Here is a 60,989-nt window from a genome sequence, read left to right as displayed (position 1 = left end):
CTGGTAAGCAGCCATTGTGGAGTTTTTCAACTCATGAATAAGAGAGAGTTCAATAAACATTGAAGGATGAAGGGAAAGGTGAAATTGCAAAAGCTTCTGGAAAAATAGGAAGTACTGGAATAGGACTTAGAAGCCCTGGTTTTTGGCCTATCTCTCCATTGTGTTAAATGTGTGGCGTCAGAATCACTGCTTCATTCCCACACATTCCACGGCGAGAGCCCCTGTGTGCCATCCTGATGCCCCTATATCCTGTTTTGGTTCGCAGACTCACAAATCTTCGGGACTCAACACGTGTGGAGAACGGATTAGGCCAGGATTCTTGAACAGCTGTTGTTGCAGGCATCTGAAAAGCTGGATGCACACAAGCAAGGGGAGGCAGAGGGGATGCTTTCGGGATGCATTAAATAACTTCACCCAGCTGTGCAGTCTAGTTGTGGACAACTGTGCAGATAGCTTAGGCTGGTGAGTAGCTTAAGTTGACTTGGCTCTTCATCGAATCACAGAGCTGTAGCGTCTGAGCTTGCAACCCAAAGAATGTACTTAATATTTGCAGAATGTGTCCAATTCTGGGTATTGTCTATTAGTCTTTTTAGCCATAATCCAAAACTCAAGTGGCTAAGTTTAAAAAATGAATGACCTTCTTATGTGGAATAAACAACCCACATAGGTGCCTTTGAATTATAACCCAGTTGGGAGTTCACACAGAACAGTGTTTCTCAACTATTGGGGATGATTTTCCCCCATCCAGGGGACATTTGGCAGTGTCTGGAGACAGTTCGGGCGGAGAAGTGCTCTGGCATCTAATGGGTAGAAAGGCCAGAGATGGTGCTCAGCATCCTACAAAGCCCAGGACAACCCCCGCGCCCCCCCCCCCCCCGCCCCCGAAGCAAATGACTGAGTTTCCAATGTGCCCCTGCCGAGAAACCCTGAGAAAGAACAATCCCCTGGCGTTGCAGATCTTTAATGCCACTTCCCCTGAGTTTAGAACTCCTCCTTTAACATTGTTTAGTGTTGCCCGCTTCCAAAACGGCTTCTGGCCAATCGTGGAAGCGCTGCCCAGTTCCAAAAAGGCTGCAAGGGAGTCAGTAACTGGAATGGTTCGGTCCGGGTCCCAGCTGCCTCCCCCTGAAGGCCGAGCGTGTGGAACAGGCCCAGTTGTGGACTGAACCATGTGAGATCGCTGGAGCAGGGGGGAAGCGGCTGGTGACGGGCAGGCCGAGTTTTGAGGGTAGAGGTCCCGGGGTCAAGGCGAGGACGTTAGCTCTGTTTTGGGCTGGCTCTGCGTGTCCCGGTGTGTAGGCGGGGGCGGGCGGGATCGGGCCGGCCCCGGGCCGGGTGGCTGGCCTCGCCTCCCCCCGCCGCGGCGTGCGGTGGTTCGCCCCGCGCACTTCCCTGTTTGGGGCAGTTCGGCCCGCAGAAGTCGGTTCGGGAGCTGTCAGCGCGGGCGGGAGCTCGGCGGGCGCGGGGTGGGCGCGGCCGACCCCGTCCCCGACCCCGTCCCCGGCCCGGTCCCCGACCCCGTCCCCGACCCCGACCCGGCCCGCGACCCCCGACCTCCCGCGCGCCCCGCCCCCGGCCCGTAGGCCGCCCCGCCGCCTACCGCGCCCGTCGCCCGCTTGGTGCTCGCTCTCTCGCCGGCCGCCTGGCGGGCGGGCAGGCGGGCGCCGGAGACCCCGCCGGGGCTGAGGCTTGGCGAGCGGGCGGCGAGGGCCTGGCGGCGGCGTTTTCGCCATGTCCTCGGCCCGCGACAGCAGCAGCCACTTTCCCTTGCACCTCCTGGTCTGGAACAACGACTACCGGCAGCTGGAGAAGGAGCTGCGGGGCCAGGTGAGGGGCGGGGCGGGGCGGGGCGGGGGGGGTCGCTGAGCCCCCACCGCCGAGCCCATCTGCAGCCCTCTGCCTCCGGGGCCCTGCAGCCGTGGGACGGTCATAGTAAGAGGACGTGTGCCCGAGTGCTGACTGCGTGCCAGGCCCGTGCCGGGGCTTTGGTGGGCAGTATGTCTTTTAGCTTTTACAGCTGTCCCAGGAGGTGGGTACTGTTGTTTTTACATTTGCCGGAGAAGGAAACTGAGGCTCTCCGAGGTTATCTGCCTTGCGCAAGATCTCCTCCCTAATACATACCAAGTCGGGGTTTTGACTCTGGCCGGCCGGTTCCAGAGTGCACTCTCTGAACCAATTAGGCTCGACTGCCTCTCCCAAAGAGGTGAGAACAGCACACGCCGCTCACCCCACCCACCCCTTTTGTCTGGAAGGGCTTGGTTGGGTTTGAGCCCAGGTTCTAACTCGCCCTGTGACCTTGGGCAAGGCATTTTCCCTCTGTGGCCTTAGGGAGGCTGATACATACCAAAGTTTTGAGAATCACTGGTGCCCAGGATCCTTAAAATCCCTTTCTGTCCTTAAGTGCTTTGATTCCTTGTCATTGATTTGTTGCCATCTTTTTAAAGCGGTGGATCTCAGTTGGAGGTGATTTTTGATGTACACTTCCCTACCCCCCCCCCCCCCCCCCGTGGTAATGCGTGGAGACAGTTTTGGTGGTTACCAGTGGGGAATGGGTACTATGGTGAGGCCAGGGATGTTGCTCACCATCCTACAGTGCACAAGACAGCTCTCAATAACAGGATTATCAGGCTCAAGACGTCAGTAGTGTTCTGCTTGAGAAACCCTGCTTTTAAAGGCATCTTAACAATTCTGGGAGTTATTGGTGCCCTCAAGTTATAAGCTAACACACTTAGCAATTAGGATAAGGATTTGTAATTATTTGGTGTAATTCTTGTTGACTTTGAAGTCCTGATTTCTTTTTTTTTTTTCAAGATTTTATTTATTTATTTGAAAGAGGAGAGAGAGCATGAGCAGGGAGAGGGGCAGAGAGAAGCAGACTCCCTGCTGAGCCGGGGGCCCACCATGGGCTCCATCCCAGGACCTCAGGATCATGACCTGAGCTGAAGGCAGATGCTTAACCAACTGAGCCACCCAGGGCCACCTTCAGCCCCTGAAGTCTATTTTTGAATGGCTCAAAATTGTCAAGAAATTTTAGAGAAAAAGGAGCACTTTTGGTTGGCAAAAATTGAGCAAGGTCAGCAACACCCTGTTTGGTGACTGGTTACTGCTAAGTGAGTGTGTTCTTGCACCCTGCTATATTTGTAAAAAAAAAATTGTTAAGCACTTGCTGGGAGTCAGGAGTTGCTCTTTTTTCATTTAAATCCTCTGTCCAGACAGAATAAACTTTTATTGTAAGAGTCATTGGTCTTAATTAGATCACGCCCCCAGAGTAGATGATTCACTATTAGGTGTACCAGTATACCTGGTGATTTCATTCGCTTTCTGTTACTAGATGTGGTGCAGAGGGGAATCCTCCATCATTTTGCTCTTAGCGCTAAGTGTTCTCATCTTGGACACTTGAAAAATGACCAGACAATCCTGCTGTGTTGTGCATCTGTACTTCCTCAGTATCTGGGCTGCCCCAGCTTCTTATGAAATATTGAGATACAGTACAAAGAAAGTCACAGAATTAAGTCCCTTTTGATAGAGAAGTTCATTGCCATCATTAAGCCACAGGCTCTTTCAATACTGATTTCTGAAAACAGCAGGTTTTCTATTCATCGAGGGTGAAGAAAAGAGCTTGAATGAGGTGCAGTTTTTCTATAAGGAGAAGATAAGAACACGGTCTTGGTTTACAATCTAAGATGTGGCATAGCTGTATTCTCTCCTTTTCCTGTAAGCTGTAATGAAAGTGTTCATTGGAAGTTCTCTGTGCCTTCTTACCTTGAAAACCATTAAGGATATTTGTGATCAGAGAATTATAATTCTGCAGCAGATTTTCCTGGAGTAAATTGATCCTTCACACTTTTACTGTCAAGGGGGTCAAAGAAAGAATGTTCATTCTTGCTAATTACTTGGTTTTGACTTTGTTATTGGTTATTCCTGTAGATTATTTCATAGTATACCAGTCCCCTCTGAGTAAGTAGTTGAGGTGTATTCATAAAGAACATCTTCGCCGTGAAAGGTTGACAGTTGTGTGCCCACATAATCTAATCTGAATCCTGAAACTTGGCCATTGAAGGGGTAGAGATGGGGCTGGCTTCAAGGGCATGACGCCTGTGCTCAGAAGGGGTGTACTTGGTGTAATGCTCTGCTGTCACCGTCTTGGAATTTTTTTTTTAAAGATTTATTTATTTAAGATAGAGAAAGAACGAGTGTGGGAGCAAGAGCAAGACAACACGGGAAGGAACAGAGGGAGAGAATCTTGAGCAGACTCTCTGCTGAACACCGAGCCGGACTAGATCTCACAACCCTGAGATCATGACCTGTGCTGAAATCAAGAGTTGGACCTTTACCCAACAGAGCTACCCAGCACCCCTACCATTTTGAAATTCTTAAATTTTTTTTTTCTTTTTTTAACAAGGAGACTTGCATTTTCATTTTTCACTGCACCCTGCGAGTTATGTAACTGGTTAAGGGTTAAGTTGATCATTGATATTAAAATATGTGGCAGGAAATATTTTGTTGCTTTCATATTTATCAAGATCCTCTTGATTATGAAACATCTACATACATCTATGACTTGGAGGCAGTTGGGTTAATGGCTAGCGCTAATACTGATTACGTTGTGAGCTTGGGCAAGTTATTTACCCTTGCTGAATTGTTTTATCATCTGTAAAAATAGGGAGAGTAGCACTGAAAGCCTACTGTTTTGTCAGGCATTGTGCTGAAATGCTTTATATGCAATTTTAGATTTAATTCTCATACCAGTGCCCTGGAGTGAATGGTGTTATGATTCCCGTTTTACAGATAAGGAAACCAGATAAGGTGGAGAGAGGCTTAGTTGCATGCTTTGCCAGTGGCTGAACCAGGGTATGAACCCAGAAAGTCGGATTCTGCCGTAATGCTGTATGCTTAAACCCTTTCAGTTTGCTTCTTTTTGTAAGAGTCCCTCCAGTTCAGAATTGTGGAAGATAAGGCAGAGAACAGATCTGAACGTGCAGGCACATAGTAACTGAGAATAATCCCATTTATCATCATTGCTGCTGTTATTATTATAATCTTCCTGGGCTTTCAGTTTCTTTTATGTATGCTCCAATTTTACTGCAAGGAACATGTATTGGCTACATAGTGAAAAACAAAAAATTCCTATCACCCCAGCAATACAACCAGCTGTTTCATTTAGCAATTTATTTGCCAGTAAGCTTCTGCTGTCTCTTCCTTCATTCCTTTCATCCCACGAGTGAGACTCGAAACAGGCCCACTGGTAAGCTGTAAGAATTGTATTTTGTCCTAGGAACAACAGCACAGAAAGAATCAGATTTATCCAGATGAAGAGGATAGGATACGTTTCTGAGTGTGTGTGAGTCAGCCCCCACCCCAAGGTCTTGCTGAGAGCTGGAGTGTGGAGTTTGCCAACTCTGCAGTTGTTTCGAGCTTTCCATGTTGGCTCAGCGGAGGTACTTTATTAAGTGCCTCTTAACGCATCAGCTCTACTGTCTTTAATATTCAGTGGGGCCTTGAAGTAGGTGCAGTGGAAATGATTTGTGTCATGGTTATGTTGTTTGTCATTTAGCTAGAGAGGTCTATTAAACATGTCTGGCCTTACAGATGCTGGGAGAATGAATGAACACTTAAGGGGACATATGCAAAGGTGAGTGCACCTTAAATGGGGGGAAGCCCAGGACCGAGTAGGGTACAGCAGATGAGGCCTGACTCTAGGGCCAGCCCCTAGTGAGGAAGTCAGCAGGTGAAAGTACACCATCAGGGCAAGAGGAAGAGGATGTTTTAGACAGCTGCAGTCCTCAGAGCTTGACGGGGAGCCACGCTGTGCTCGTGCCCCAGTCTCCAGCAGAGTGAGGCACTGGGCACACATTCAGGTTGGTGCCTGTTGGCTGGAGGCCTACCAGGAGCCAGGGGCCAAGCATTCAAGGTGAGGAGCTAGAGCCTGCTCTCAGGTGCTCCGCCTTGGCCCTTGGGGGCTCAGGCTCACTTGAGGGAACTATGCCTACAGATACCATTGCCCACCTGACTTGGGGTGAGGGAGTTAGTTTGGGCCACAGCTACAGAGGACCAGGGCAGCCTGAGATGCACAGGAATGAGGGTGGACTCTGGAGAGAATGGAAGGCCAGTTAGCAGCCTCTTGCTGGAGGCCCCCAACCAGGGAACAGTGATAGTTGATGAAACACTCCTATCGAACTGAGGACCGAGGTACAGAAGGCTTGAGTAATGCACATGAGGCTCTTCAGGGTCCTGGAAGTGGGCCTGTTGTCTGGCTCTGCAGCCTGCACTCAAAGCTTGGCCTTTACCACCTCTGGAGGACAGCAGGATATAAACAAGGCTTTGAGCAAGCAAACCCCAGGGGCTTAAATTACCAATGAGTATGGGGACCTGCAGAAATCTCATAGCTTTTCTTTTCTGGGGGGCACTATTATAGTTTAAAGGAGTATTTTTGATTTGGTACAGTTTATGACTGAAGAAACAAAGAAAAAACTGAAATCAGCTTCCAGTGTGAATTCCAGTTTTATTCTGAAAGCTTTTGCTCACTGAACTAAAGTCCTTGGTTGGAGACCCTAAGCCCCACTATTAACTGTAAATGAAATCTGAACAGATCTCTTTTAGGAAGAAAGTGACAGCTTATATACACTCCATAATGTGGGTGTAGGATAATACGACCTAATTCTTTTTAGTGCTTCTTACAGCGTTAGTTAGGTATTATGCCTTTATTCTTGTAGGAACTCTGTAAGGTCTGTGTTTTTATTGTTCCCAGTTTACAAGGGAGCAAACTGAAGCTCAGAAGAAATTAAGCAACTCATCAAACAGTATATAGATGATAGATTCGTTTTATGTATTATATAAAACACATACATATGTGGGTTTTTTCAAACATCTTTATTGAGCTATAATTCACTAATCATAAAATTTACCCATTAAAGTATATCATTCAGTAGTTTTTAGTGTTTTCACTCAGTTGTGCAACCATCAGCACCAGCAAATTCCATAACATTTTCATCTCCCCAGAAAGAAACCCTGTACTCTGTAGGCACTCCTCATTTCCCCTCAACCCCTTCAGTCCAGGCAACCGCTAATCTACTTGCCATCTTATAGATTTGTCTATCCTGGACATTTTCTATAAATGGAATCCTACGATATGTGGCCGTTTGTGTCTGGCCTCTTTCACTTACCATGTTCATGAGGTTCATCCACACTGTGGCACCTATCAGTACTTTGTTCCTATTTATGGCTGAATAGTATTCCATTGTCTGGGTGTACCACATTTTGTTTATCCATTTACCAGTTGATGGATATTTGTCCCCCTGCCCACCTCACTTTTTGGCTCTGAATAATGCTGCTATGCACATTTGTATACAAGTTTTCATAAGGATGTATGTTTTTATTTCTCTTGGGTAAATACTCAAGAAGAGAAGAATTGCTGGGTCATATGGTTAGTCTGTGTTTGACTTTTGAAGGACCTGGCAACTATTTTTCAAATTGGCTGCACCATTTTACATTCCCACCAGCAATGCATGAGGGTTCCAGTTTCTCTACATCCTTGTCCATGCTTGTTATTTTTTTGATTGTAGTCATTCTAGTGGATGTGAAGTGGTATCTCATTGTGGTTTTGATTGACATTTCCTTAGTGATTAATGAAATTGAGCCTCTTTTCATGTACTTATTGTATTGGGATATCTTCTTTGAAGAAATGTCTATTCCAAATCCTTTGCCCATTTAAAAATTGGGTTGTCTTTTTATTCTTCAGAAGTTTAAGTTCTTCATATTTTCTGGATACTGACTAGCCCCTTATCAGATAAATGACTTGCAAATATTTTTTCACCATCTGTGGGATGTCTTTTTACTTTCTTTATGGTATCTTGTAAAGTATGGTATCTTGTAAACATTTTCAATTCTGATGAAGTGCAGTTTATCTGTATATATATATATATTTTTTTTTTGTCTCTTATGCTTTTGGTATTGTATCTAAGATGGTTTTGCCTGACCCAAGGTCACAAAGGTGAACTTCTGTGTTTTAAGAGTTTTATTGTTTTAGCTCTTCCATTTGGGTTTATGATCGTTTTAGAGCTAATTTTTCATGTATGGTATATATAAAACTTCATTCTTTTACATGTGGATATCCAGTTGTTCAAGCACCATTTGCTGATAAGATTATTCTTTCCCCCTGAATTATTTTGGCATCCTTGCTCAAAACCAATTGACCAGAGATCCCTGGGTAGCGCAGCGGTTTAGCGCCTGCCTTTGGCCCAGGGCGCGATCCTGGAGACCCGGGATGGAGTCCCACGTCAGGCTCCTGGTGCATGGAGCCTGCTTCTCCCTCTGCCTGTATCTCTGCCTCTCTCTCTCTCTCTCTCTGTGTGACTATCATAAATAAATTATTAAAAAATTTTTTTAAAAATTGTATTCTATTGATTTATATGTCTGTCCTTATGCCAGTACCACACTGTCTTGATTGCTGTAGATTTGTATATAGTTAAGTTTTGAAATTGTTAAGTGTGAGTCTTCAAACTTTGCTCTTTTCAAGATAGTTTTGATTATGCTGGTCTCCTTGTACTTAAGAATTTTTAGGATCAGTTTGTCCATTTACAAAAGGCCACCAGAATTTTGATAAGTATTACATTGACTCTGTAGCTCAGTTTGGGGAATATTGACGTCTTAAATATTAAGTTATCTGAACCATGAACATGGTCCATTTATTTAGATCTTAATTTCTTTCAATGCGCTGTAGTTTCAGAGTATATGTTTTTGTACTTCTGTTATTTATTCCTAAATATTTTATTTTTTTAAAGATTTATTTATTTTTTCATTCAGAGAGAGTGAAGAGAGAGGCAGAGACACAGGCAGAGGGAGAAGCAGGCTCCATGCAGAAAGCCCGATGTGGGACTCGATCCTGGGTCTCCGGGATCACACCCTGGGCTGCAGGCGGCGCTAAACCGCTGCGCCACTGGGGCTGCCCTTCTTTTTGATGCTATTGTAAATAGAATTGTTTTCATAATTTCATTTTGAGTGGTTATATGTGTATAGAGATACAATTTATTTTGTTTCATTTTTAAAAATTGAAGTATAATTAGCATACAGTCTTATGTTAGTTTCAGGTGTATTACATATTGATTCCACAGTTCTATATATTACTCAGTGCTCACGATATTAAAGTCATCATCTGTCACCAAACAAGTTATTTACAATATTATGACTATATTTCCTATGCTGTACTTTTCATCTCTGTGCCTTAATGTGTTTTATAACTAGAAGTTTGTATCTCTTAATCCTCTTTATCTGTTTTACTCATTTCCCCACTCACCTCCCCTCTGGTAATCTCTCCAGTTCTCTGAGAAATGTAATTGTTTTTTGTATATTGATCTTGTATCCTGCAACCTTGCTGAATTCCTTTGTTCTAATTTTTTAGTGGCTACCTTGGAATTTTCTATATGTAAGATCGTGTCATCTATGAATAGAGATAGTTTTACTTCTTCCTTTCTAATCTGGATGCCTGTTCTTTCATCTTCTTGCCTTATTGTCCTGGTTAGAACGTCTAGTACAGTGTTGAATAAAAGGGATAGAAGAGAACATCCTTGTCTTGTTCCTTGTCTTGGGGGGAAAGCATCCAGTCTTTTACCATTAAGTATAATGTTAGCTCTGGGTGTTGATAGTTGGATGCTCTTTGAGGAAATTCCCTTCTATTTCTATTTGTTGTTTCTTGTTTTTTATTTTTATTTTGTATCATGAAGGTGTGTTGGATTTCATAAAATGCTTTTTCTGTATTGTCGTAGTCTTGTTTGGGCTGCTGTGACAAAATACTGTTGACTGGGTAGTTTATAAAAAATAGAAATTGATTACTTACAGTACAGGAGGCTCCAAGTCCAAGATAATGGTGCTGGCAGATTTGATGTGCTAGAGAGAGCTCTCTTCCTGGTTCATAGCAGGAGCTTTCCAACCATGTCCTCAAATGGTGGAAGTGGGACTAGCAAGCTCTCTGGGGTCTCCTTTATTGAGGCACTAGTTCTATTCATGAGGGCCCCCCATTCATGCCCTAAGCACTCCACAAAGGCTCCACTCCTAATACTATCATCTTTCAAAGTTAGGATTTCAACATAGGAATTTAGATCACATTCAGACCACAGCATGCATCTTTTGAGATGATCATGTGTTTTTAATTTTATTTTATTCTACTGACATAATGTGTTACATTAATTATCAGATATATTTTTAAAGATTATTTATTTATTCATTAATTCATTCATTCATTCATGGGAGACACACAGAGAGAGGCAGAGACATAGGCAGAGGGAGAAGCAGGGTCCCTGTGGGGAGCCTGATGTGGAACTCCTCCCAGGACCCTGGGATCACCATGTGAGCCAAAGGCAGACACTCAACCATGGAGCCACCCAAGTGCCCTTAATTATCAGATATTAAAACCATCTTTGCATTTGGGATAAATCTCACTTGGTCCTGGTGTTTAATAACCCTTTTTATGTGTTGCTAAATTTGTTTGCTAATATACTGTTGAGGATTTTGTATCTATATTCATTAGAGATATTGGTTTATGGTTTTCTTTTTTGTAATGTGTTATCAGGATAATACTGGGCTCACAAAATGAGTTGGGAAGTTTTCCTTTATCTTCTATTATTTTATTTTTTGGGGAAGAGTTTGTGAAGAATTGATTTTAATTCTTTGAATATTTGGCAGAATTCACCAGTGAATCCATCTGGGCCTGAGCTTTTTATAAAGTTAAAAAATTACTGATTTTAATCTCTACTTGTTACAAATTTATTCAGATTTTCTACTTTTTCTTAAGTTAGTTTTGCTAGTTTGACTCTAGGAATACGTGCCTTTCATTTAAGTCTCTCATTGGTTGGCATACAGTTTTTTATAGTGTTCCTTTTAAACACTTTGTATTTCTGTAGAGTTGGTAGTAATATCCCCTTTCACTCTTGCTTTTGATAACTTGAATCTTATTTTTTTTCCTGGCCAATCTAGCTGAAAGTTTGTCAATTTTGTTGATATTTACCAGGAACCAGTTTTCAGTTTTGTTGATTTTTTTTTTTCTGTATTGATTTGTCATCCTCTGTTTTGCTAATTTCCACTTTTTTTTTTAATTTCCACTTTAATCACCCACTGTCTTTAATCCCAGTCACCATAATATAATATTCTCCCTCCCTTCTCTCTTTTCAAATGAGAAAGAGGCACAGGATGCTCTTGAAGAGCTACAATCAGCAATGCAAAATGTGCTGCTGTCTGGTTCATACATGTAGTTTTTCCTGTGGTCCAAAATAGGAAGAAGTCAACAACTTAATGTATCTGGCTTTGATTTTACACATCGTATCTAGAGCTTGCTCAGGAGCTTGAGTGTCAGTCCTTGGTCTGAGATGTTAGTTTGCTTCTAACACCCCTTTTTGGGGTGTGAATTGCATTAAATAGAATTTCCCCTTTTTTGTGTGATAAATATTGTTAAACATCTCCTCTATGTCAGGCAGTGTGCTAATAAACCCAGCACCTTTCCCATAGACTGAACTTGTTAGGTGAGGAAACAGTCTATATAACAGATATGTAAGGAGGTAATGAATTTGCTAATTATTTGTTTCCTGCTAAACTTCAACTCAGTTAAAAGTCTTTAGCTAGATTATTTATTTTTAAAATTTTATTTTAATTCAGTTTGCCAATATATAGTATAACACCCAGTGCTCATCTCATCATGTGCCCTCCTTAATGCCTGTCACTCAATTACCCCATCCCTTTACCCCCTCCCCTTCTGCAACCTAGATTACTTTTAAAAAATCATGATTTAATGCCAATTAGAGACCGGGTGGCAGGAGCTAGGAAATATGAGACTTGGATCCAGCTCTTTGGAATTCTCAGTCTCTCTGGTGAGACAGACAAGTCATACCCTTAGGGAAAGCCAGGGAATCCTGGGAGGTGGTGTGGGCCCCATTCCAAAAGATGTATTGGTATTCCAGTGCCTGAGAGAACGGTGAGGCCTGGGACTGGTCCAGGAGGACAAGTGCTCACTTAGCAGAATGTCTTCAGCCATTGCTGTCATTCCTCGAGAACAGTTCCTATCTTCATTGTATGGCAGTCATGATGCACTTCACAAAACATGGAGGTTCAATAGCTGTTGGGCAGTAGTTGTTTAGTTCTGCTTACCTTTCTCCCCTGTGGCAAGTAAGAGGCATGTTCTGGATATCTCTGGAGGCTGCAGTTAATTCCTGCACCATAACTAGCATCTCAAATCAAGATGAAAGCACATTTCCTAAGAAGTGTTTGAGCACTTAAAAAGTTTTTTGTTTTTTTTTTTTTTTAAGTTTTACATTCCAGAAGTCCCATGAAAGTTTATTGTGTCCTTGGAAGAACGTTCAGAGTCATCTTTGGAAGGAAGGCAGCATTCAGTCATTCAGACTGAGCTCATGCCAGAGAAACTGCCACTTGGCTTTCCACTCAGTGCAGGTGGCTGAAGAAGGGTCGGAATAGGAATGAAGAGTAAAAGCCAAATGGCTGTGTCTAGCATGGGGAAGAAAACCTTTGAGGGGAAATGGACCAAAATGGCATGTGTTTGTTTTCACGTTTACCTATGAATATGTCCACATACACATCTGGCAGATCATGCTCATTGTAGGACCTGTGGATGCTGCTACTTCAGGGCACTTGGAACTCAGCATACAGTAATGAGAGTGGCGTTTTGGTGGGAATACAGCTAGAGAATGTAATTTTATTCTGACCCAATTATCTTCTGTATTTTCAGTTTTGCTTAAAGTCCTCCACTTCCTGTTCTAGACCTGAATGCTGATAAGTGCTTGAGAAATCCCCCATGTTCTGTGTCACAGGGTGGTTGCATTCATGAAAGCCCCTGGCCTTATTTAGACTTCATTTGAGTGCTGCTGGGAGCATAGGACATGTCTGATGATCTGAGGCCTATAGCCAATGTTATTTATTAGGTACTTTATAGAAAAAGGAACTCAATAACTATCATCTTTATTTATAGCCCTCAAATTAATATTTCAACCACTCCCACATGCAAACATTCATTCTTCCACATGTTGCTGTAATTAATGTATAAATACTATTTTCTATTTTTTTATACTAAATTTTCTCTCTCGCACACACTTCCATGTTTTGATATAATATATGCAATTATATACATGCCAGTGTTTACTTCACAGAATGTGGAGGCTCTGGATCCACGAGGTCGAACCTTACTGCACCTTGCTGTTTCTTTGGGACATTTGGAATCTGCTAGAGTGTTGCTCCGACATAAAGCAGATGTTACAAAAGAAAATCGTGAGGGATGGACAGGCAAGTATACTCTTAAAATAATTGAAAGCCTTTTGTTTTGTTATCTCTCTCTGAATAAAGGTCAGTCTCAATCATAATTGTCCTCAAGTTATCTTTATCTTAAGACTCTTTCTCTCTTGGGAGTAGGGGCTGAGGTGAGGAGATGCGAGCCTCAGAGGCTACTGACTGACCTGCAGCACAATGGTCCGAACCGTGTCCTGGGCCCTCAGCCCTCAGTGGAGGGTGACTCCTATCCAGAAAGCAGCTCTCAGTGCAAACCCTTCTACCATACATGAATTTGGAGGCCAGATTCCTCCTGAGGGATGTGATGGTAATTCCAGTGAATCTGTTGAGATAGGCAAAATCAAGACAAAAGTATGACTAAAAGTAGCCTTTTTCTGGTGAAATCCTGGCATTTCACTTGCTTGTAAGCTATCTTACCATTGGTCAGTTATTCTATGTTGGCTGAGCAAGGGTACACATAAGCCCTACCTGCCTGATCCACATGTAACCACAGTTGTGTGATCACACAGGTAAAGCCCGCTCTCTGAAGACACTGTCAGGATTTCAGAACCAGTGGTAAGAAAGAGGGTGTGGGGGGAGGATGGAAGTTGTTTTGATCAAGAGGCTACGAGTGCTATATTTTCTTTTCACTCAGTTAAGAGCTAGCGATAAGCAATTATGGTCATAAAAGTAAGGTGAGACTCCCTCTTTGAAGAAAATGTTGGGTCTCAGACTCTTCAAACTAGCTTAGGAATTTGTCAAAGCATGAGACTATGGGGTGATGAAATGTCACCTTTTTGGTTTCCAGTTTTACACGAGGCTGTAAGCACTGGTGACCCCGAGATGGTGTACACCGTTCTTCAACATAGGGACTACCACAACACATCCATGGCCCTTGAAGGAGTTCCTGAACTGCTCCAGAAGATTCTCGAGGTATCCGAAAAAATGTGGCAATGCCATATTTTGAGCTAAATGCTGACAGCATAGCTGGAGACATAGACATCCACGTGTACCTTCCTAAGAGTTTTATGAATTGTAAATACAATATATTTAGTACCAAAGAACATTATTACTTATTTGTTAAATGTATGAGGTCTTTCACAAGTTATGTTTCTAGGTCAGTAGACCTACCTTTTTGAGTGCTGCTTAAAAATGATAACTTAAGACAAATGGACATCGAACAATTGATTTGTCTAGGTGCCTATTTTCTTAACAGTGGCCTTCTTTACAGAGGTCATCTTTTTGTTTTGAGAGAAAGTTTGCACAGGCTTATGAGGGCAGGGGGATGGAGGGAGGGGCAGAGGGAGAGAGAATCTTTAGCAGGCTCCATACCCAGCCTGAAGCCCAACACAGGGCTTAATCTCACAACCCTGAGATCGTGATCTGAGCCAAAATCAAGAGTTGAACGCTTACCTGAGTGAGCCACCCAGGCACCCCGAGCATAGGTCATGTTGAGGAAATTGTTATGAGCATTGGTTACTTACTGTACAGGGATTTCCAGGGCCTGCTGAGGCTCTGAAGTTTGTATGCACTTTCTCCTTGCCATTCCTATTGACCCTAGCTGTTAGATTTTGTGACTTCTGATCCATTGGCTTAGTTTATTTATAGACATTGTTTTTTGGCTGGTAAAGACCATTATCAATGAATTAAAGTGTATGGGCTTTGTGACACTTGGAGATCATTTATTTTTTATTATTTTTATTATTTTTATTTTTTGGAGATCATTTTTATAAAAATTTGCTTCTAGGCTCATGGACTGTTTTGCATGCTGGTTGCCATTCTTCATATATATAGTCTCTGTTACCTGCAAGAATGATCTTTTGAGCCAATAGTGCAATGTTCTCAGGGCAGCAAGGGACAAAAAGCACCAGTGCTTTCATTTTCCTGTTATTTATTCTCAATTTAAGCACATAAGTGAACTTGTGAAAATACCTCCAAAGGTATTTGCTAGATAAATCTACTTTACAACTTTAGTCAACATATTTCTTCAGAAAAATGAATAGCTCAAAAAAAAAAAAAAGGAAAAGAAAAATGAACAGCTCTGTTGAGAAAAGGAACAACTTTGCTGTAAGTAAGACAATCACTGCTCATTATCTGAGCACTCTTTTTTAAAAATGTATTTCTGTGACACTCAAGCAAAATCATTCCTGAAGACAACTCATTTTGTCGTGTACTACATGAAACCATCTAGGAAATATGAAATAGTTGTATGCATTGTTTTTAAGCAGTGTGACAGAAGATTAAGTGGATTTATTGTTTTCGTATCTAACTTACTGTAGGAGGAACTAAAAACACATTTGCCCACTTGCAAAACAGAAACTGACTTAACATGGAGTCACTCTTCATTTAAAAAATTCCATGTAAAGGATTTTTTTTTTTCACCTGTATTAATTTAGAGCAGTAAACAGCATTGGAGTGTTTTGCTTGAAGTTAGAGACAGCCTATGAATGACCTGTGTGCCCAGTGGCGCCAGATGTTGTTGCTGACGTTTTGTCTTTCAACATTATCTCCTTAAAATAGGCCCAATTTCTTGTCTGCTGCCCCTTTGAGAGCCTTTACCCATTACTAGAATTCTGGTTTTACTCTAGGGTAGATTCTTGGTCTTCCTGTCCTGTGCTTCTGTAAAAAGCCATGGGGGTGGGAGGGAACAGAGAAACACCTGGAATTTGTAGCATTTCTCTTCTTGGCTGGTAACCGTTGGATTTCATAAGTAGCTCTCCAAGAACCTTCTGTAAGAACTGAGAGTAGGTCAGAAAGCTGTCCTAATAAACAGGGCTGCTCTGGTGGTGTAAAATTTTATAGAGCCAAATTCTAAAAGTTTAAGGGGGAGAATGAGGACAGATGTCTGTTAACTGGAGGGAAAGCCAACTCCCTGGGGAAGTGATGTCTGATAGCCTCTTTTGGTTTTGAGGCCCAGTAAATATGAAGCATGTCCCAGAACACAAAACCTTTCAGTCAAGCTCTCCCACAGAATAGATGGAATGATGTTTTTTCTCTTTGTTCAGAATTGCTTGTTATCCACATTGCATGGCAGTGCATAAGCCCATCTTCCAGGCTCATCTTTCTGCTACTGTTAGGCACCAGACTGAGTCCTGAATCAGATTTGATTTTATCCTTCTCTAACCTTGTTGCTCTCAGTTAACTTTATTAACAGTCTAGACATATTTTATATCAAGAGAAAATAATAGCCTGCCTATAAAATAGGCATTTACTTTGATGGGTTTGCATTTTATGTTTCTTATTTTCTGTATTCTCGCTTCTTCCCCTCCTTTAAAACCTCATTAACCCTTACCATGTTTGTGTTCAGTTAATAGTGCCAAGGGTCATTTACTTTAAACTTTTGTCCTTCAGGCTCCAGATTTCTATGTGCAGATGAAATGGGAATTCACCAGTTGGGGTGAGTGGCTCTGGGTTTATAAGTTATTTGTTTCCAAATTTATTGAGCCTGAATATAAGTTTACTTTTCCGTTATAAAAGTGGAATGTATTTTTTTTAATCTAAGAAATGCTTAGAAAAGAATAAGGAAAAACTGGCATCTATAGTCCCACTTAAGTACAACTACCATTAATACTTTGTATATTTTCCTTCTTAGTTTTTTCCTTCACACATAGGGTTTTTCTCCTGAGCATCTGTGAATATAACATATAGACAATTTTGTCTCCTCCTTTTGTCACTCAATAGCTGATACCTGTCCATATTATTAGTATTTTTAATGTCACTTTAAATGGATTTAAGATTTTAGTAAGTAGATTTACCATAATTTATTGCTCATTTTCTTATGTGGTTCAACTTATTTTAAACTTGTTATTCTAAGGAAGAAAATTAGATGACTGTTGGGATAGCTTGGTTTTTTACAAAATGGATGTATTTCTCCAAAATCTTATGTAAGGCAAATTGACTGACAGTAATTTTCATAGGTGTTCCACTTTTATTTCCAGTAACTTAGTTAATGACAGCTCTTAATTCCCAGGTTTCACTCTGACTTCTTTGTCAGGCAAGAAGTCATATTTGTAATGAAGCATTTTAAATGATGTAAAGAGTACGCAACAGAAGAGAACTTCAGGTTCTTTTGGAAACCTTACAAGTTCTTTTCCAATGCAAATACCCACAGGTGAAGCAGCAGCAGATCTTAGATGTATTAGGTTTGATATTTCAAAGGATGGGTATGGCAATGTGGTAGGCCACAGCCATATGGCAGGAACAGCATATGTGAGCGAGAAGGCCAGATGGACACACTATAGCTCTAATGGTGATCGACCGTCAGAAAGAGAGGTTCAGTTTTGGGATTAAGAATACCCTTGGGAAATTCATTTAGGGTTTTCTCTGGATAAGACATACAACTGCACCGTTATAAAGAGCTATAGAACAGAAGGTCCACTTTTAGTTTTTGAAAGTGACTTCCTATATTCTCAGTGTGGGAGCCAAGCCTAGGTCTGTCAGTCCCTGTTGTGCCACTCCTATAATTTTGTTAAACTCCGAATGCTGATTTCCTGGGCCTGCGTGTTCTGCTTGGCCCTCAGGATTTTCCTCAGTAGTACATTTCTCTTCTCCAGTGCCCTTGGTTTCCCGAATATGCCCTAATGATGTCTGTCGCATTTGGAAAAGTGGTGCCAAACTGCGTGTGGATATCACATTGCTGGGATTTGAGAACATGAGCTGGATAAGAGGGAGGCGTAGTTTTATATTTAAGGGAGAAGGTGAGTGGTTCTGTTCTGTTTTCATGATTGCTGCTAACGCTGAGTTACAGTGATTTTTAACCATCAAAATGTGTTTGCATTTCTATACTTTATCTGATCATGTCTGGGGCTTTTTTTTTTTTTTCTTTTTTGGTTATTCCTATTAACTTTCAGCTCTCCATTCCTCTATTTTATTCTTTTTGGATAGTTCTCTTAATTTTCTTGTCTGTATCATTTACCACCCAATACTATTACTCTTTGACATGTCTTTGTCCCACATTCTTGAGCCTTGAGTTTGAGACTCTTTTTGTTTGTTTGTTTGTTTGTTTTCAATTAGCAATAATCACGCCTCGGATAAACCTCATTGGCTACAATACTGCCACTGCGCAAAGCTTTTTTTTTGTATATTTTTTTTATTAGAATTTGACCTGCCAACATATAGTATAACACCCAATGTTCATTCCTCCAAGTGCCCCCTTCAGTGCCCGTCACCCAGTCACTCCATCCCTCCATCTACCTCCCCCCATCCATCTCCCCTTCCACTACCCCTTGTTTGTTTCCTAGGGTTAGGGGTCTCTCATGTTTTGTCACCCTCTCTGATTTTTCCCACTCATTTTGAGACTCTGTCTTATATCTCCATATATTCCCTCCATAAGAAGGCATGATCCTCCTAGTGGAGGGTGAGAAAAATGGTATTGCCAGTCCAGCGTTGTGCATAAACAGTTTACATTAATTAAGTAAATCATACATTTTTTTTTTTTTTTTTTTTTTTTTTTAAATCATACATTTTTAAAAGTACACAGATGTATTGCCAACAAAGAAGGCAAATTGTTTTAAATGTCTGGAACTTAGGGGAAGATGACCTATGGGCTGTGGAAACTGGCCAGATAATCTCCATGTAAGTAGGTAGTCAATAATCAATAGTCTTTAGGTTTTATCTGATAGCACTTGGCTGGGGGGGAGGGGGGAATGTCAAAGATGATTCAGTATTTTAACTTTGAGCCTTCCTTGTTTTTGTATCTTCCTTGCATGGTGCTCAGTTACACTCTTGTTTCCATTAACAGACAACCGGGCAGAGCTGATGGAAGTCAACCATGATGACAGAGTGGTCACCACTGAGCATTTTGACCTTTCTCAGGAAATGGAGCGCCTCACTCTGGACTTGATGAAGCCAAAAGGCAGGGAAGTTGAGAGGCGGCTCACAAGCCCAGTCATTAATACCAGCCTCGATACTAAAAATATTGCTTTTGAAAGGTACGCATTAGGTTCTGCATTTTAATGTCTAATCCCTTTACTGCCATCTTTAGTGGCATATAGATATGAATTGGAAATTATGGGTGGATTGGGATTTTTCTAATATGGCATAATAAACATAGAGGGTTTTAATGTTGCTTTCTGTTCTAACCAAGTAGAAGCCATAGCTGACATCCTCTTTCATAGATCATTTTTATAACACATTGGTTAAGTCTTAGAGAAATGGCTTCATATTCTTTTATGGGCCCTTTATAATGGCTTTTACTTGAATTTTTTGTTTTGGTGTTTGGAGATCCACAGGCTCCCTAGTCCCAAACCATGCAGCTTTGAGATTCTGGAAGGTAGAATTGGCCCAGTGTTGATTGTGGTTGTACTGGCTAGTCAAATTCACATTTACCATATAGTTAAGTGTGGTCCTTTCCCTCTGTGAGGACTAACAGTTTAGAGCAAAAGTCTGGAGGTGTTTTCAGTTCTATTCCAGATTCTACCAGAAGAAGCTTCTGGAGAGGTTTGTGCCTTGGTTAACCTGGATGACAGCACTGTCTCTGGTCATCTGCCTCTGGGCATTGCAGAGGCATGGAGCACTTCTGAATGTTAATGGAAGTAGAGGCTGTCAGAGCTGTTGGCCTGAGTGTTTTTACCACAGGACACCTTGAGCTGAGGGAGTAAGAGCCCTGAGCGTTTGCCTAGGATGTCACATCCAGCTCTGTAAACCAAAGCAGCATAACCTGAGCTAACGTGGACACATATTATCCTGGATTTCGGCTTTACTCTAAATGAATGTACTGACTTTCCTCTCTTTTTCTTTTCTTGGTTTCCAGAAAATTTGTAAGAATGAGAGTTTTCTGTTGAGTCAGACATAAGACTGAAGTGCCTTTTTCTTCAGATTTAGGAATTAGGAATTAGGGCATCTATTAGTAGCAGAAGAGAAAACCAAAATGCCAGTTTGTGTGGTGTCTTGATACCACTGGTGCTTGGGGAGTGGTACCCCCAAGAGACAGGGTCATCACTGCCCCCCCCCCCCCCCCCCGCCCCGTCACTAGCCTCCTTGCCCTGGCCTTGCCAGGTGATGGCTGTCTATTAGGAGCTGACTGTGGCTTTACCTGGGAGGGCCTGGGGAAGACCCCTGAGGCTTTGGCACATCCCTCTGTAGACAGAGCACCTTCAGCTAGGGCTCTGTGGTGAAGCTGGGAATAGAGGAGCCTCCCAACCCCGCCCCTCCCACTGCACCCCCTGCAGCCCAGCTGTGGAGATAGGGGTGGGAAGAACATGCCACTGACAGGGCTGCTGAAGTACCGTGCGGCTCTGGGAGTGGCTCAGTCTCTTCGGCTTTCAGTTTCCTTGAAGGAAAGAAAGGAGTGAATCTTGAAATGACGTTGCTAAAGTCCCCATGACCCTAAGATGTCATGAGAAGAGCTCCTGGTTCCTCTGGTTTGTTGGCAGCATTGTTTAAGTCTGTGTTTGCCAGTGTAATTTCCAAAGAGTGTGACGATTACTGGCAGCTGCCCCAGTGAGGGGGGTAGATGGTACATGAGGGCACATTCCATTTTTATGGAGGACTAAGGTACATCTGGTATTTGGTCACTAGGTCTTCAGAAGGTTCAAGCTAACCTCCTTTTGAAACCAATGGTTGGTTTTGGAGAGAGTGTTTCAGGAAGATGGCTGCTTTTTTTTTTTTTTTATGGTGCTCAGAATGCAGGCAGTCAGTGAGTTTCTTGTGCATCAAGCAAGGATTTGAGCCACTTGAGTTGTAGAAGAAGTGTGTACATATCCTTTCCACTGGTGGTGGGAGTGTGTATTTGTTTGAATTTGGAAGTTGTGCTCACTTGTGATAGTCGTTCTCCTCCATCTCTCTCCTCTGATCTGAGATTCTGATACCTGCTTCCTGCATGAGTTTTTGGCCTGCCAGTATGCACCCCCTGGCTGCAGTCTGGGCTTTTCTCTTCTCTGAAAGATTATGCTCTGCCAGACTTAAACAGAATGTTCCCTGTCACCCTCAGAGCCTTTCTCTGAATTGCTCAGTAGCCTGCAAGCCACAGTGCTTGCTCAGTGGCTTTTGGTATGGCAGTCTCAGTGGAGACAGGCAGAGGTAAAAATGGCAGAGGGGGAGCTAGGTGTACTGTCATTTTCAGATGTCTCTGCCTGTAAAGTTAATCAAGGGCCAAGGAGTTATAGAATTTGGGTTTTAAAATAGGACGCTGAATTTAATAAGCAAGCTGTCAGAATGGGAATGGAAAGGGAAGTGGAGCAGCCAGGATTGCCAGCCGAGCAGATGCAGAGGAGTGAGCTGCATGGCGGTCCCCAGGGAGAACCACACAGCTCTGCTTCCCCAGCAGGCTCGCAGGATGAAGGAGAGCAGACTGAGTCATCCTTTGGTACCTTGGAAGACTGTGTGCCAGAAAGCAGTTCTTTCCTAGGCCAAAATATCAAGTGACTTGGTGAAGGACAAGGAACTGAGGACTGACTCTGTTAACTTAAAAGGACTATCTTGATTTTCAATTATTGATGGCTAAGAGAGGACTCTGGTTTATGAATCAATGTGGACCCTAAGCCCTTTCCCCCAGGATTGCAGTTTTGTTTCTGAAAAGTGAAGTGGAAATAGCTAGCATTTGGTGTAATTCCTTTAGTGTTTCTCTCTCTCCCTCCATGGGTCATGCTGCATTAATTGTGGACAACTAATTGGAAGAGTAAAGCTCTGGTCCTTCCTTTCTCTGATGGGCTATAAACATACATGTAAAACACTGCATACCCCATCTGGACTAATGAAGGTGTTTGAAAGCATGAGATACAAATGACATGTATCTTCTTTGTGAGTTGGGCGATCTGGCAGTTCCTGGAGCTTCCTGCGTGACATCCCACTTCCTTCTGGGGTTAGAGCAGAAGGCAGACAGTTGTTCTATATGGAGCTAAGTGCAGCAGTCACAGTGGAGCTAGGATGTGATGTCCTAGACAAAAGGGCAGACCAGGCTGGTCAGGGTTCCCTTGTGAGTGGTAGTATTTCCCAGGGTGAGCTGCTTTGAAAAAGAACCAGAGTTTCTTGGCTGTTCTTGCCTCTAAATGCATTTTTCGCCCAGGAGTATGTTAAGTTGAATAACTGAGTTTTCAGGCACTTTACCAATGCTGTAGCTGCCGCTGGAATGCTGGGCTACTTTAAAAGCGGTTCCACAGGCCTGGAATCCATGCCTGGGCTAAAAAACTGCTTTTAACATAATAACCTTTCTTCTACTGCACCAAACCTGATAAAACGTGTGACTCCCGAGCTGTTTTGCAGGCCTTAATGGCTTCTCCAAGCAGCTCACCACAGTGATGAGTTCCTGCCCCACCCACTCTCCTGAGGAGCAGGATGGTCTGTGCCTTGTTGTTCTAAGAATTCCTCGATTGAGATGTGGCTGCTCATGGGGACAGAACTGCTGATGTCTTTGCCCACAGTTACGATGATCCAGATAAATGCTCTGGCCCAGATACCACCTTTTGGCGAGCCCTTGGACACTGGTCATCTTCACTCATTTCTTTAGGACAGCAGTCCAGTCAATGTCACCACCTTTGTTGCCTATGCTGGCAGTTTTTGTAAAGAAGCCAAGAATGGAGGCTTTCTATGCCAGGGGTGAGGCAAATTGATTAATAACTGTGGGAGGGGGTGGGGATGCTTAAGCCATCTGTCACTGAGAACATCCTTTTGTGGACAGTAGGACCATAATCATCAAGTGTCCTTCACCACCTTAAGCTGGGGGAAATAAACTGTAAAGGCTGCAGGGATAAATCTGAATGTCAGCATATTGTACATGTAGAAATTTGTGGTGTTCACTTTTTATCAGAACTAAATCCGGATTCTGGGGCTGGAGGACAGATAAAGCAGAAGTTGTTAATGGTTACGAAGCAAAGGTAAAAGGAAACTCTTAAAATAAGATTTAATATAGCTATTTAGCTTCTATGCAAATGAGGAGTCTGTTCAGATTTTTTCATGCCTCTGTGCCGTGGAGATGCTCTGGGGAATAAAGTACTGCTTAGGGTCTCTCACTTGGATGTGTATTTTACCTGATGTTTAGAAAATAGGCTAGTATGTCCCGAGGAGGCCCCTGGGTATGCCAGAGATCAATGGTGGTGTAGAGAAGTGAGTCCAGGTGCCAGTCGTCCCTGTAGGAGTGACTGCTCCTTTCATTCTTTAAGGAGGAAAAGAAAGGATTAGACTCAAACCTGTATGTTCATCTTTTTTTATAACCTGAGTGGGTTAAAAAAAAAAAAGTAAAGTAGCTTTAATGAGCCTCCGTTTTCGTAGTCAGCCTAATTGTAACCAGTGGCTTGACAGCCCACTCACATGACATCAGTGCATTAAGAGTATAGTCATCAGGGTGGAGACAGCTGTCAGTTGGGTCCTCGGCATCTTGTCAGCCGGAGTGCTCTGTTTGCTGGCCTTCAGGTAGCCCTGCAGTCCAGCAGGGATTGCTGGCTCCTGGAGCTGTAGCGGGATGCTGCAGGATCCTCTGGTGACCCGAGTGGGCCAAGACGCTTCCATCATGCTCAGCAAGATGCACTTAGAAACAGTGGCTCCGGTGCTGCGTGTGTTTCCTCGAGTCTCTGATCCTGGGGAATCCACGTACGACACGTACACTTAATTCTGCTCACCGGGAGAGTCGGTCTTCCAGACCCCCCACTCCCACCCATGTTCCTCAGGTGGCCTTGAGAAAAGAGCACTGGCTCCGGTGGTGACAAATACCTTTTTGTCCATAGACGGAGTAGCTTTTACCTAGTGATTTGCTGGTTTCCTCGTTAAGTCTTGCAGGTATAGAGAACCTTGTGTTCATTCCGTTTTCAGCAGATGGCTGGCTAAATCAGTCCTGTTATAAGATTACCACAGATCAGTGCAGAAGCCCAGGATACAGGTTTGGGTGCCTCAGCACGATAGCAATCCAGCTGGGAGGCCTAAGTATCAGTACCTTTGTTTGAGGGTGTTTAGTTACACAAAGGGCAGGCGGGAAGACACAGCGTCCCTGTTCACTCCTCAGTATTTAAAACTGTCAGAGATGCAAATTAACTGCTGATGCATTTCTAAGTTGATAGCCTGTATATTTTCTCTGAAGGATCCTAATGATTGTCAACCATTTCCCATTTTTATTTTGCTGAAATTTTTTCTTTCTTTCTTTTTTTTTTTTAATTTGGCTTCAGCATTCTTGCTCTTGCTATGCTTATTTTTTGAGTTTTGATTCCCTGTGTCACTGTTTTCTTTTGCACACGTCTCTCAAGGTTTACACAGTAAACAATGTGAGTGTGATAACCAAAATCCGGACAGAACATCTGACGGAGGAAGAAAAAAAGAGATATAAAGGTAATCCTTCCCCTTTTGTTTAGCTAAGAGAGAGCCTTCATTGGCTTCACCAAATTTTGGGGTTAGTGTGGTCAGGTCAGGGTCATCCTAACCCTAACTTCCTTTTTACAGAAAAACTAACTTCCTTAGTCCAGCCCATTCCTGTAGGTATTACCTATAGTTGGCTTCAAGTGGAATTAAAGCCACTCAGGAGGGTTTGTTTTTGTGTTCTAAAGATGGATTTGACCGGAATGGTAGATGAGGGTATTAGAGACTAGTTTTCACTGGAATAAGTGATTCATTCCAAACTCTGACCATGAAAGATCTGGGTGGAACTTGGGCTCTGAGCCCAACCAATATGTAGTTGTTCTATGGCAGTTCCACCCACCAGAGGCCAGTGGTGTGGTCTTAACTTATCTACCCTTTGTGGCTCAGGTTCCTTAGCAGTGAAATGGCGGTGCTCAGGAGAATGGGTTGAGTCTCCTCATGCAAACCTTTGGAAGGTTCCTGCAGAGTGCAGCAAGCACGCAGTAGTACTTGGCTACCTCCACCACCACTGTTACTAGGACTCCGGTTTGACAGATGAGGACTCTGTGGCCCATCCAGGTTCAGTCCTAAACTCAGTCTTTTTGCTGTAGTTCTTGTAACTCTTACTCATCTAGGTTAGAGACCCTAATAAAGAGTGTCTTGAAATAAATAAGTAAGTAAATAAATAAATAAATAAATAAATAATAAATGAGTGTCTTGTAAGGGATAGATTAGCTGATGGTTATAGTAGATGATTTTATCAGCCTGTCCATAAATAGACTTCCTAATATAGGTAGCTGGGATCCAGAACTTGAGAATAGGATGAGAATCTCCTTCTGTAGTCACAAATGAGGTATAATATTAGACACTAAACTTTCCCCCCTTTCTTAGCGGACAGGAACCCACTGGAATCTCTGCTGGGAACTGTGGAACACCAGTTTGGAGCCCAAGGGGTAAGTGGAAGAAGTGAGCTCCCAGGTTCAAGAAAGGACATGACTTTTCTGTGCTGTGATGGCATTTACTGAATTTGAACAGGCCACTCTGTCTGCAAGTCTGAAGAGCATTCCCAAGCTGAAATCTGAGATACTCTTTTGGAAGAGAAACAGATGAGTCTTATACCTAAAGATTTTAGAGGAGGGTCATGATATAGAAGTCAGGTGCTTTCTCTCTCATCTGTAAACTTAAAAAGGATTCAGGACTTTCTATTTTGACCAGAACTTTTTTTTTTTTAAAGGTTTTATTTATTTATTAGCAAGAGAGCACAAGCAGGAGAAAGGGCAGAGAGATAGGGAGAAGAAGACTTCCCCACTCAGCGGGGAGCCCAACATAGGGCTTGACCCCGGATCCCGAGATCACGATCTGAGCCAAAGGCAAATGCTAACTGACTGAGCCACCCAGGAGCCCCTTAACTGAGCACCTTAACAAACATTTTCTTACTTGATCCCTATGAGAACTATGTAGAGTTAGTATAATGGCTGTCAGAGGGTTAGAAAAATGAGATTTCCTTCCCAGTGTCCTGAGTGAGAGCCTGACAGAGCTGGAGCTTAAACTCCAGGTCTTCCAGATCTTATATGCTTTCAGGTATTTCTTTTTTCTTTTCTACAGTCAGGAGATAAAAATGCAAGAGAGTGGAGAAATATTTGACATGGAGACCTATTAGGCTTCCTATGTCATATCCTCACACCTTTGTAGAATTTCTTGTTCTTTGCAGTAACTTAGTTTAAAAAAGTCGGGGGTGGAGGTTGGGGGAGAAATGACTAGAATTTCCTGATCTATAACTGGTTAGTGTGTCCACTGCAGAGGCTGAATGCTGTAGGTCTCCACTTGTGAGCACCATTAGGCATTTCTGATATCCCTGAGTTCTGGCTTGACAGGACCTCACCACAGAATGTGCCACTGCCAACAACCCCACAGCCATCACGCCTGACGAGTATTTTAATGAAGAGTTTGATCTGAAGGACCGGGACATCGGGAGGCCGAAAGAGCTGACAATTAGAACGCAAAAGTAAGAGGCTCAGTGGCCATTTTCAACTGATGGATTCTTATTTCAGAAGTTTTGCTGTTTCATGGGGTCATGTTGTCATTTTTGTGTCCCCTTCCTTTAAAAATAATTTGGAAGTAACTTTATCTGAGAAAAACAAATAGCAGATTGCCCACCTTTTTCTTTTCTTTTCTTTTCTTTTCTTTTCTTTTTTTTTTTTTCAAGATTTTATTTATCATGAGAGAAACAGAGAGAGGCCCAGACACAGGCAGAGGAAGAAGCAGCTCCCTGTGGGCGAGGCTGATGTGGGACTCGATCCCAGGACCTCGGGATCATGCCCTGAGCCAAAGGCAGATGCTCAACCACTAAGCCACTCAGGCATCCCAATTGCCCACCTTCTAATTAGCCCTTCTCCAAATAGAGTAGAGATAGGATATAAAATTCCTTGTATTTTTTACTGCCAGCAAGCTTCAGCTGATCAGATGAAATGATCCACCAGCTCTTGATTCCTTCATGCTTGCTCTCAATTCTGGCTGCTGCAGGGGGAGGTCAGAGTGTAGGGCATTTCTCCTGACAGCCAGATCTTATGGTGATCGGAATGTTGTGTGGGTCTAGTTTCTTTCCTGCTCCGCATTAAGAGAAGTACGGTGGCTGGGAAGGCTGCATAAGGAGGAGTGCTGTCTACCTGGCTGCATAGAAGTCATTCAGTTTCCCTGGCTGGGGGTGATGGCCTCACTCTTGTCTTGGTCCGTCTTGTAGGTTTAAAGCAATGCTGTGGATGTGTGAGGACTTTCCCCTCTCTCTTGTGGAGCAGGTCATTCCTATCATTGACCTCATGGCCCGAACCAGCGCTCATTTTGCACGGCTGAGAGATTTCATCAAACTGGAATTCCCGCCTGGATTTCCTGTCAAGATAGGTACTTTCTACCAAACCACAGGAGCACCTGTAGGTTCTGCCTGTTTCTGTGGGTGACAGATTGTGCTTCAGAACACCAGAACATTTTAGGCAAAAGTAGCAGAGAGTAGACATAACAGAGGAGGTCACAATGATGCTCTAGTTTAATATGGCTTTTGGTTCACTTGCCATATCAAAATTAGGAGATCATCAGTTCTATTCACAGATGGTGCTAACAGATGTAAAAAGGCATAAAAAATGTGAGCATTCATTGTTTTCATGTCACACTTTATTTAAGCATCAAATTAGATTGTTTTTGAGGAAGACTGTTGACACCAAGATCCTTTGATACAGAAGTATGTTTTAGGGCCTGCACTGGAATGCATAATCTCATAAACAATACATAGAATCTGTGAGGTAGTTACAGTTTAGATAGTTGCATATTTGTGACATTCTTCAGCACAGTCTTGATCAATTATTTACTGTGATCTAGAAAAGTTGCTTAACCCCTCTGAATATTAATTTTCTCACTGTATATTGGGAAGGGTTGTTATGTTCATGTATTTGACATGGACCTAGCATAGTAAGCACTCAGTAAATGATGGCTATTATTCTCATAAAGTTTATTTATAAAAGCTCTTATTTTGTTAGAAATTCCCTTGTTTCATGTCTTAAATGCACGGATTACATTTGGAAATGTTAATGGCTGTAGCACTGCTGAAGAAACTGGATCTCAAAATCTTGAAGGGACCCAGCCTGATTCAGGTAAAAAAAAAAAGTTGGGCTTTGTGATTTCAAAGAAAAATACACATTCAGTTAGTATACTAATTATTCAGTTTGACATTGGAGTATCTTATGAAGCAGATCTCTGCACTGAATGAAAATTTTAGATTTCATTTAGATTCAGTGAAAAAAACCACTTGTATAATATGACCCCACTTGTATTAAAGGAAACATAGTCTTAAAAGCCAACTTTATTGAAGTGTACCATATATACAATAAAATACTCCTACATTAAGTGTGATAGTTCAGTGCATTTTGACAAATGTGGGTACCTCGGTAATCACTACCACAATCAAGATGCAGAGCATTTCTATTACCCCACAAAATTTCCTCAGGCTCCCTTGCAGTCCATCCAAATTATCTTTTGGATGCTACTGTAAATGGATTATTTACTTAATTTTATTTTCCAGTTAGTCATTGGTAGTGTATGGAAACATAACTGAATTTTTTTTTAGTTGTTTTGTTTTACTGTGGTAAATGTTGTTCTGTGTCTGGGACTAGTTGAAAGATACACAGGCATTTGTTTTATTGTTTTTTGAGAGAGGGAGAGTGAGTATGGTTCCAGTGGGGTGGAGGAGGGGCAGAGGGAGAGAAAGGATCTCAAGCCATGCTGAGCATGTAGCCCAATGAGGGGCTCAACAAGGGGCTCAATCTCATGACCTCAGCTGAAACCAAGAGTTGGATGCCCAACCGAGCCACCCACGTGCCCCATTTTACCATTTTTATTTTAGTTTACAGACATCTTATATACTTTCTTTTATGTGTTTATTATATTTCATAATAAAAAGGAAAAATACAAAGAGACCTTGTTGTGGTTGTGTACATACACTGCATTCCTCAAAAACAAACAGGAAACACTGGTTACCTTTGGACTTTGGAAATAAGAGAAAGAGTTTTTTATTTATTTATTTATTTTAATTTTTATTTATTTATGATAGGCACAGAGAGAGAGAGAGAGAGAGAGGCAGAGACACAGGCAGAGGGAAAAGCAGGCTCCATGCACCGGGAGCCTGACGTGGGATTCGATCCCGGGTCTCCAGGATCGCGCCCTGGGCCAAAGGCAGGCGCTAAACCGCTGCGCCACCCAGGGATCCCGAGAAAGAGTTTAGGGAGAGAGAGATCTTTATTTTTTTATGACTGTGAGTTAATTTTATTACTTAAAAAAAAAACAAGACAAAAAGAAAAAGGCTGTATTTTGGTACTTTTCTGTGTCAACGTTATTCTTTTTTCTTTTTATAAAGATTTTATTTATTCATTCATGAGAGAGGCACAGACATAGGTAGAGGGAGAAAGTAGGCTCCATGCAGGGAGCCCGTCATGGGACTTGATCCCGGGTCTCTAGGATCACACTCTAGGCTGAAGGCGGCGCTAAACCACTGAACCATCCAGGCTGCCCTGGCAAGGTTATTCTTACTCAAAATCACTCTCACGTAGTAGCAAACCTTGATTTTAATCATTTTAATCCTTTTGTTTTGTTAATTGAAAAAATTTTTATAAATTTTAAATTATAAGTTTGAAGGAGAAATTTATTTTACTGATTGAGGCACTGGACTGTCACCTTTTGTGTTTCAGCTTCCCACGTCACAAACTTTGAGGTTGATCAGTCTGTATTTGAAATTCCGGAATCTTACCACGTTCAGGACAATGGCAGAAATGTGCATTTGCAAGATGAAGATTACGAGATAATGCAGTTTGCCATCCAGCAGAGTTTACTGGAGTCCAGCAGGAGCCAGGTGCATTTAGCAGAACAAATGGCAGGGCACGGGAGGGTTTAATTTGTAGCTGGCTTGTAAGACTCACTGTACATCACACATTGGGCGTATTCACAGTGTTAGAGAGATTCTATTTTTTGTACCTGGTCTCTCTCAGAAGCTTCTTATGTGACACCATGTGTACAACCCTAGTCTGTATCATTCATAGGATGTTTCCTGACAGACTGTCCTTCTCTTCAGTTCACCCATGCAGCTAACAGTCATATTTTTGGGAGTATGCTGTCCAATTTGCTGGTACTGAAACTGTAGGTCCATGCTTGTTTTCATCATCCTGTTTTTTCTGGAATACTGTTCATGTGTTGATAGTCTTGTAAGAAGGCATATGGGTTTTGAATCGCAGCTTCCTCCCCAAGAAAGACTAATCACTGTGTTATGGCTGTTTAGTGTGCGATGAAAATGGTGGTTGATTCCTTGTTAAATTTGTTTTTTACTCCTATTTTTTATTCTGTTGCAAGGGGTATAATCCCAAACTGTCAGAGTATCTGGCTAAGGGTAGAGCTAAGGATAGAGCAGACAGACCAGCGTTAAGAATAGTTGGTGTTTTCTTCCTTCAGATCTCACCTGCCTGGGGCAGTGCAGGGCGTGAGCTCTTCCCCCCTGCCCCCCCCACCCCCCCCACCCCCCCCCACCCCTGCCATCCCCTCCACATCAACTCCTTTCATTCCCACCCTGCTGTGGCTTCCTGACTCTGCTGGAGTGGAGGCTCTTTCTGTGTCCACTACCTCTTGGTGTGTCCTGGGCTCTACTGTCTGTCTGTTCATTGGTTTCTTGTTTCCTTCTGTCACTTGTTTGGAACGTGTTTGCAGAGTAGGGATTCTTTGGTGAAGCAGCCTCAGCCCCTGCACTCATAGGCCCACTAAGCTTTGAGAGTGGTACCCACACTCCAGTGTCCAAGCTCAGATTTTGGTATTCTGGTTTTATTCTTGAGGCTCTGAGGTTGGGCAGTGTGTGCCCTACCCCTCTTGCATTTCCCATCAATCCATTCTTTGAACCATTTAGTTTTCTGAAGCTGCTGGGCCAAGGGCCACACCCAGAGCCAGCATATTCCCTTTGGGAGGCCTCCTGGGAGCAGTCCGAGCCCCTGGACCTCATTGTCCCTCCCTCCAGTGCACCTTCCTTTCCCTTCTGTAGGTGAGCTTATTTTCCCCCTTGATATCTGCATGTATTGACCATAAATTTTGCAAAGGGGAGTGGCCAAAGATGACAAATGTTGAATTATGTATTGCAGTCTTGCTTTACAAGAATTATTTGCCTTATTCATTTAAACTTTGCCCAGGGCTGTTTTTGATAGATTCTGTGTCAAGCGTGAGAGGCTGTGGCCGTTAAGCAGGGTAGTGTACCATATACTAGCTGACATTTAGGTGTCATTTTTGAGATAGCCTAAGTCCCTATCAGTTTTTCATGCAGTGCTATCAATAACACACTGCTTTGATCTCCTTAATGGTACGATGCCTGTTCCTTCTAGGAGGTATTCATGCCCATCTTGTTTATTTTTTGTAGGAACTTTCAGGACCAGCTTCGAATGGAGGGATCAATCAGACACATGCCTACGATGCCCAATATGAGAGGTAATTGGCGTGACTCTTAAGGCTTAAGCTTTGGCCAACACAGGCACTTAGTGTCGATACAGTTGACTAGTTCCCAGGCCAGTGCCGTTGGGAAAACGACACCTTTTTGATTGGCCTGGTTCCTCTACAAAGAATGTATGCTCACACAGGGTCTAGATACCCTCAGTGGGAAGTATATACAATTTTAAGAATGAGGGGACTTTGAGGAGCAGCTACAGAGATGAGTAAATAATCTATTCAAAGGAGGGGATGGTAAAAACTGCAAAGATTTACTTTGTGAAGTATTTTCACATACTCCAGGCATATGTGCAAGCTTATTGAAGAACAACTTGGATTTTGCTTTAAAACAGATCCAAGTTCAGTTCCTAATACTATCACTTAGCAGCTGGGTGATCCTGGGCAGGTTTCTTCACCTCTCTGAGCCTTGAGTATCTCACGTGTGCGCAGCACCCACACCTCTAGAGTCCTATGGGATTGAATGGTAGCGTGCCCATGGAGTGCACATCCAGTGCCTGGTGTGGTATGCTCTTTGTGAGCGGTTATATGTGGACGCTGCCGCTGGCCTGATGATGCTGGTCATTGGTTTCTTTCCGCTTTTTTCCATCACAGGGCCATCCAGGAGAGCCTGCTTACCAGCTCAGAAGGTCTGTGCCCTGGTGTCTCGAGTGAGACGAGCCGTTTTGACAGCGACTTGCAGCTGGCCATGGAGCTGTCTGCCAGAGAGCTGGAGGAGCGGGAGCTCCGGCTCCGGGAGGAGGAGGAGGAGCTCCAGCAAGTCTTACAGCTGTCTCTTACCGAGAAATAGACCTTTCTGCTCATGCTCACGGGCTGCACAAAGCAGAGGTTCTAGGCTGCACGGGAGTGCTGCATTACTAGTGCCCCGGGGCTGAGGGACCGCACTTCGCATGTATGCAGCAGACAGCAGCTGCCCTTTTTTTACACAGAGGTGCAAGACCAGGAACTCCCAGGCCCATCCACGACACTCCCCGGGGCCGGGGGGGTCCTGGGGACTGGCAGGCGCCCTGCCTCCAGGCTAAGGGGAGGAGAGCATTGTCACTTTCCATTAGCTGTATTGGCTTGCAGGTCACGTTCTTACTACCAGCTTTAGACAAACACCCCAATCCCCGCAAGTTTGTAGATTAATTTTTATCAAGGAGTGATAACAAAACAAGTTATTGCAGAGTCAGGGTGCTTTTCTATATGAGAGCAGCAGCCTTTTTAGAGCATGGTTTATGAGAATCTATGAGGCACTTCTTTACAGTTCACCAAAGAAATGGATAATCTGTGCCGATCTACTCTTTTGTTTTTACCTTTATACAGGGTTTCTAGAACACCATCACTGCTCCTCCTCCACCTTACTCCACTCCTCCCATCCCCAGCTAGAGTTAAAGAGGAGACATGTACAGGATATGTTTTAGATTAGGCTTAACTACTTGCATCACATTAGGATATACAAATGACCACGGATGTTGCCTTAGCCTTAAAAATTACCAATAGTTTCAAACCACCTCACTCCACTTACTGAGGGGTCTGATTTGAATTTATAAAGGCCGTTCCTTTGAGAGCAGGATCCTCCAGGCTAAATCCAAGGCAGCTAATCCTGGCCCTGAAGGAGCAGCTAGGAGAGCCTGAGGCTTGTTCTCGAAGCGGGCAGGCTGGCCAAAACATTGGACAGCACGGAACCAAACCAAGTATGTTCCACGCCTTCCCTAGTGACAGATTGCCATGGAGAGGCTTAGGAAGACCCCACTACAGGCCTAGGCTCACTAGAGAGGAAGGGGTGACCTTGTAGTTAGAAAGGGAGCTACAAGCAGAACTCAATAGCTCTGTATTCAAAAGGGAAAATGAGGATTCTGTATTGCTTTTTAGAGTTCAAATCAACATCTTTCTGGATAAATATATTTTTTAACAGAATCTTTTTATTATTTTTGAAAGATATAAAAACAACTACTCCCATCAGTAGCAATACAAGGTTATACATTTTAACCAGATTTTCTCAGGCCTTTTTTGGATACCTTTAGTAGTTCAACGATTTTATCTGACCCTTCTGTAAATAAGCACCGCACACCACACGGAAGATCCCGGGGAGGAGTGCTGAGGGCGCCCTCACTCTGGCCCGTCTATTCGTTCCCACAGGCTGCACTGACATAACCTGGTAACAATGGCCTCCTCAGCTCTGCATCTGTCTATCTGCTGTGCTGCTTTCAGGATAGGAAGAGAGACAGAAGCTACACTGCAGTTAGCATCTGTATCCTCCAGTTAGTGTTGCCAGTAAAATATTCTTAGTCACAGAGATTTGTGCTTTGGATTCCACATAACCATCTGCCTTTTATGTCATGGTCCAACCAGACAGAATTCCTTCTATTGCGCACACAAGGCCAGTATACTGTGGTGTCACGTTTGTTTCAAATACACAGCTTGGCATTCTGTTTACTTTGTGTTTACCCTGAGTGAAGACACTTCTTGGGAATGGCTGCAGTCAGGCCACATTGTTTACACACTGAGGTGTATCATCAATGATTTCTATGTTTGCATTCCATTGTCCTGCTTACTGAGGTCTTGGACTCCCCAGGAAGCCAGTTAAAAGGGACTGAGTGTTGTGTCAACTGTTGCAGCGTTTTTCATATATGTGTTCACTCTCTTAAAATGCAAATAAAGATTGCTTCCCAAGAGGGTGCTTGTACAATATCCTAGACAGCCTTTTAGTCTTTTTTCCTTTTTATGTGGTTTTTCTAGTCACTGTATGTCCCCATACTTCCTGTTACGTATGTGACTGGCACATGGGAGTGCCTCGCAACACTCTGCATGTATTATAAAGGTGACCTGCTCCTCTCAGTCTTCCCACCTGGGTCATACAATCTGCACACGCCATGCTACTTGTTTCACACAAGAAACAAAAAGCCAGCCAGCATCAGGGCTGCTGAGAGACGGCAGTCATCCTGCTGCCTCTTGAGTCCAGGAAGCCACACCAACATCGTATCTCTCGTGGGACTGAATCTGCTCTCCCCTCTGAGGGTAAAGTCCTTGTGAGGCTTTTCTTACAAATTCAGGTGATAATTAGGCTTCCAGATTTATCCTACACCCAATTACATTGGTATTAAAACAAAAAAGGGGAGAGGGTTGCCTAGGTGGCTCAGTCAGTGAAGCGTCTACCTTCTGCTCATGGCATGATCCTGGGGTCCTAGGATTCAATCCCATGCTGGGCTCCCTGCTTAGTGGGGAGTCCATCTCCCTCTGTTCCTCACCCAACTTGTGCTATTTCTCTTTCAAAAAAATCTAAACAAAAAACAAAACGGAAGCAGTGACCAGTAAAAAACATCTGGGCTCCAGAAATGAGGCCTTGGCATTTCCAGGAAGATGTGAGGGAGTTGCTATGCTTTGGGGGAAAGTACACAATACTCTAAGCCAGTGGGGCATAATGAAGAAAACCCAGGTCACCTTAGGCCAAGAGATGGAATACCTGTGGATTATTAAGAAACTATAGCTTCTTCACCTTTAGGTTCCTTAAAGTTTAGGTGGTTCAGTTATCAGCAGGAAACAGCCATTTCTATAAGACATTACTAGGAACTAAGTCTAACAAAGTGCTTGACACTGCACCATGAGCATGTCCAATACACCACACATAACATGCCTGTCAAGGAAGGGAAGTCCAATCTAAATGATGGGAAAGAGATTTACTGTAACAACAAATTTGTTGCTGAACACAGAAGACTTCAAGGAGGACAAGTTGTGTGACAACTGCTTTACGGGACTATTTGCAGTACATGCAGTTAAGTGATGGGGTTCAAAATCCAAAGTAGGCCCATGTCTGGAAATGTGTGGATTTCAGATTGCGGTCCAGCTGAAAAAAATTAAGACTTCCTGAGCCCCGAGATCCCAAAAAGCACTTGCAGATTTATTAATCTCAAATTTAAAAAAAGTGAAGATTAATGCTAAGTCATTTGCATGACTGGTATAAATGAAGTGAATATGTTCATTTGGGTACACGGTAAATATTCGGAGCACAGTTCATTTTATGAGGTTTAGGCTGCCTCCATACCCCATATTCCCAGAGATGAAGGTAAAATAATGCCACTTGAAAAGTACTAGTCAGTCTCTGGTGCATAAACGTTTTTAGAATTCTCTCTTCCCAGAATTGAGGTTTGTGCCCTTCCTCATCTCTACAATAAGCCTTTTTCTACAAAGATTACTCCGCCTGACTTTAGCTTGAAATCTCATACTAAACAGATGGTAACATTGGAATGAAGAGGTAGGCTGGGTGTTGGATTTGTATATGGATTAACTATCACAAGGTTGTTTCAGAAAAGTAAAATGCATAGTGATTCCTGAGCAAACAGTAGGTTACCAGGTTGGTTTATGGGCCTACCAAGTTTTTACTGTTCCCCTCTAAAATCCTAAAAATGGCAATACATTTTTAGGCAGTGTATCAAAACATGGCACTCCAGATGAGGTGGGGCTGTGCACTCTTGGGACTTGGCTGTCACTGCCAGTTTCTCAGAATCCCACCTGCTCCTCCTCCCTGCAGTCCATCAATAACCACGGTCTTTTAAGGGACAGGCCAAAGATGGTGACCCCACCCTGGTGGTATTGGTTTCACGGTGTCTGATCTTCACCATAATTAAGAAAGATAAGGAGTGTATAGCACCACTTTACAGATGAAAAAACTGAGGCTCTGGAGAAGTTAAGCCTGTTTGTATTTAAGAGTGGAGACACGAATCCAGGTCTTCAGACCCTTGGGCTGGCCTGGGAGATTACTTACGGCTCAGTCTCCGAAATAATATCTCACGCCTTGGGGCAACTGTCTTATTTCACACATAAATTTTAAAATTTGGGCAGCCCGGGTGGCTCAGCGGTTTAGTGCTGACTTTGGCCCAGGGCGTGATCCTGGAGACCCGGGATCGAGTCCCACGTCGGGCTCCTTGCATGGAGCCTGCTTCTCCCTCTGCCTGTGTCTCTCATGAATAAATAAAATCTTAAAAAAAAAATTAACTTCTCGGCGCTTCTCTGAGAGAGTAGATCAAATGCCAACATACACCTGCATTTTAGACGCTTAGAAAATAATCACCAGGGGATCCCTGAGTGGCTCAGTGGTTTAGCACCTGCCTTCAGCCCAGGGTGTGATTCTAGAGTACCGGGATCGAGTCCCACATTGGGCTCCCTGCGTGGAGCCTGCTTCTCCCTCTGCCTGTGTCTCTACCTCTCTCTGTGTCTCTCATGACTAAATAAATAAAATCTTAAATCACCAGGAGTCAAACAGCATGTAAGATTTTACTTTAATTTTAATTGACACTTGGCGCAAAGCACAAAACAGTGAACACTTCAATGGCTCAATGTTAGGGTTACACACAAAATCCTTAAGTTCAACAGTTACAGTATCCCACGTTAATTTGTTTCACATTCAGTGCAGGGTGTTAAAAAAAAAAGTCAGTGCAGTTACTGAACGGAATACAAGATAAGCATTTCAATTTAATAACAAATTAAACCTAGCATCTTTAAAATAAATACTGATAACAACCACTTTGTAAGTACAAAAGTATCATTTCAATAGGAAAGAAAAAATCCAGTTCAACATTGCAAAACAGCAGCATTTTCAAGGTTGAGATGAAATCTGTGTAAACACACACCCACCTGACACTCGCTCTTCTACCAGAACATATACTTCTGAGGACCTCCTCACCCAGGGCTAAAAAGAGTTCCTGCTGAATTTCTTTTAGATCCCAAATCTGAAAAGCTGCCACATGTTTTAGGCCAGGGGCTGGAAAGGCTTGAGTGCAGCCCCAGGAAGATCAACGTGTTTCAGCAGGATGGAGTTCTTTCTCAGTCACATTTCTAGTCCAACTCAGAGCCTTCCAACCCCAGGGTGCTCTTGGTCATAGGCCTACCTGATGTGACCCTGACTTCACTGGGGGCATTGGAGTACAGAGCCATGCAGCATGAGGAGTGGTGGCCCAAGTTCCCCACAGCTGAGACAGCTTTGCAACGAGGGCATTCCAAGCCAACTCAATATAACTAAAAACATGTGATTCTTAACCCCACTGTGACCAAATGGGTCTCCAGTATAGAATGTCTACACGTTAAGTCTTCCTCTTATGAATATTTCCCAACATTCAGGATTAGTCCTTTCCTGTGTGGTTTTCACACCACTCACATAGTTAGTTAACCGCTTTCCCATCTTTACACTGAAACTGGGAGCTTCAGGTCTTAAGGTGTAACAAGTGTTGAATGTAGCCAGATATACAAAGAAACACTAAGAGGCAGACCCAGTTACTTACATTACAGTGTTAGGAAAAAAAAAACTACCTAATGTTTTTTCTAAATCATTTCACATTTACCAACTGTCCAGACTGAAGTGGTCGGACTTCCAAGTGGCGGAGTTCTGATTCCAACTTCTCCAATGACCCACGTGCAACACAATTGATCTTTTCTCCAGTACTTGTGGAAGAACTTGTTTGCTTGGCTGTCACCGACGCCGAATGGGCTTGTAGACACAAAATGCCATAAGGATCACAGTCACCAGCAGGATGCTGAAAATGGTTCCCATCAACACTGCAAAAGGAAAACATGTTATCTCCTAATGGCAGCTTCAGGTCCTGTCTTCCTTCTACTCATTGATGATGATTTGCCAAATGCCACTCAGTGCCAGGCACAGCACCAGGTGTGTGGGAAATGGTCACAAACAGATTTTCTCTTGGGATGTTTCCACATACATGGGGGAAGAGACGTAAACAAGTGAGAGCATCTTTGGGGGTTGAAGAAATGTGATGGTGATGGGGGGTGGGTAATAGTAGGTAGGGCAGTAGAGAAAGCACCTGAGGAGGTAATATGCAAGCTGGGACCAAGATGAAAAGAGGGAGCCAGCCATGGGAAGATCTGCAGGTCAGCAAAAGAAAGCACTCAGGGCCAGACAAGCCCAGAAAGAGAAAAGAGGCAAGCCCAATGAAAACAGGCAAGCATAGCTGAGGGGGAAGGAAGCAAGGCAGGAAATGAAGCCAGAGGAAGGCTGGAGCCAGTTCATCCAGGGCCTTGTAAACCATGAAGGCAACATGGATTTATTGTAAGTTTAGAGAGAGGGCCGAAGGCAAAGAATGACATGATCTGATTCAGCTGGGAAAACAGATCCCTCTGGCTGCTGTATGGAGAACCATCTGACTGCAGGGGACAAAAACAGAAGCAGGGAACCCAACGTTTTTAAAGCCATTCATAAAAACTGGAGATGAAAAAAAGAGTAAAACATTTCAATATCTGGATGAGACAAAGGCCTTCTAATCCAAGAAGCAATGAACTAACGTCACAAATCTATTCCATCTTGGAGACAATTTGGAGTAAATTTCACGTCTAAAATCTCCAGAGTGCTCAGGTGAGAACTGGGACCTCCAACTGATTACTCTGGTTGAGCCTCAGTACAAGACTAGACACAAGGACTGGGGTTTTAACATAACCAGCAACCCAGTGAAGTGAAGGGCAGTCCCATTTGTGTGACTGCCTCAGAGCTCTTAGGAGAGTTCAAAATGTTACCTTTTAGCAAGCAAATGTACATTTGTTTGCAAGTATGTGGGCCCATCCCAGGTTCCAGTGGGAGCCTAAACATGGCTGTTCTCTAGTGTGGCTACTGAAAAAAAAAGGATTTGACCACAGTTTTGTTTTGCTTAAATCAGTAATTTGGAGATATCTGTGACTCCTACAGAATGCCCCCACATGGAACCCAGTTATTACTTAAACACTGACCATACAGAAAAACTTTTTTTGGTGAGGAAGGGAAAGAACACAGGAAGTGACAAAGACAACCTACAACTCATACACGCTAAATGTCCCATCTCAAAACAGGCCTTGTTACCTAAATACCTGCCCTTAAAATCAAAATCTTGAATTCTATGAATTTCTAAGGTTCTCACTGCAATGGATCTCAATTTGCCTTATTCCTTTTAAGCCACTTTCTTGCATTTGACATTCTGAAAGGGCTCTTAAGAAAACACCGCCTCCCAAAACCCAAGCAAACTCCCAAAGCAGGTATGCAGGGGACTAGAAGTGGAGAATGGAACCTCAAAGAGCATTTGAAAAGGCTTAAAATCACGGGTGGTTAGGTACATAATGTCCATGTGGGGATTGATAAATTCTCCCAGCCTACATCTTTTTAACTCTCCCACACTTTGCACACGGTATTAGTTGCCTGAATGGCAGGCTCAGGCTGAACCTAAGACTAGTTAGGTCCTTCCTTACTAGTCACTTCCCATCGTTGAGCTTCATTTCGTACATCTACACAAGTGGCAAGTGAAACCCACCTCACAAGGGTTTCTGAAACCTGACTGTGGTACCCTATGAAAAGCACTCCTTAGAGTGTGGATATATAACATGCACATGATAGATGAAGGCATTATGACCAAAACTGGCAGCATAGCACAGTGGTCAAGAATTCAGGGTTTGGAGTCCAATCTACACTGACAGGCTGTGTTCTCACCTAAGTTCCACAATCTCTGTTTCCTCCTCTGTAAAGACAGAGATAAAAACACCCACTGCACAGGATGGTGTAGGGTAGTGTTTCCCAAACTATCTGTGGTAAAGGACTAGTGTTTATAGCTTGTAGCCTGTCCCGGGCCATTACTATGGGCATGACTAGTAAGCAGTCCTTGTCAGTCCAGGGACTCCTATAGGATTGGTGTCTACTTGCTTGGATGTTGCAACAGTGTCAAACTGTTAAATCCCTAAACATTTAATGTCTGTGGTCCTTTCTTTGCAGGTAAATAGTATGGACACCCCATCAGTTTGCAGACCGATTTTTTTTTTTTAAGATTTATTTATTTATTCATGAGAGACAGAAAGAGAGAGAGAGACAGAGACAGAGAGAGAGGCAGTGACATAGGCAGAGGGAGAAGCAGGCTTCCCCCAGGGAGCCCGATGGCGGACTTGATTCTGATCTCGGGATTATACCCTGAGCCGAAGGCAGACACAACCGCTGAGCCACTCAGGCCACTCTTCGAATAGTATTATTCTGCAGTAGTGGTTCTTAACCAGGGGGATTTTGCCCCAGTGGACATCTGATAATGTCTTCAGATATTCTGATTATCCAGACAGGGAGTTAAGTGTGGTCCTGGCATCTAGCAGATAAAGGCCGCGGACGCCACTCAACGTTTTACAATGCTCAGGATACTGTGCCTCACTTCACCTCGCCCACAAAGACCCATCTGGTCCACCATGTCAGTAGTACCCTGGTGGAGAAACTGCTCCAAAGGATGGAGCAGCAGAGCACGTGGAAATCATTCAGCAGGGTGCTAGGTACACAGTAAGTGCTCAATACATAAATTCTTCCTTTTTTTTTTAGATTTATTTATTCATAGAGATATGGAGAGAAGAGAGAGACAGAGACACAGGCAGAGGGAGAAGCAGGCTCCATGCAGGGAGCCCTACATGGGACTCGATCCCTGGTCTCCAGGGTTATGCCCCAGGCCCAAGGCAGCACTAAACCGCTGAGCTAAACCACTGAGCCACCCGGGCTGCCCTCAATACATAAATTCAATGCAAGAGTTCATGTAGAGTCAAGATAATGCAAAGATGACACTACGTGGCATAGAGATACACATGTTATCAATGAGGTACATGTATCAATGAGGTACAGTGGAAAGGGTGGCTCTGGCAGAATGAGAGGGAGGGTTACTGTGAATTTTGTCAAACTTTAAGCTCCAAGACCCCTTCCAAAGCCATGTACACCAGGTGTACCCATATGTATATATATGTGTCTTTCAGAGCTCCTCCCAAAAGGTACCTTTCAAGCTCCACAAAACCTAAGGTCTAGTACTGGTTTCCCATGTTCACTGAACATCCTGTGCCTATGAAACCTTTAGTAAGCAGAAATGGCATAAAGTGAAAAAAGTTGCCATTAATTTACAAGGAAAAAATTTTGGCCTTCCCAGACCCCCAAAATAACCTCAGGCTTTTCTGATACCTTAAGACACATTTAGCTAATGGAGGATACCCAGAATAAATCGGGAACAGGAGGGGATCCCTGGGTGGCTCAGCGGTTTGGCGTCTGCCTTTGGCCCAGGGCGTGATCCTGGAGTCCCGGGATCGAGTCCCGGGATCGAGTCCCGCGTCGGGCTCCCGGCATGGGGCCTGCTTCTCTCTCTATCATAAATAAATGAATGAATAAGTAAATAAATCTTTTTTAAAAATCGAGAACAGGGACAGATACAGACACATTTCAAAGCTATATCGCCGTGATGCTAGGATGCCGAGTGCAGCTCTCGGGGACAGAGTCTGGTGGGGCCACTCTCGCTGCTCCGGGTGTGTAATGCAAAAAAACCTGCTGAGCGAGCGCTCTTTTCACTTTTTTCGCAAAAGGGAAAAATCCTCTTCGGGTTTCTTTAGGTTACGTAAAACAGATACTCATTCGGGTCTTTTCCTAGTTGCGAAGGGGAATAACGAGAACGTCCGAAAAGTAGGCTGACCGGTACCAGCCCCGGCCTCCCCCGCTATCCTAGCTGTGTACACCGGGGCAGGTAGCCTCGCCTCCCTGAGTTTCACTTTCACCTTCAAATCAGGGCTGCAATTCTCAGCTCTCTCATTAAAGGACCCTTGTGGCCCAGCCCGGGCCCACGCAGCCAGAGAAGAGGGGCCCGGCCACCAGGTCACTGAAGCAACCGCGCTGGTGCAGGGAGCCGACCGCGAGGCACGCCCGCCCCGCCCCGCCCCGCCCCGCCCCCGCCGCTCACCCAGGTTCTGCCCGCGCAGCACCGCGTAGGGCCGGCTCCGCTCCGGTGGCTCTACGGGGCTCGGGGCCTCCGCCCGCCCGGCCAGGAAGCTCCCCAGGCCGAAGCTCAGCCACCAGCACACGGGGCGCTGCATCTTCTCGGGCCGCAGCGGCGGAGAGCGCACTTCCGCCCAAAGCCCCGCCTCCGCCCCGGCCCGCGCGCCTCCTTCCGCCGCCGTCTCCTCCCACCCAGCGCGCGCTGTTGCCAGGGTAACCAGACGCCCTGGGCGCTTGGGGCTCCTCCCGCTGCGCCCGTCCGCCGGGGCCGTGTTCAGCGGGATCGCCCTTCCGTCTGGGGCAACGTCCATCTGGATCACCACTCCGCCGTGACTACGTCCCCCTTTTGTGAGCTTCAGGCGGGCATCTTTCCATAGGAGTCTCTTGGGGCCACTTTGGGCCTATCAAAGGTTTTTCTTTTTTCTATGAATCCGTGCATTTTCTTATTAGATCTTCGCTACAGGCCCAAGAAATAGACACTGTATTACCATTTGACAAATGCCTCCTTCTCAGGAAGCCCTTACCTGGACATGCTTTTCTAAAATTGCAACCTTCCCACTTGCTCAACATACATACACTCTCGCTACCCCGTTGCCTCTTTCATCTTCTATCCCTCTAAACTCATCCTCAGTTAACTTTTTACAAAATTTTACTTAAATTCAGTTTGTCAACATATAGTATAATACCCAGTGCTCATCCCATCATGTGCCCTCCTTAGTCCCTGTCACCTGGTTACCCCATCCCCCGACCCTCCTTCCCTTCTGCAGCCCTTCGTTTGTTTCCCAGAGTTATGAGTCTCTCTTTTTTTTTTAAATTTTTATTTATTTATGATAATCAGAGAGAGAGAGAGAGAGAGAGAGAGAGGGGGGGAGGCAGAAACACAGGCAGAGGGAGAAGCAGGCTCCATGCACCGGGAGCCTGACGTGGGATTCGGTCCCGGGTCTCCAGGATCGCGCCCTGGGCTAAAGGCAGGCGCCAAACCGCTGCGCCACCCAGGGATCCCGAGTTATGAGTCTCTTATCATTTGTCTTCCTCTCTAATTTTTCCCCCACTCAGTTTCCCCTCCTTTCTCTTATGGTCCCTTTCACTATTTCTTATAGAATAAGCAATTGTTTAATGATAATGTATGACATGTAATTATGCCCCAGGCATTTGACTTCGTTTTTGTTTCTGCTTCAGGATTTTTACTGTTCCCTTTGCCTGCAGTACTTTTCCCTGGCACATGTGCATGGCAGGCAACTGTACACCACTGAAGTCTCCACCCAAGGTCCATTCCTCAGAGTGCCCTTTCCGGAGTCCCTGACACAGCCACCACACTCAGCCCATCGTCTCTGTATAGTTGTCATCACTATCTCAAGTAATTCTGTTCTTTGACTTTTTTCTGTTGTTGCCTGTCTTCCCCACCAAACTGTGAACTCCATGAAGGCAGGACAATGTCTGTCTGCCCTTGGTGCCTGGAGCAGTTCTGGGAACAGGAAAGTTTTTCTCAAATATCTGTCGGATGGATGTGGAGCAGCAATAATGTTGAGTAAACAAAAAAGCGAGGGGCAGAAGAAAAACAAAGTATTGAAAATAGCCTTGTTTTCTCCACTTAGTAACGTCACATATATTTGTACATACTAAAATAGCAGACCATTGGGGCACCTGGGTGGCTTAGTGGTTGAGTGTCTGCCTTTGGCTCAGATCATGATCCCTAGGTCCTGGGGTTGAGTCCCACATTGGGCTCCCTACATGGAGCCTGCTTCTTCCTCTGCCTATGTCTCTGCCTCTCTCTGTGTGTCTCTCATGAATAAATAAATAAAATCTTTTTAAAAAACCCCAAATATCAGACCATTTACAATTAAATATAATTTCTACCTCCAAATTCCCACAGCCCTTGACCTTTTGATGCTCAGCTCATTGTACTTTGTATTCTGGTGATTGTAAATGTCTTATTTCTCTAATTGGATGATAAACTTCTTCCATCAGGAGTGCAGGACATTCACAAATTTCACAAATTTCATTATGTGAAATTTTGATTTCACATAAGCAATGAATAACATTTAGTAAAAGGACATTCCTAATATTGCATGGGATATCATATTTGTTGTTTACCTGAACTTCAAATGTAATTGGGCAATCTTTTGTTTTTATTTGCTAAATATAACAATTCTATCTTCAGGGCACAATCTGAAATTCATTTATTTTTGTACCCTTCTTCTCTAAGTTCCTAATGTGGTGTATGCTTTGCACACACTAGGTATTCAATAAATGCTTGTGTAATGAATACTTGCACGATCACAGACTGTAGTATTAATTTGTGATATCCAAGTCCCTATATTTCAGGTAATACATTTCTTTTTTTTTAAGATTTTATTTATTTATTCATGAGAGAAACACAGAGAGAGACAGAGACATAGGCAGAGAGAGAAGCAGGCTCCATGCAGGGAGCCCAATGTGGGACTCGATCCCCGGACTCCAGGATCACACCCTGGGCTGAAGGTAGGCACTCAACCGCTGAGCCATCCAGGGATCCCAGTACATTTCTATTTATAGCTTTTTCCTGTAAAAAAAAAAGCAACAACAAAAGCAAAAATGACAAAATTTTGGGAGTTGCCAATCAATCAATCAACTAATTAATATTGCAGTTAAATATACATAACATAATGTTTATTGTTTTTATCATTCATAAGTGTACAGTTCAGTGGCATTAAATACATTAATAATCTCATGTAATTACCATTACTGTTATGTATATCTAAAACTTATTCATCATGTTGCACTAAAACTATCTACCCATTAGACAATAACTCTCCCTTCTTTCCTCCCCTAGTCACTCTATCCCACTTTCTGTCCTATGAGCTTAACTATTCTGGGTACTTCATGTAAATGGAATCATCTAATATTTGTTCTTCTGTGTCTGGCTCATTTCACCAAGCATGTTTTCAAGGTCCATTCATATGATCACATACTTCAAAATTTCATTATTGTTCGTGGCTGAATAATATTCCATTATATATATTTCTTTTTAAAAATGTTTTATTTATTTAAGTAATCTCTACAGCCAATATTGGGCTTGATATCACGACTTTGAGATCATCACCTGAGCTGAAATCAAGAGCCCAATGCCCAACTGCCTGAGCCACCTAAGGGCCCCCATCCTAGTAGTTTTAAAATGGTATGTCATTGTGGTTTTGATTTGCACTGGGAGGCACTAGTTTTCTAAAAATACATATTTATTTTTAAATTCCAGTATAATTAATATACAGTGTTATATTAGTTTCAGTGTATAACATAACGATTCGACAATTCTTCTTCTTCTTTTTAAAAGTAGGCTTCATGACCAGTGTGGAGCCCCATGTGGGGCCCAGACGCATGACCCAGAGATCGAGACCTGAGCTGAAGGATGCCTAGGTGTCTCAGTCAGTTAAGCGTCTGCCTTTGGCTCTGGCCATGATCCCAGGGTCCTGGGATAGAGCTCAGTATCAGGCTGTCTGCTTCTCTCTCTCCCTCTGCTGCTTCTCCTGCTTGGGCTCTCTGTCAAATAAATTTTAAAAATCTTAAAGAAAAAGACCCGAGCTAAGACCAAGAATCAGCTACTTAACCAACTGAGCCATGCAGGTGACCCATGATTCAACAATTTTATACATTACTCAGTGCTTATCATGATAAGTGTAATCTTAATCTCTATCACCTGTTTCTCCCATCTCCCACCCAACTCCCCTCTGGCAACCACCAGTTTGTTCCCTATATTTAAGAGTTGGTTTTTTTGCTTGTCTCTTTTTCTTTCTTTGTTTGTTTTGTTTCTTCAGTTCCACAGATGAGTGAAATTATATGGTATTTGTCTTTGTCTGACTGGCTTATTTCACTTAGCATTATACCCTTTAGATCCATCTATGTTGTTGAAAATGGCAAGATTTCATTCCTTTTTATGTTGAGTAATTTTCCATTATATATATATATATATATATATATATATATATATATATATATGTTTTTTCATTATATATATTATATGTATGATATAGCCTTTGTGCCCTGGGAAAGTTCTGGTTCTTCATTCTTTAAGGCGAGTGGCCTGTAAATCTCAAGGCAAGGAAATTAGTTCTGTTACAGGTCAAGGGCCTTAGGTCAGCAAGTAGAGTATGTTCACTTGAAGCAAGTTAACCCTAAGACCAGATGGAGTGCTGTCTACGGCATCATGGTCATTTTCTGGTGAGAGTCCCCTTCCTTGTTCATTGCTTTGTCATGGTGGAAGGGATAAGGGAACTCTGTGAGATCTCTCTCTCTCCCTCTCTCTTTATTTTATTTTATTAAGATTTTATTTATTTATCCATGAGAGACACAGAGAGGCAGAGACACAGGCAGAGGGAAAAGCAGGCTCTGGGAGCCCGATACAGGACTCAATCCCAAGACCCTGGGATTACGCACTCAGCCCAAGGCAGACGCCCAACTGCTGAGCCACCCAGTTGTCCCCTCTCTCTTTTTAAAAAAAGATTTATTTATTTATTTGGGTTGGGGGAGAGGCAGAGAGAGAGAGAGAATCCTCAAGTAGACTCCGTGCTGAGCATGGACCTGGAGATCACGACCTGAGCCAAAATCAAGAGTTAACAACTAGGGTGCCTGGGTGGCTCAGTTGGTTAAGCATCTGCCTTCAGCTCAGGTCATGATCCCAGGTTCCTGGAATGAAGCCCTGTGTTGGGCTCCCTGCTCAGTGGGGAGTCTGCTTCTCCTTCCCACTTGTGCTCATGCACTCTCTCTCTCAAATAAATCTTAAAAAAAAGAAAAAGAGTTGACTTCTTAATGGACTGAGCCATCCAGGTGCCCCTGTGGGATCTCTTTTATAATCCCATTTGTGAGGATTCCACCTTCATAGCCTAATCACCTCCCAGTGCCATCACACTGGGGGTTAGGATTTCAACATATGAGTTGAGGGGGACACAAATAATCATCCCAGAGCAGGAATTATGCACAAAAATGCATAATAGGGGCATTTTGGCCAATAAAGGAGGGGGGGTAGTGTCCATTGTTGAGGTGATTCAGGCGAAAGACAAAACTGCAGCCTTAAGAGTGTTGAGCAAATCACAGGAAAACACAGAAGTTCTGAGGAGGAAGTGAACATCGTGAGAATCACTGGAGATGCGAACATCTTGGGAAAATAAAGAAGGCAAAGCCATAATTAAAAACAGAAGGGATGGGGATCCCTGGGTGGCTCAGCGGTTTAGCGCCTGCCTTTGGTCCAGGGCATGATCCTGGAGTCCCTGGATCAAGTCCTGCGTCAGGCTCCTGCCATGGAGCCTGCTTCTCCCTCTGCCTGTGTCTCTGCCTCTCTCTCTCTCTCTCTATCATGAATAAATAAATAAAAATTTTTAAAAAACCTATAAGGGACAAATGATACAAGAGAAAAACTTTGCTTCTCTGCTTTAAATGTAGCTGAAAATATACATTTTGCAGCTGTATTTTAAAAGGCTTGGGACACGCCATGTTGAAGATAGAATGAATTCTGTTTTTGCCTGCCCAAGATCTATTTCCCTCCTTCCAATTACAGCAGGTGACTTGTGGGGAATCACCCATCCTTCCAGGCTTATGGGGCAATACACATGTTCCTAGCTCCACCAGTGAACACATGACCCAGATGTGACCAATCAGCATCAGCCATCCCTCTGGCTACAGTGATGTGTTCAGATCCCTGAGCATGTGACTCTGAGCTAGACCAATGGGAATTATACCCAAATTATACTTTTTTTTTTTGCTTGAGTTTTTAAAAGCCACTCTGGGCCTCTGTTGGAATGATGAAACCAACACGGAAGAAGAGAGATCTGGCATAACCATGGTGGTGGAAACCGTGGAAGTCTGATTACATGGAGCATCTAGCCCAGGACCCCTGGGCTAGATTTTGCAGTGACTGCAATCATGCAGTCACTTAAGCCTATCATTTTTTTTTTTTTTCTGCTTTGGCTTATCTGCTGAGTTGGGTAGTCCTGACACATGGTGGATCCAGAGAAACCCAAGGTGAAGAAGTACTCCAGTTATCTTAGCCAAGGGGATGGCTGTCTCGGTTGTTGACCGTCTGACACAAGCATCTGCACTCTCGCCTCCTCCCTCTGACATTGGCAGTTCATCTCAGTTCATGTTGCTGTGAAATAGGAATCCCCATATGGCCTTCATGTCTTTTAGACTATTTTTCTTACTTGGGGATTGAAGATTACATTTTGAAAATGTTAAAACTCCAGCAGAAGTGGAGTGTCAGATGATGGCAGAGGGCTGGCTTCCAAAAAAGTTATATATTTAAAATACAGCTGCAAAATGTATATTTCAGCTACATTTAGAGCAGAGAATTAAGAGGCTTCTCCTGTACCATTTGTCCTTTCTGGTTTTTTTTTTTTTTTTTTTTTTTTGTCCCTTCTGTTGTTGATTAAGGTTTTGCCTTTTTAAAAATTTTCCTCACACAGAATCATGTTTATGCTTTTGTGTACTGAGACAGGGTGAAATTTACTTTTGTGAACATTTTAAAACCATCAACTCTGGCAGCTTTTGCCTTTTGTCAATCTGAGAACAACTACTTTGAGGACTTCTAAAGTTACACATTTTGTTTGTTTGGTGACATCAAGTCACAACTGTGTTCCAGAAACTTGTGTCCCTGGCCAGGGAGTTTACTGTGCAAATGAACCTTTTTTTTTTTTTTTTCCAATAATCCCCTTTCAAAGTTTGTGTTAAGCTTTGGGAACTAACTCCAATGACAAGTAAACAATTTGGAACCTGTCACCAAACACTTTTTTCCAATCAACAGGAAACAAACACGAGTTTGTTTGTCTCATTCTCTACATTTTGCAATTTGTGTGGAAAGGCTCTTGTCCAGGGAGTAGGCAAGGGCAGGGTAAAGGATCTTTGAAGAAATTACTCTGATACATATTTGTGTGTATGTATGTATCAGAGTAATTATATATATAATTATATATGTACATATGCACATATATGTATCAGAGTAATTGTATATGTAATTAAATATATTAAAATTAGATATATTAAAATTAGGGATCCCTGGGTGGCTCAGCGGTTAAGCGCCTGCCTTCGGCCAGGGCGTGATCCTGGAGACCCAGGACTGAGTCCCATGTCGGGCTCCCTGCATGGAGCCTGCTTCTCCCTCTGCCTGTGTCTGCCTCTCTCTCTCTCTCATGAATAAATAAATAAAATCTTAAAAAGAGATATTAAAATTAAAATACATATGTATATATATTTGAAACTATCAAGATTTTTTTAATTTTTTTATTATTTATTTATTTAGTATATTTTTTTATTGGAGTTCGATTTGCTAACATATAACACCCAGTGCTAGTCCCATCAAGTGCCCCCCTCAGTGCCCGTCACCCAGCTACCCCATCCCTCTACCCACCTCCCCTTCCACTACCTTTGTTGTTTCCCAGAGTTAGGAGTCTCTCATGGTTTGTCTCCTTCTCTAATTTTTCCCATTCAGTTCCCCTCCTTTCCCTTACAAGTCAGTCGGAGAAGGACAATCATTATACGGTTTCACTCATACACGGAATATAAGAAATAGTGAAAGGGATTATATGGAAAGTTACCCTGATATTTACATTTGCTGGATACTCAGTATTTCCTTAGGGGCTGTGATAGGTACTTGTCTTTGCCTCAGGACTCTAAATACCAACTCTTCCACTGAACTGGGGACTGAAGAACACGCCTAAATCTAGATTTGAAGGAGTTAAGTGAGACATTTGCAATGCAACAGAATTGACAATGATTGCATCATGCTTAGATTATGTGACTTGAAGCCACAGTTTTTTCTCTGTACATTCTAGGGTCTGGAAAGCCGCCACGACCCCATCATTTTCCTTACCACATGCTTCTAACTTTCCTTTTGGAAAGTCTGTTTATTTTCCTCTCTGTACCCAGAACTGCTCCAGCAAAAGTAGAATAAGGTGGTTACAATATAGATTCTTGAGCCAAGATGCTAGGGGTCAAATTCTCACTTCCCTTTTTTCTAACTATGTGTCTTAACCTCTATGGGTCTTGAGTTCCTCTTTTGTAAGATGGATGTGATAACAGATATTCTGCTTCGTTGGGCTGTTGCAAAGGCCAAATGAGATGATGCTCATGTGTGGCGAGTGTTTCTCAGACCCAAAACTCACTTCTGGGTCAGTTGTATGCTTAACCTCCCTCCTGACTGTCAGGGTTCATTATAGTAAGGATGTGAGTTCGTATTTATGTGTGTTGGTTTGTATATGATGACAAAGACTAGAAACGCCACGTGTCTCATCTCTGCAGAGTTAGGCTTGATGCAAATCCTTTGGTAATTTGGTAGTCAGTCCAAAGACAAAGAGATGCTGCCTGTTTGAATGGCCTGGACTTTAGCTGGAGGGCAGGTCAGGATTAGGAAGTGCAATTATGGAGACCAGCATGTTCTGTCTGCCTTAGTCCTTGAGCTCAGGCCCCAGAGTATGTCTTTCTCCACTAAGGGACAGGAATTGGGCAGACTGACTCAGACTTTGAGCCCTGGTTTGGCTTCTCTGACCTCAGAAACACATCCAGATGCTAGGGTTAAAGACATAAAAGGTGACCTAGTGAGCAGCTTTTGGAACTTACCAGTGAGGGAGATCACCAGCTTACCATCTTTATCCAGTTTTTTTTTTCTTTCTACTCCAGTATCAAGACAATGGCTAACCTGAAATCTTGCTTTTAGCAAATGTTTTATTTTATTTTATTTTTTTGATGTTTTAATTTAATTAATTTATTTATTTTTATTTTTATTTTTTTAATTGGAGTTCAATTTGCCAACGTATAGCATAACACCAAGTGCTCATCCCATCAAGTGTCCCCCTCTGATGTTTTAGAGCACTAGTATAAATCGGGAACTAGGCTGCCTATAATTCATCATCTTATATATTTTCTTTTTTATTATGAAATATAATTGAGATACATCCAATATAAATGATATACATGCAATGTTATGTTAACTTTAGGTGCACAACATATTGATTTGATAATTCTTTTTTTAAAAGATTTTATTTATTCATGAGAGACACACACAAAGGCAGACATAGGCAGAGACTCGATTCCAGGACCCTGGAATCACAACCTGAGCCAAAGGCAGATGCTCAACCACTGAGAGAGAGAGAGAGAGAGAGAGAGAGAGAGAGAAGGGGGGGAGAAGCAGGCTCCATGCAGGGAGCCTGACGTGGGACTCAATCCCGGGTCTTCAGGATCAGGCTCTGGGCAGAAGGCAGGCGCTAAACCGCTGAGCCACCTGGGCTGCCCGACTTATTTATTTTATATTTGGAAGTTTGTACCTCTTAATCCCCTTCATCTATTTCACCCATGCCCTACCTACCTCCCCTCTGGCAACCATCAGTTCGTTCTCTGTATTTAAGAGTCTGGTTTGTTTGTTTTGTTTCCATATATTACACATATGAGTGAAATCACACGGTATTTGTCTTTCTCTGACTGACTTATTTCACTTACCATAATACCCTTTAGGTCCATCCATGTTGTTGCGAATGGCAGATATCATGGTTTGTTTTTTTTTTAATGGCTGAGTAATATTCCTGTGTGTGTGTGTGTGTGTGTGTGTGTGTGTGTGTGTGTAGACACTTGAGTTGATAGACACTTGAGTTGCTTCCATATCTTGGCTATTATAAATAATGCTGCAATAAACATGAGGGTGCCTATATCTTTTTGAATTAGTGTTTTTGTTTTCTTTGGAAAAATACCTGTTGGTGACAGAGGAAGCAGGGTCTGGAGGATTAGCAGAGTCCTGGGGTAGGGTGGAGGGGTCCCTCTAAGATGAGATGGGGCTCTGTGCCCTGCCACTGCATGGTCCAGGGAAGGATGAGGAGTCTGTAGAAACTAGATTTGGGGAGGAGGGAAGGAGCAGAGGAGGTGCCCACTCCGCGCCAGTGCAGCCCACTCCCGCTGTCAGCCAGATCTTAGTCCAGGCTGCTCAGATGGTTGCTCAGAACAATAGTCAGTGAGCCATTGAGGGTCCCAGACTCCATTCATTAAATTATCAGAGCACTAGCCCAGGTGGCCACTTTCCTGGTTAATTCACAGTAGCTGCTCAGCCAAGGTTGGTCAGTTGAAGGGAAGCTAATTCTTGGCAGAGCCTTCGTGTGAAGGTTGGTTTGGAAGGTCCTGGATTCTGAGTAGGTTGGGAGCTGAGCAGACCAAGACCACTCACTGGTCACTGAGAGCGGTCAGCTAGTCCCTGAGAAGGCTCCATGTGAGACAGCTGGTAGCGTGAACACTGGCGAGGAGGGCCACATTGGGGCTTCCCCTGGCCCTTCTGAGGGGCTTCACTTGGGGATAACTGCATTGTGCTTTGGGTCAGGAATTGAAACCCAGAAGTGGGAGGCTGAGTCAGGGTTTAGGCCCTTTTCTCAGCTCAGAAAACTCTTTTGGGTCATCAACTGTCTCCTGTAGAAATCTTGAGAAATATTTTGAGAAAGAGTAGAGGAGCCCTTCGTTTGTGTATAGGGCATGACCTAGAGGTCCCGGGTGTTCAGGGACCCCTGTCCTCAGGGTACTAACTACATTCCTGTCCCAGACTCCTCACGTATTAGTATTGTGAATCTCTGCATATCTCCAAATTTCAGTGCCATGAACTCTAGAGTGTGAGTTACATGCTACAGGGCTGACATGGAGGTCACAGGAGATGACAATAAATATGCCTTAGGAGTGGTAAGGGATGAGGAGTAAACCTCCACTCTCCCGGCTCTGTAGCCATGCAACACCCCTCTCTGGAGGCAGCCACTACTCGAACACTTACAGAGCACTCAAGAAGCAACAATTATTTTCTAAGGGATTTCCCTGAATTTAATCATTTTTAGCACCATACTGTAATACGACACAGGAGGTTCTTTTTTTTTTTTTTTTAAGATTTTGTTATTTATTCATGAGAGACACATAGAAAGAGGCAGAGACAGAGGCAGAGGGAGAAGCAGGCTCCTCGTGGGGAGCTTCATGTGGGACTCAATCCTGGGACTTGGGGATCACACCCTGAGCCAAAGGCAGACACTCAACCACTGAACCACCCAGGCGTCCCAACACACGCTGTGTCAATAAAATACTTCATTCCCCAGACCTTGTTCTCTCATATTTGCCTTTTGTAGAACTCTGAGATGTAAAAAAGAAATTGCACAAAATTGGACTTGTCCTCCATGAGATTCTTCTCTGGTCTCCAACTCCCTCCAAAGATAACTCAGTTCTGGAATGAGATTAATCCACAGGGGCTCTTTATGTTAAAGGGTTTCTTCCCACTCTACCAGCATTCACTTCTTTAATATGATTATATTTTAATTTAATTCTGGGAGAAAAGATTTTTACTGATGACAGAAAGGTTGCCATGGATGTTTCTATTCAACATTGAACCAAAATTTCAAAAGGAACTACACTTTCAGAAAATTTGAATTTGAGTATTTACAAATTTCAAGAATTGCCTGTGTCCAGTAATTGTACTTTTTCTTGTCTTTTAGACAAAATCAGACATGTATATTTAATTTCATTAATATTACTCTACATGTCTATTACTACATATATATTAATCCGTATGTATATTTGTAAAATATTCATGCTTAATCTTTAAACTACACCATGGGAGGTAAAAATTCCCATTTTAATTTGACTCATATTTTTTTAAGATTAAAACTTTCAGCTTTACTAATTAATATTCATCCTTCACTAATATCTAATATAAATTCTCATTCATTTTAGCTCAACTATTTAGAATATGTGGGTTCAGGCTGATGGACATAACCTATTTGATAAGGAATCATTGGGTACCAAGCCAAGGGGGGATAGGATTTGGCTATGCTTAGTCTGCATCCTATGAGATAGATTCTTCTCTTTGATTTTATTGTAACTCAGTGACTAGGAAGAAGAAATCTCTTTTTTTTTGGGGGGGGGAGATTTTATTTATGTATTCATGAGAGACACAGAGAGGCAGAGATATAGGCAGAGGGGGAAGCAGGCTCCCTGAGGGGAGCCTGATGTGGGACTCCATCCCAGGACCCCAGGATCACGCCCTGAGCCAAAGGCAGATGTTCAACCACTGAGCCACCCAGGGATCCCAAAAAGAAATCACTCATTGCTATCATGTTTTATTGCACAGTGAAATATAAAAATATAGGTGTATCAAAAACCATGAAGCTTATTTTAAATATATTTGAAATTCAATATATGGGAAGGACATAACAACAGTTCATAAATTATACATATTTTAAATATCCTTATTGGTGAAGCCTCAATAATTGTGAAGGGCTTTTATTTTTGTGTCTTACTTATTTTGGCCTTTATTCTTCAACTAGAGAAAACTCTGAAGGATTTCTAAATTTTTATTACATTTTTGAAAATTTAAATTCAATTTGTCAACATATAGTATACCACCCAATGCTCATTCCATCAAGTGCCCTTCTCATTGCCCATCACCCAGTTACCCCAACCTCCCCACCCTCCTTGCCTTCTGCAACAGTTTGTTTCCCAGAGTTAGGAGTCTCTCTCATGGTTTGTCTCCCTCTCTAATTTTTCCCACTCAGTTCCCCTCCTTTCCCTTTTAATCTCTTTCACTATTTCTTTTATTCAACGTATGACTGAAATCATATGATGGCTCTCCTTCTCTGATTGACTTATTTCACTGAGCATAATACCCTCCCGTTCCAAGGGCTTTTCTTGAGTGAGTGTTGCAGGCAAATGGAAGGTTTCGGGAAGGTAGTGGCCATAAACACAGCTGCCCGCTAAGTGGAGCTATGTCAAAGACTCTGAAAGTTCTTCCCTCTTCCCTGTCCTCATCCAGGCTTACTGCATCCATCCTACTTCCTGAAATGCCCACCAGAGGGCAAGGACCCACCTGATCCTGCAACTGCTCAGTTCAGTAAACATTTTGTCTTCTGATAACTAGGGGTATCTTCATCACCCGCTCTTCCCAAGACTATTACAATTATAGCCGTTTAAACTCATAGGAAAATGTCCAGACTTCTTTCTTTCTGGAAACCTTTAGTCCTTTTTTGGGTCGGTAAAGGGCAGAAGAAGAGGAAGAGAGAGAATCTTAAGCAGACTCCAGCAGAAGGCAGAGCCCGATGCAGGGCCTCACTCTCATGACCCTGAGATCATGACCTGAGTCAAAACTGAGAGTCAGATGTTTAAATGACTGAGCCACCCAGGAGTCCCAAAGGAAACTTAATCCTTAATGGCATGGCAAAACTCTGCTAAATCCAATGTCCCCTCAATTGTTCCTACCTGTAGGAACTTTTCATTTTGTTCCAAGACAAATCCCTTTTTTATGTTGCTCTTCCAGGAAAACTTATAAACTCTTCTTCTTTTCTTCTCCTCCTCCAAGATTTTATTTATTTTTTAAAACGATTTTTATTTATTTATTCATGAGAGACACACAGAAGCAGAGACACAGGCAGTGGGAGAAGCAGGCTCCATGCAGGGAGCCCAATGTAGGACTCAATCCCAGGACCCTAGGATCACAACCTGAGCCAAAGGCAGATGCTCAACCACTGTCCCAAGATTTTATTTATTTACTTTAGAGAGAGAGCATGCACAAGTAGGGTGAGGGGAAAAGGGAGAGGGAGAGAAGCAGAATCCTCACTGAGCATGGAGCTGATGCAGTGCTTGATTCCAGGACTCTGAGTTCATGATCTGAGCCAAAACTGACAATCCATGCCCAACAGATTGAGCCACCCAGGTGCCCTAACTTATAAATGCTTCTAATAGAATCCATTACTATTTTTATTTGCATGTGGTCTTAAATTTTCTTTAATGAGACAAATTTAATAAAGACCTGGGTCTGTGGTCTTGATTTTGGATATCACATACAAGGAGTATCCAGCAAAAAGTAGACAACAAATAGAATTATTGGATTGATGTGTAGTTTTAATTTAAAAGCATGAAATCAATCAGATTTCCTTTATTATCTCCTGATTTTCATCCTCCCTACACTTTTCTGGTTGTCTAGGGTAATGTCAAACAATGTAACATAATTGAAGTGAGAAAACTTGACTGTACTTTATGCAAAGGATAAAACAAAGGAAATTTACCTGGGTTGTGGTACATCAAGAAGGGGAAATATTAAGTGTATATAAAGATTATTTGTAACTTCCAGAAGTAAAATCTACAGTTCTCATTATTCTTGTACATTTTCAAGCATTTCCAAACTTGTGAACAAAAGAAAGCAAATATGAAATTCATAAAATGCCAATATTGAGAAATGGTGTTGTGTTTGACTCTGAGAGACACCCTTCTATCAGGCTGTAAGTGCTGTGGGTTCATACTTTTGTCAACCACCAACAGATTCAAAACTCATACACTTTATTAGGATTAACAAGGCGTGAAAAATCGTGCAAAATGGATGACCAGTAATAATTTTTATGTGAATATGAATCTTAGTTTGGATAAAAGACACAGAAATGACTACACCATTAGATGTCTCACTTCTATTACACTCTCTAGAAAAATTTTCTTTTTTTAAAATTTTTATTTATTTATGATAGTCACACACACAGAGAGAGAGAGAGAGAGAGAGAGGCAGAGACACAGGCAGAGGGAGAAGCAGGCTCCATGCACCGGGAGCCCGATGTGGGACTCGATCCTGGGACTCCAGGATTGCGCCCTGGGCCAAAGGCAGGCGCTAAACCGCTGCACCACCCAGGGATCCCCTAGAAAAATTTTCAAATAAGAAAGACTATTGTCCAATCAGGTGGCTTTTAACATGTTAAAGTTTGTCTAATATTTCTTGAGAATATGTATTTGCAATTACAGAGAAAAATAGTTGGGGAGAAGTGACTGGGTCCATAGAGTGAGTTCTCCGAGAACACATCTCAAAAACACTTATTGCTACTTTTTAAAAGTCTAAATATAAGAATATGTTTATTCCTTTTACATCAGTAAGGTCTGTGACTAATTCCATACAGATGAATATCAATCCTTTAATATTTGGTTAAAAGAGATCAGGACAACTCCCCATTTTTCTTTCTTTTTTAAAAAAGATTAATTTATTTTAGAGAGAGAGAGAGAGTGTGTGTGAGTGGGAGGGGCAGAAGGAGAGGGAATATCTATCTAGCTCAAGAATATCTATCTCAAGAAGACTCTGTGCTAAGCACAGAGCTCAACATGGGGCTCGATCCCAGGACCCTGAGACCGTGACCTGAACTGAAGCCAAAAGTTGGATGTCCGGCTGACTGCACCACCCAGGCACCCCTAGGAGTCCCCATTTTTCTTAAAGTGACTTAAATAGAAATAGCTTAAGACAAGGTTTCTCAACCTTGGCTCTGTTGACATTTGGGGCAAGGTAACTCTGGGAGCTTGCAGGGTAACTTCTAGAATGTTGAGGAGAATCCTTGGCCTCCACCCACCAAATGTCAGTAGCACTCTTCCTCACAGTAGACAACCTTGAATATACCCAGACATTGCCAAATGTCCCTTGGAGTCCAAAATTCTCCCTGGTTGGGGACCACTGGAAACCAATATAACATGTCCTAGAGAACTGGGAAGATATTCTCTCCAGGTACAATATCTATTATGTACCTTAATTAAGTAAAAATAACATCAGACTAAAGAGGCATTGATAGGATGTGAATATAGTGAGTGAGAGAGAGAGCGAGAGAGAGAGAGAGAGAGAGAGAACTCCAATGTAAGCTTCATCACGGTGTATATGTCTGGAGGCCAGTATTCAAGGGGAGGAGAAGGGGGTCATAAATTAATTTATTTTAATTAATTTAAATGACTAATAGTTCATTCCATTAACTGGTTGCTCACATTCTAAAGAGGGTGGCTAAGGAGAGAGCAAGATGGAGAATTTAGACATTATTGATTAAACCATAACTGAGCCACCACCAACCAATCCATGCCTGGCAACGTGTACGTAATTTTGTCACACACGGATTCTGTGTTTGGGAATACCAGGCATAGATGTGACTCTCAGTACTCAGTCTGGAGGAGTAGATTATTTCATTATGTTCATAAATCAAAATGCCGATAACCTGGGATATCCTGAATAGCATTGTCCAGTATGATTCTGTCTTGTAAATGATCTATATCTGCGATGTCCAATACAGTAGCAACCAGCAGCGAGTGGCTCTCAAGACCTTGAAATGTGGCCACGTTTCATGAATTACATGTGGAAATCTTCACATTTGAGATATAGTGAATTAAAAATACATCATTTAGGGGCACCTGGGGGGCTCAGTCAGCTAAGAAACCAACTCTTGATCTCAGCTCAGGTTTTGATCTCAAAGTTATGAATTGGAGCCATATGTTAAGCTCTATGCTGGGCATGGAGCCTACTTAAAAAACAAAACCAAACCCAAAGCATCATTTACATTTACTTCACTGTTTTAATGTTTCTTATTTCCAATATGCTTGTTAGAAAATCCAAAACTAATATGTGCCTTGCATTATATTTTTATTGGAGAACTCTGATCTAGAAGGTGGATAATTCTGACCTGTTGGGACTCCTTAAATCAACCCTGCTCAGGGTTGATGTCCTGACCAGGCAGGACTGCTAGACAGAGCTGGGGATCCTCCTAAGTCTGGATCCTTCTTCCATCTTAGCTCAAAGCCCAGTGAGGATTCTAGACTTTGATTCCAACTGGCATTTCAGATGTCTCTAGGTTTAGACCATGTACCCTTTATTTTGTGGGTTCCTTGCTTAGCACTAGAAAGAACCTTTAGTTAGGACACATTTCCACTTTAGGGATGAAAGGGTTTCAGGAAACAAGTATATAGTTTGAAGAGGCAAGCAAATGTCTTAGGTGCCTAGCCTTGCTGGAGTAGTGCTTTGTGGTATAATATATATATATATATATATATATATATATATATATATATATATATTGTATAAAATATATACAAATTGTTCTTTGTCCCTGGTTTCTGGCACAGGGACTCCTAAAATCCTGGAAATTTCCTGAGTTATAGGAGAGCCTCTCCAACAGACTGCTCCAGAATTGATGCTAATGAAGTGATCTCAGACATGGGATCAGAGTGGGGCTGGTCACCAGAAGGACCAAATTGCAATTTAAGAATTTGAACTTTCAGCTCCACCCACTGGCCATCTGTGAGGGAAGGGGGCTGAATATTGGGCTATAATAACAGGTTAGTGAACAAATTAATATTCTGGAAAGGTGATTTTCCCTAGAGTGGGCGTGGTAGCTTTCCACCACTCCTCACCCCTACCTATCTACCTTGCTCTAAGCATCTCTTCCATAGATGAGTTGTATCCTTTATAATAAACTGGTTGATGTAAGTAAAGTGCTTTCCTAAGTTTTGTGAGTCATTCGAGTGAAATTATCAACCCCAAAGAGGGTGTCTGTGGGAATACCTGAGTTTGTGATCAGACAGAAGTGTGCGTAGCTTGAACATTCCATTTGTGACTGGAATCTGCAGTGGGGATGTCTTGTGGGACTGAGCCCTTAAGTCTGTGGAATCTAGCACTAACTCTGGGTGGTTAGTGTCAGAATTGAATTGAACTGTTGGACACTCAGTTGGATAATTTGGAGAATTGGTTGTGGTCAGTGTCAGGAAATATCTCACACCCATGAGCTTGAACATGAACACATCTGCTACCTCCACTGCACCAATTTACTACATAAGGACCCCCCACGGGATCCTTTATGATCTGTGACCTCTTGAAAGAGTGGAATGGCAGCAGGAGAAGTTGGTTTCCAAGATCAAGGATCTGGAACCCTGGCTGAGAGCTATTCTCTAGGTGAACCTATGGATGCTGAAATGATCCCCACTGCCTTCTTCCTCACTAAGGACTCAGAGATCATTGATATCCAGTTGGTCATCATTAAAGGCAGAAATCATCTGACTTTTGGCAATTTAAGCACTAATGACCTTCAATCCTAACTGTAGAGTAGAATGATGGCTGAGTCCTGCTCTGGGCACAGGTGAGCCACTAGGCAGAGTCAGTTATTGGTACACATTGGTTTCTTTTGGGCCATCTATTCCTTGGAGGCATGACCAACTGTTATACTCTTCCTACCCAGTGCTTTCCCACCTCCTTTGGGCTTTTGATTGCTGTGCTTGTGCAAAGTCTCCCTACCACCTAAGCCAAACCTTAGGTGGAATCTCTATTATATATGGAAAGCGCCTATCTCTATTCTTGATTTGCCTCACAAGACATGTAACACAATCCTGTCATTTTTTCATAGCTTTGTGGGGAAAACAGTAATAATCCTAATGTGTGTGTTAACAGTTTGATTAAAGGATATGAGTAGTCCTGAGGGGGAAAAAGGTTAAGGATTCAAAAACCATACTGCTCCCTATGTCTGGTATTGCTTATATATCCCTTATTTAAACATTTTTAGTGATTAACTGCTTAACTATTGTGACAGAAGATCTGTGCTAACCTGCATTATTTCATTTATTTATTTATTTATTTATTTATTTATTTATTTATTTATTTATTTATAAAGATTTTATTTATTTATTCATGAGAGACACACACAGAGAGAGAAAGGCAGAGACACAGGCAGATGGAGAAGCAGGCTCCATGCAGGGAGACCCTCAATCCCAGGTTTCCAGGATCAAGTCCTGGGCTGAAGGCCACGTGGCGCTAAACCGCTGAGCCACCTGGGCTGCCCTGATTTACTTATTTTTAAACACTTTTAAAATTTAAATCCAATTTGCCAACATATAGTATAACATCCAGTGTTCATCCCATCAAGTGCCCTTCTCATTGTCTGTCACCCAGTCACCCCATCCCCCCGCCCACCTCCCCTTCTACTACCCCTTGTTC

The 60,989-nt window shown here is 42.9% G+C and overlaps 2 protein-coding genes and 1 non-coding gene across 4 annotated transcripts; 1 reads left to right on the top strand and 2 right to left on the bottom strand.

Annotated features, from left to right (window-relative positions):
- Positions 1–1,637: 1,637 nt before the first annotated feature.
- Positions 1,638–34,206, top strand: ANKRD13A (ankyrin repeat domain 13A). Of its 2 annotated transcripts, none has more exons than XM_072802859.1 (15): positions 1,638–1,827; positions 13,146–13,278; positions 14,069–14,193; positions 16,612–16,657; positions 17,814–17,957; positions 19,001–19,190; positions 23,006–23,072; positions 24,432–24,513; positions 25,411–25,472; positions 26,394–26,524; positions 27,260–27,417; positions 28,032–28,160; positions 29,751–29,911; positions 31,451–31,518; positions 32,128–34,206. In XM_072802859.1, exons 1-15 carry the CDS (start codon positions 1,732–1,734, stop codon positions 32,321–32,323), a joined length of 1,788 nt encoding a protein of 595 aa, XP_072658960.1. In that variant the 5' UTR covers positions 1,638–1,731; the 3' UTR covers positions 32,324–34,206. The 2 variants fall into 2 exon arrangements, with proteins under 2 accessions (XP_072658960.1, XP_072658961.1); XM_072802860.1 differs by having other exon boundaries at positions 1,641–1,827; positions 28,047–28,160.
- On the bottom strand, positions 18,196–18,330 carry LOC140619848 (U4 spliceosomal RNA). The gene has a single exon (XR_012019655.1). It is a non-coding gene; the product is annotated as a U4 spliceosomal RNA (small nuclear RNA).
- Positions 34,207–36,779: 2,573 nt separating the features above from the next.
- C27H12orf76 (chromosome 27 C12orf76 homolog) lies at positions 36,780–42,417 on the bottom strand. The gene is made up of 2 exons (XM_072802862.1): positions 42,222–42,417; positions 36,780–38,064 (listed from the first exon to the last, which is right to left on the bottom strand). The coding sequence occupies exons 1-2, from the start codon at positions 42,352–42,354 to the stop codon at positions 37,979–37,981; spliced, it is 219 nt and encodes a 72-aa protein (XP_072658963.1). The 5' UTR covers positions 42,355–42,417; the 3' UTR covers positions 36,780–37,978.
- Between the last annotated feature and the right edge of the window lie 18,572 nt (positions 42,418–60,989).

This window comes from Canis lupus, chromosome 27, assembly GCF_048164855.1.
Source record: "Canis lupus baileyi chromosome 27, mCanLup2.hap1, whole genome shotgun sequence".
NCBI classification, from domain to species: Eukaryota; Metazoa; Chordata; class Mammalia; order Carnivora; family Canidae; genus Canis; species Canis lupus.
This window is presented reverse-complemented; position numbering and strand designations above follow the sequence as displayed.

Excerpts from the sequence above, each read along its gene's own strand:
- ANKRD13A (XM_072802859.1), top strand. The coding sequence starts at position 1,732 with ATGTCCTCGGCCCGCGACAGCAGCAGCCACTTTCCCTTGCACCTCCTG. Across the intron at positions 17,958-19,000 it reads TTTTATATTTAAGGGAGAAG|ACAACCGGGCAGAGCTGATG; the intron begins GTGAGTGGTTCT and ends TTCCATTAACAG. Across the intron at positions 29,912-31,450 it reads TGGAGTCCAGCAGGAGCCAG|GAACTTTCAGGACCAGCTTC; the intron begins GTGCATTTAGCA and ends TATTTTTTGTAG.
- C27H12orf76 (XM_072802862.1), bottom strand. The coding sequence starts at position 42,354 with ATGCAGCGCCCCGTGTGCTGGTGGCTGAGCTTCGGCCTGGGGAGCTTC. Across the intron at positions 38,065-42,221 it reads GCTGCGCGGGCAGAACCTGG|TGTTGATGGGAACCATTTTC; the intron begins GTGAGCGGCGGG and ends TTCCTTTTGCAG.